The sequence below is a fragment of the Scyliorhinus torazame genome, chromosome 14 (genome assembly GCF_047496885.1).
Source record: "Scyliorhinus torazame isolate Kashiwa2021f chromosome 14, sScyTor2.1, whole genome shotgun sequence".
Classification (NCBI taxonomy): Eukaryota; Metazoa; Chordata; class Chondrichthyes; order Carcharhiniformes; family Scyliorhinidae; genus Scyliorhinus; species Scyliorhinus torazame.
The window spans coordinates 79,734,572-79,806,660 of NC_092720.1; the positions used below are offsets into that span (position 1 = coordinate 79,734,572).

The 72,089-nt window shown below is 47.6% G+C and overlaps 1 protein-coding gene across 1 annotated transcript; it reads left to right on the forward strand.

Annotated features, from left to right (window-relative positions):
- The first annotated feature begins 16,492 nt into the window (after window positions 1-16,492).
- On the forward strand, window positions 16,493-44,781 carry gmps (guanine monophosphate synthase). The gene is made up of 16 exons (XM_072474406.1): window positions 16,493-16,605; window positions 28,015-28,193; window positions 29,714-29,828; window positions 30,331-30,428; window positions 30,974-31,077; window positions 32,853-33,046; window positions 33,181-33,346; window positions 35,007-35,158; window positions 35,300-35,473; window positions 35,849-35,954; window positions 36,067-36,182; window positions 37,848-37,973; window positions 38,525-38,640; window positions 38,796-38,926; window positions 39,731-39,903; window positions 43,682-44,781. The coding sequence occupies exons 1-16, from the start codon at window positions 16,573-16,575 to the stop codon at window positions 43,781-43,783; spliced, it is 2,085 nt and encodes a 694-aa protein (XP_072330507.1). The 5' UTR covers window positions 16,493-16,572; the 3' UTR covers window positions 43,784-44,781.
- Window positions 44,782-72,089: the final 27,308 nt, after the last annotated feature.

Genomic DNA, 72,089 nt, shown 5'->3' on the forward strand with positions numbered 1-72,089 from the left:
TTACCTCTGTGCTGGTACCCTTCAGAGCTGTTACCTCTGTGCTGGTACCTTCAGTGCTGTTACCTCTGTGCTGGTACCCTTCAGTGCGGTTACCTCTGTGCTGGTACCCTTCAGAGCTGTTACCTCTGTGCTGGTACCTTCAGAGCTGTTACCTCTGTGCCGGTACCTTCAGTGCTGTTACCTCTGTGCTGGTACACTTCAGTGCGGTTACCTCTGTGCTGGTACCCTTCAGAGCTGTTACCTCTGTGCTGGTACCTTCAGTGCTGTTACCTCTGTGCTGGTACCCTTCAGTGCTGTTACCTCTGTGCTGGTACCTTAGAACATAGAACGATACAGCGCAGTACAGGCCCTTCGGCCCACGATGGTGCACTGAAACAAAAGCCATCTAACCTACACTATGCCATCATCATCCATATGTTTATCCGATAAACTTTTAAATGCCCTCAATGTTGGCGAGTTCACTACTGTAGCAGGTAGGGCATTCCACGGCCTCACTACTCTTTGCGTAAAGAAACTACCTCTGACCTCTGTCCTATTTCTATTATCCCTCAGTTTAAAGCTATGTCCCCTTGTGCCAGCCATTTCCATCCGCGGGAGAAGGCTCTCACTGTCCACCCTATCTAACCCCTTGATCATTTTGTATGCCTCTATTAAGTCTCCTCTTAACCTTCTTCTCTCCAACGAAAACAACCTCAAGTCCATCAGCCTTTCCTCATAAGATTTTCCCTCCATACCAGGCAACATCCTGGTAAATCTCCTCTGCACCGGCCCCAAAGCCTCCACGTCCTTCCTATAATGCGGTGACCAGAACTGTACGCAATACTCCAAATGCGGCTGTACCAGAGTTCTGTACAGCTGCAACATGACCTCCTGACTCTGGAACTCAATCCCTCTACCAATAAAGGCCAACACTCCATAGGCCTTCTTCACAACCCTATCAACCTGGGTGGCAACTTTCAGGGATCTATGTACATGGACACCTAGATCCCTCTGCTCATCCACACTTCCAAGAACTTTACCATTAGCCAAATATTCCGCATTCCTGTTCTTCCTTCCAAAGTGAATCACCACACACTTCTCTACATTAAACTCCATTTGCCACCTCTCAGCCCATCTCTGCAGCTTATCTATATCCCTCTGTAACCTGCTACATCCTTCCACACTATCGACAACAGCACCCACTTTAGTATCGTCTGCAAATTTACTCACCCACCCTTCTGCGCCTTCCTCTAGGTCATTGATAAAAATGACAAACAGCAACGGCCCCAGAACAGATCCTTGTGGTACTCCACTTGTAACTGAACTCCATTCTGAACATTTCCCATCAACCAACACCCTCTGTCTTCTTTCAGCTAGCCAATTTCTGATCCACATCTCTAAATCACCCTCAATCCCCAGCCTCCGTATTTTCTGCAATAGCCTACCGTGGGGAACGCTTTGCTGAAATCCATATACACCACATCAACTGCTCTACCCTCGTCTACCTGTTCAGTCACCTTCTCAAAGAACTCGATAAAGTTTGTGAGGCATGACCTACCCTTCACAAAGCCATGCTGACTATCCCTGATCATATTATTCCTATCGAGATGATTATAAATCTTGTCTCTTATAATCCCCTCCAAGACTTTACCCACTACAGACGTGAGGCTCACCGGTCTATAGTTGCCGGGTTTGTCTCTGCTCCCCTTTTTGAACAAAGGGACCACATTTGCTGTCCTCCAGTCCTCTGGCACTATTCCTGTAGCCAATGATGACAAAAAAGTCAAAGCCAAAGGTCCAGCAATCTCTTCCCTGGCCTCCCAGAGAATCCTAGGATAAATCCCATCAGGACCCGGGGACTTATCTATTTTCAGCCTGTCCAGAATTGCCAACACCTCTTCCCTACGTACCTCAGTGCTGTTACCTCTGTGCTGGTACACTTCAGTGATGTTACCTCTGTGCTGGTAGCCTTCAGTGCTGTTACCTCTGTGCTGGTACCCTTCAGTGCTGTTACCTCTGTGCTGGTACCCTTCAGTGCTGTTACCTCTGTGCTGGTACCCTTCAGTGCTGTTACCTCTGTGCTGGCACCCTTCAGTGCTGTTACCTCTGTGCTGGTACCCTTCAGTGCTGTTACCTCTGTGCTGGTACCCTTTAGTGCTGTTATCAGTGTTGGTACCCTTCAGTGCTGTTATCTGCGCTGGTACCCTTCAGTGCTGTTATCTCTATGCTGGTACCCTTCAGTGCTGTTATCTGCGCTGGTACCCTTCTGTGCTGTTACCTCTGTGCTGGTACCCTTCAGTGCGGTTACCTCTGTGCTAGTACCCTTTAGTGCTGTTATCAGTGTTGGTACCCTTCAGTGCTGTTATCTGCGCTGGTACCCTTCAGTGCGGTTACCTCTATGCTGGTACCCTTCAGTGCTGTTACCTCTGTGCTGGTACCCTTCAGTGCTGTTACCTCTGTGCTGGTATCCTTCAGTGCGGTTACCTCTGTGCTGGTACCCTTCAGAGCTGTTACCTCTGTGCTGGTACCCTTCAGTGCTGTTACCTCTGTGCTGGTGCACTTCATTGCGGTTACCTCTATCCTGGTACCCTTCAGAGCTGTTACCTCTGTGCTGGTACCCTTCAGAGCTGTTACCTCTGTGCTGGTACCCTTCAGTGCTGTTACCTCTGTGCTGGTACACTTCAGTGCTGTTACCTCTGTGCTGGTATCCTTCAGAGCTGTTACCTCTGTGCTGGTACCCTTCAGTGCTGTTACCTCTGTGCTGGTATCCTTCAGAGCTGTTACCTCTATGCTGGTACCTTCAGAGCTGTTACCTCTGTGCTGGTATCCTTCAGAGCTGTTACCTCTATGCTGGTACCTTCAGAGCTGTTACCTCTGTGCTGGTGCCCTTCAGTGCTGTTACCTCTGTGCTGGTACCCTTCAGTGCTGTTACCTCTGTGCTGGTACCCTTCAGTGCTGTTACCTCTATGCTGGTACCCTTCAGTGCTGTTACCTCTGTGCTGGTACCCTTCAGAGCTGTTACCTCTGTGTTGGTACCCTTCAGTGCTGTTACCTCTGTGCTGGTACCCTTCAGTGCTGTTACCTCTGTGCTGGTACCCTTCAGTGCTGTTACCTCTGTGCTGGTACCCATCAGTGCTGTTACCTCTGTGCTGGTACCCTTCAGTGCTGTTACCTCTATGCTGGTACTCTTCAGTGCTGTTACCTCTATGCTGGTACCCTTCAGTGCTGTTACCTCTGTGCTGGTACCCTTCAGTGCTGTTACCTCTGTACTGGTACCCTTCAGTGCTGTTACCTCTGTGCTGGTACCCTTCAGTGCTGTTACCTCTGTGCTGGTACCCTTCAGTGCTGTTACCTCTGTGCTGGTACCCTTCAGTGCTGTTACCTCTATCCTGGTACCCTTCAGTGCTGTTACCTCTGTGCGGGTACCCTTCAGTGTGGTTCCCTCTTTGCTGGTACCCTTCAGAGCTGTTACCTCTGTGCTGGTACCCTACAGTTGTTACCTCTGTGCTGGTACACTTCAGTGCTGTTACCTCTGTGCTGGTACCCTTCAGTGCTGTTACCTCCGTGCTGGTATCCTTCAGAGCTGTTACCTCTATGCTGGTACCTTCAGAGCTGTTACCTCTGTGCTGGTATCCTTCAGATCTGTTACCTCTATGCTGGTACGTTCAGAGCTGTTACCTCTGTGCTGGTGCCGTTCAGTGCTGTTACCTCTGTGCTGGTACCCTTCAGCGCTGTTACCTCTGTGCTGGTACCTCCAGTGCTGTTTCCTCTGTGCTGGTACCCTTCAGTGCTGTTACCTCTGTGCTGGTACCCTTCAGTGCTGTTACCTCTGTGCTGGTACCCTTCAGTGCTGTTACTTCTGTGCTGGTACTCTTCAGTGCTGTTACCTCTGTGCTGGTACCCTTCAGTGCTGTTACCTCTGTGCTGGTACCCTTCAGTGCTGTTACCTCTATGCTGGTACCCTTCAGTGCTGTTACCTCTGTGCTGGTACCCTTCAGAGCTGTTACCACTGTGTTGGTACCCTTCAGTGCTGTTACCTCTGTGCTGGTGCCTTCAGTGCTGTTACCTCTGTGCTGGTACCCTTCAGTGCTGTTACCTCTGTGCTGGTACCCTTCAGAGCTGTTACCTCTGTGCTGGTACCTTCAGTGGTGTTACCTCTGTGCTGGTACACTTCAGAGCTGTTACCTCTGTGCTGGTATCTTCAGTGCTGTTACCTCTATCCTGGTACACTTCAGAGCTGTTACCTCTGTGCTGGTACCTTCAGTGCTGTTATCTGCGCTGGTACCCTTCAGTGCTGTTACCTCTGTGCTGGTACCCTTCAGTGCTGTTACCTCTGTGCTGGTACCCTTCAGTGCTGTTACCTCTGTGCTGGTACCCTTTAGTGCTGTTATCAGTGTTGGTACCCTTCAGTGCTGTTATCTGCGCTGGTACCCTTCAGTGCGGTTACCTCTAAGCTGGTACCCTTCAGTGCGGTTACCTCTGTGCTGGTACGCTTCAGAGCTGTTACCTCTGTGCTGGTACCCTTCAGAGCTGTTACATCTGTGCTGGTACCCTTCAGAGCTGTTACCTCTGTGCTGTTACCCTTCAGAGCTGTTACCTCTGTGCTGGTACACTTCAGAGCTGTTACCTCTGCGCTGGTACCCTTCAGTGCCGGTACCCTTCAGTGCTGTTACCTCTGTGCTGGTACTCATCAGTGCTGTTATCTGCGCTGATACCCTTCTGTGCTGTTACCTCTGTGCTGGTACCCTTCAGTGCTGTTACTTCTGTGCTGGTACCCTTCAGTACTGTTACCTCTGCTCTTCGTATTGAGTTAATGGCTTGTTAAATTCTTTTTTTATTTAAACGTTTTTATTAAAGGTTTTCCAACCAATGTTGTTACATAACCAAAATAAACAAGAATTTTTAAACAAAACAAGATGGGTGTTGTCTTCATACACAACAAAAGTTACATTATATCAACAATTCCCCCCCCCCCCCCCCCCCTCCCCAGGATGCTGCTGCTGCTGACTCTTACTGCTCCCCTAGAAAGTCAAGGAAAGGTTGCTACCACCGGGAGAACCCCATCAAGGACCCTCTCAAGGCGAACTTTATTCACTCCAGGCTGAGGAACCCCGCCATATCGCTAACCCAGGTCTGCACACTCGTGGGTTTCGAGTTCCTCCACATTAACAAGATCCGTCTCCGGGCTACCAGGGAGGCAAAGGCCAACACCTCGGCCTCTTTCGCTTCCTGCACTCGCGGATCCTCCGACACCCCAAAGATTGCTACTGTTGGACTCGCCTTCGCCCGAGTGTCACCCTCACAAACCGCTGCCAGAATTCTTTAAGCGTTGGGCATGCCCAGAACATATGGACATGGTTCACCGGACTCCCTGTACATTTCGCGCACCTGTTCTCCACCCCAAAGAACTTGCTCATTCTCGCCGCCGTCATGTGCGCCCGATGCACCACCTTAAACTGAATTAAGCTGAGCCTGGCACATGATGACGAGGAGTTCGCCGTGCCCAGGGCATCAGCCCACAGGCCCTCATCCAGCTCCTCGCCCAGCTCCTCCTCCCACTTGCCCTTCAACTCCTCCACTGAGGCTTCCTCCGCCTCCTGCAGCTCCTGTTATATGTCCGACACCTTCCCCTCCCCTACCCAGATGCCAGACACAACCCTGTCCTGAATCCTACGCGGGGGCAGCAGAAGAAATGCCCCCACCTGTGTTTTAAGAAAGTCCCGAACATGGAGGTACCTGAACGCATTCCCCGGAGGCAGGCCGAACTTCTCCTCCAGACCTGCATGCTGGGGAAAGTCCCGTCTATAAACAGGTCCCCCATTCTCCTAATATCTGTCCTACACCAGCCTTGGAACCCCCCCTCTATCCTACCCGGAGCAAATCTGTGGTTATTCCGTATCGGGGTCCACACTGAGGCCCCCTCCTCCTGCCTATATCTCCTGTTTAGCACAGGGCTAAATCACTGGCTTTGACAGCAGACCAAGGCAGGCCAGCAGCACGGTTCAATTCCCGTAACAGCCTCCCCGAACAGGCGCCGGAATGTGGCGACTAGGGGCTTTTCACAGTAACTTCATTTGAAGCCTACTTGTGACAATAAGCGATTTTCATTTAATTTCATTTCAAAGCCTCAGTGCCACCATCACCACCGGACTTGTGGTGTATCGCGCCGACGAGAACGGCAGCGGCGCCGTGACTAGTGCCCCTAGGCTGGTGCCTTTGCATGACGCCGCCTCCAGCCGCCCCCATGCCACCCCCTCCTCCATCATCCACTTCCTAATCATGGCCACATAGGCTGCACAATAATAGCTGCACATGTTTGGCAGAGCCAGTCCTCCCCTTCCCCGGGGAAAATATGATATGCCTTTCTGCAGACAATGCAGTAGTGATGATGGAGTACACAATGGTGTTGCTTCCTTTGTGAAGAAAGAAAACCCAGATATTTTCATTCTTGGATGTCCACACCACCTTCTTCATCTGGCTGCAGAGAAAGGGGCAAGTCAGTTGCCATTCTCTCCAGTGGACTTGCTTGTACCAGTTTATTACTAATACCTTGAGGTCTAGCAACTGCCACAAAGAGTTCAAGGAAATACAAAACATTGTACAATCTCAAAAATCACAGAATATTCAAACATGGCTGTGTGGTATTATCAGGTATTGCAGTACCCGAGAGGCTGTAGACCATTGGGTAAACCTAGGAGTTTACCATTGGCTGTTCGGTATGTAGCTCCGCCCTGACAGGCGGGGTATAAGAACCGGTGCCGTCCCAGCAGCCCTCATTCTGTACCGAAGCTGCTGGGGAACAGATCTAGTCTATTAAAGCCTTCAGTTATGTTACAACCTCGTCTTTGAGTTTAATTGATCGTGCATCAGGCTGCATGAGATGGTTGTCCTTGGAAAGAGCCCCAAAAAGATTTCTGGAACAATGGTCTGCATTGCAAGGGTACTTCTCCCAAGAAGCAGAATCTGAGAAAGGAAAAAGAAAGAATGAACGGGGTTTGAGAGACGCTAAGCAACTGAAGGTTGACACATCTGGAAAGACTTCTACCAAGCCTCCAGCGGCCTCCAGTGGCAGAGACCATCACCAAGAAGATTGCTCAACTCCACACACACAAGGGAGTGTTACATGTAGCACATTATCTACAACAAGAAAATTGTTTGCAGGAACAAAAAGCAGCATTCATGTTGTGAAAGCAAAGAGCGGTTGCCAGTTTTCAACTGACAAGAATAGCTGGCTTTTAAAGCAGACCAAGGCAGGCCAGCAGCGCAGGTTCAATTCCCGTACCAGCCTCCTCGAACAGGCGCCGGAATGTGGCGACTCGAGGCTTTTCACAGTAACTTAATTTGAAGCCTACTCGTGACGATAAGCGATTTTCATTCATTTCAAGAAATAGGCCCCAGCAACAGTAAGATCCAAAAAGATCTGTTCAGAAAACTGCTGTTCTTGTGCATGGTACCAAGACTGACAACTGTAAGAGAGATGGAAAAAGAAGCAGTTCAAGTGCTGGAAGCAAGAAGAAGTCTTCCACAGCTCGCAACCCTGTTGCTAATACAACTGTACAGCCATCTCAAAGCAAAGCTCCTGGGATTTATGCAAAGCTTTGTGACAGCAACAAGCTTCAATATACACTTTCTGTGTTCAACAGGCTCAATTTAGATCTCCAAGAAGAAGCTCCCACTATACAGATTGTACATTAGATGTTGCTTGACTTTCTTCAGGACTTGTTTCTTTGCTTTGTGAAATCTAATGCCAGTATTGCATTGCCTGCTAACTGCATGTACTTTTATAAAATAAGTTTAGAGTACCCAATTCTTTTTTTCCCAATTAAGGATGAATTTAAGGCGACATGGTAGCATAGTGGTTAGCACTGCTGTTTCACAGCGCCAGGGTCCCAGGTTCGATTCCCGGCTTGGATCACTGTCTGTGCAGAGTCTGCATGTTCTCCCCATGTATGCGCGGGTTTCTTCCGGGTGCTCCGGTTTCCTCCCACAAGTCCCGAAAGACGTGCTTGTTAGGTGAATTGGACATTCTGAATGCTCCCTCAGTGTACCCAAACAGGCGCCGTAGTGTGACGACTCGGGGCATTTCACAGTCACTTCATTGCGGTTTTAATGTAAGCCTACTTGTGACACTAATAAAGATTATTATTATTATTAATATTAGCGTGGCCAATCCACCTACCCTGCACATCTTTTTGGGTTGTAGGGGTAATTCCCACGCAGACACGGGAAGAATGTGCAAACTCCACATGGACAGTGAGCCGGGGCCGGAATTGAACCCGGGTCTTCGGCGCCGTGAGGCAACAGTGCTAACCACTGCACCACTGTGCAGCCCACTAAAGTCCTCAACATTAATCTGTACTCTCACCTTCTCCTTTAACTTTGGGTTTCTAATTTTCCACACAACTGAACTCCCCCCCACCCCCCCCAACACACACACACACACTATTTAGTTTAAAGCCCTATCTACAGCCCTAATTATGTGATTTGCCAGGACTCTGATCCCAGCTTGACTCAGGTGAAGACATCCCATCAGAACAGTTTCCCTCCTTCCCCAGTACTGCTGTCAATGTCCCGTGAATTCAAACCCATTTCTCCCACACCAACGTTTGAGCCATGCATTTACCTCTTTAACCTGATTAACACTGTGTCAATTAGCTCAGACTCAACGGTAGTAATCCAGAGATGATTACCTTTTGGTTCTGCTTTTTAATTTAGCCCCAAGATGCTCAGGTTCCGTTAGCAGATCCTCTATTCTTGTTCTGCCTTTGTCATTGGTAACTCCATGGACCATGACAACTGGATCTTCACCTTCCCACTCCAAATTCCTCTTCAGCCCAGATGAGATAGCCAGACATAGGCAGGCAACATAACCTTCGGGACTCGTGATCCTGATCACAGAGAATAGTGCCTATGCTCCTAACTACACTATCCCCAATTCAGACTGTATTTCTTTTATCCCCTGCACTTTTTAAAAACTAAATTAAGAGTACCCGGTTATTTTTTTTCCAATTAAGGGGCAATTTAGAATGGCCAATCCACCTAACCTGCACATCTTTGGGTTCCACTTCTACCGCCACAGGGCATACATGACAAGGTAGTTTCTAGAATGGGGGTGAGGGAGGGGAAGGTATCAGAAATCTATAAATAGTCCTCAATACCGGGGCCCCACAAGGCTGCGTGCTTAGCCCCCTAATCTACTCCCTGTACACACACGACTGCGTGGCAAAACTTGGTTCCAACTCCATCTACAAGTTTGCTGACGATACGACCATAGTGGGCTGGATCTCGAATAACGACGAGTCAGAATACAGAAGGGAGATAGAGAACCTAGTGGAGTGGTGTAACGACAACAATCTCTCCCTCAATGCCAGCAAAACGAAAGAGCTGGTCATTGACTTCAGGAAGCAAAGTACTGTATACACCCGTCAGCATCAACGAGACCGAGGTGGAGATGGTTAGCAGCTTCAAATTCCTAGGGGTACACATCACCAAAAATCTGTCCTGGTCTACCCACGTCGACGCTACCACCAAGAAAGCTTAACAGTGCCGTTATTTCCTCAGAAAACTAAGGAAATTTGGCATATCCACATTAACTCTTACCAACCTTTACAGATGCATCATAGAAAGCAGCCTATCTGGCTGCATCGCAGCCTGGTATGACCATAAGACCATAAGACATAGGAGTAGAAGTAAGGCCATTCGGCCCATCGAGTCCACTCCACCATTCAATCATGGCTGATTTCAACTCCATTTACCCGCTCTCTCTCCATAGCCCTTAATTCCTCGAGAAATCAAGAATTTATCAACTTCTGTCTTAAAGACACTCAACGTCCCGGCCTCCACCGCCCTCTGTGGCAATGAATTCCACAGACCCACCACTCTCTGGCTGAAGAAATTTCTCCTCATCTCTGTTCTAAAGTGACTCCCTTTTATTCTAAGGCTGTGCCCCCGGGTCCTAGTCTCCCCTGTTAATGGAAACAACTTCCCTACATCCACCCTATCTAAGCCATTCATTATCTTGTAAGTTTCTATTAGATCTCACCTCAACCTCCTAAACTCCAATGAATATAATCCCAGGATCCTCAGACGTTCATCGTATGTTAGGCCTGCCATTCCTGGGATCATCCGTGTGAATCTCCGCTGGACCCGCTCCAGTGCCAGTATGTCCTTCCTGAGGTGTGGGGCACAAAATTGCTCACAGTATTCTAAATGGGGCCTAACTAATGCTTTATAAAGCTTCAGAAGTACATCCCTGCTTTTATATTCCAAGCCTCTTGAGATGAATGACAACATTGCATTTGCTTTCTTAATTACGGACTCAACCTGCAAGTTTACCTTTAGAGAATCCTGGACTAGGACTCCCAAGTCCCTTTGCACTTCAGCATTATGAATTTTGTCACCGTTTAGAAAATAGTCCACGCCTCTATTCTTTTTTCCAAAGTGCAAGACCTCGCACTTGCCCACGTTGAATTTCATCAGCCATTTCTTGGACCACTCTCCTAAACTGTCTAAACCTTTCTGCAGCCTCCCCACCGCCTCCATACTACCTGCCACTCCACCTATCTTTGTATCATCGGCAAACTTAGCCAGAATGCCCTCAGTCCCGTCATCTAGATCGTTAATATATAAAGAGAACAGCTGTGGCCCCAACACTGAACCCTGCGGGACACCACTCGTCACCGGTTGCCATTCCGAAAAAGAACCTTTTATCCCAACTCTCTGCCTTCTGCCTGACAGCCAGTCATCAATCCATGTTAGTACCTTGCCTCGAATACCATGGGCCCTTATTTTACTCAGCAGTCTCCCGTGAGTCACCTTATCAAAGTCCTTTTGGAAGTCAAGATAGATAACATCCATTGGCTCTCCTTGGTCTAACCTATTTGTTATCTCTTCAAAGACCTCTAACAGGTTTGTCAGGCAAGACCTCCCCTTACTAAATCCATGCTGACTTGTCCTAATCCGACGCTTCACTTCCAAGAATTTAGAAATCTCATCCTTAACAATGTATTCTAGAATCTTGCCAACAACCGAGGTTAAGCTAATTGGCCTATAATTTTCCATCTTTTTCCTTGTTCCCTTCTTGAACAGGGGGGTTACAACAGCGATTTTCCAATCCTCTGGTACTTTCCCTGACTCCAGTGACTTTTGAAACATCATCACCAACGCCTCCACTATTTCTTCAGCTATCTCCTTTAGAACTCTAGGATGTAGCCCATCTGGGCCCGGAGATTTATCAATTTTTAGACCTCTTAGTTTCTCTAGCACTTTCTCCTTTGTGATGGCTACCATATTCAACTCTGTCCCCTGACTCTCCGGAATTGTTGGGATATTACCCATGTCTTCTAATGTGAAGACTGAGGCAAAGTACTTATTCAGTTCCTCGGCTATTTCCTTGTCTCCCATCACAAAATTACCAGCATCATTTTGGAGCGGCCCAATGTCAACTTTTGCCTCCCGTTTGTTTTTAATGTATTTAAATAAACTTTTACTATCATTCCTAATGTTACTGGCTAGCCTACCTTCAAATTTGATCCTCTCTTTCCTTATCTCTCTCTTTGTTATCCTCTGTTTGTTTTTGTAGCCTTCCCAATCTTCTGACTTCCCACTACTCTTTGCCACATTATAGGCTTTCTCTTTTCCTTTGATGCATTCCCTAACTTCCTTTGTCAGCCATGGCTGCCTAATCCCCCCTCTGATAACCTTTCTTTTCTTTGGGATGAACCTCTGTACTTTGTCCTCAATTACTCCCAGAAACTCCTGCCATTGCTGTTCTACTGTCTTTCCCACTAGGCTCTGCTCCCAGTCAATTTTCGTCAGTTCCTCCCTCATGCCCCTGTAGTTACCTTTATTTAACTGTAACACCTTTACATCTGATTCTACCTTCTTTCTTTCAAATTGGAGATTGAATTCGACCATATTATGATCACTGCCTCCTAAGTGCTCCCTTACTTTAAGATCTTTAATCAAGTCTGGCTCATTACATAACACTAAGTCCAGAATGGCCTGTCCCCTCGTGGGCTCCATCACAAGCTGTTCCAAAAAGCCCTCCTGTAAACATTCAATGAATTCCCTTTCCTTGGGTCCACTGGCAGTATTATTTACCCAGTCCACCTGCATATTAAAGTCCCCCATGATCACTATGACCTTGCCTTTCTGGCATGCACTTTCTATTTTGTGGTGCATTTGGTGCCCCTGGTCCTGACCACTGTAATGAGGCCTGTACATAACTCCCATTATGTTTTTTTTGCCTTTGTGGTTCCTCAACTCTACCCACACAGACTCCACATCATCCGACCCCATGTCGTTAGTGCTAAGGATTTAATTTCATTTCTAATTAACAAGGCAACCCCGCCCCCTCTGCCCACCTCTCTGTCTTTTCGATAGGTTGAGAATCCCTGGATGTTTAAATGCCAGTCCTGAACCCCCTGCAACCATGTCTCTGTGATGCCTACCACATCATACCTGCCAGTCACAATCTGGACCACAAGCTCATCTACCTTGTTCCGTACACTGCGCGCATTTAAATATAGCACCTTTAATTCTCTATTGACCGTCCCTTTTTGTTTTCTTAGTGTGGTGGACCTTGGTTTACTGAGCCTTTCCATACACTGTGTCATATTTTGTGGGATGGGGACTATTGTAACCTCTCCTGAGTTCTGTCTTTTTGTGCTTTTTTGTATTCCTACGCAGCTACGCTTCCCACTGATTACTTTCACCTCTTGGTTCCCTGACTTTCCCTTCCCCCCAATCTTTAGTTTAAAGTCCTATTGACCACCCTATTTACTCTTTTCGCCAGAACACTGGTCCCAGCTCGGTTCAGGTGGAGACCATCCCAACGGTATAGGTCCCCCCTGTCCCAAAACTGATGCCAGTGTCCCATGAAAAGGAACCCCTCATTCCCACACCACTCTTTCAGCCACGTGTTAACTTCCCTTATTCTTGCCTCCCTATGCCAATTTGCACGTGGCTCGGGCAGTAATCCGGAGATTATGACCCTTGAGGACCTGTTTTTTAATTTGAATCCTAGCTCCTTATAATCTCTAAACAGGTCCTCTTTCCTAGACTTGCCTATGTTGTTGGTACCGACATGGACCACAACAACTGGATCCTCCCCCTCCCTCTCCAGTATCCTTTCAAGCCGGTCAGAGATGTCCCGCACCCTAGCACCAGGCAGGCAACATACCATGCGGGACTCTTTATCCTGCTCACAAAGGATACTATCTATCCCCCTGATAATAGAATCCCCTACAACTACAACTTGCCTATTTACTCCCTCCCCTTGAATGGCCTGCTGAACCATGGTGCCTTGGTCAGCTGACTCATCCTTCCTACAACCCTGTTTGCCATCCACACAGGGAGCAAGTGCCTCATACCTGTTGGACAGAGTCAAGGGCTGAGGCTCCTGAGTTCCTGACTGCTGGATCCCTTTACCTGCCTGACTTGCAGTCACACTCTGCTGTCCCTGGCCACTAGCAGGATTTAAACAACTTACTCTGACAGGTGTGACTGCCTCCTGAAACACAGTGTCCAGGTAAGTCTCCCCCTCCCGGATGTGCCTCAGTGTTTGAAGCTCAGACTCCAGCTCATCAACTCTGAGCCGGAGCTCTTCGAGCAGCCAACACTTACTGCAGATGTGGTCGCTGCAGCTCGCAATGGGATCTGCCAGCTCCCACATCAAGCAGCTCAAGCACATCACCTGACCAGCCATCACTAATTAATTAATTTAATTTAAGTTTATGGTGGGGGCAGCTTCAGCCAATCAGACACTACCCTGCACTTTTAACTGAAAAACAGCACAATTAGATTAACCACTTATCTTTCCTGGTTACCTCACTGCACCAAACTAGCAAATTCTCACTGTCTGTATCTTTCTCACTCCGGCTGTGTCTCCTTGACCTGCGCAATGCTAATAATATCATATAATAATGCTAATAATAATAATATAATATGGCACTTACCTCACACCAATGGGTCTTATTATTAGGTTAGAGGAGGAGGGTGGGTGGGAGACACTACACGTGTAGTGTCTCTGGTTTCCTCTCCACCAGATTTTATTGGTTGGGGCGGGGGGGGGGGGGGGGGGGGGGGGGGGCCTTCCCAGAAGTCCGCGGGTCGAAAAAAATAAAACAAAAGAAGTGTTTTTTTAAAAAGGAGAAACTTACCTCCCAGAAATCACTTGCGCACCTCTCCCGCTGAAATCGACTGGCCTGCTCCTGTGAAGGTAAGTGTTTTTAAAGGAGAAACTTACCCTCCCAGTAATCACTTGCGCACCTCTCCTGCTGAAACGACAGGCCTGCTCCTGTGAAGGTAAGTGTTTTTAAAGGAGAAACTTACCTCCCAGAAATCACTTGCGCACCGCTCCCGCTGAAATCGACTGGCCTGCTCCTGTGAAGGTAAGTGTTTTTAAAGGAGAAACTTACCTCCCAGAAATCACTTGCGCACCGCTCCCGCTGAAATCGACTGGCCTGCTCCTGTGAAGGTAAGTGTTTTTAAAGGAGAAACTTACCTCCCAGAAATCACTTGCGCACCTCTCCCGCTGAAATCGACTGGCCTGCTCCTGTGAAGGTAAGTGTTTTTAAAGGAGAAACTTACCCTCCCAGTAATCACTTGCGCACCTCTCCTGCTGAAACGACAGGCCTGCTCCTGTGAAGGTAAGTGTTTTTAAAGGAGAAACTTACCTCCCAGAAATCACTTGCGCACCGCTCCCGCTGAAATCGACTGGCCTGCTCCTGTGAAGGTAAGTGTTTTTAAAGGAGAGACTTTCCCTCCCAGAAATCACTTGAGCACCGCTCCCGCTGAAATCGACTGGCCTGCTCCTGTGAAGGTAAGTGTTTTTAAAGGAGAAACTTACCTCCCAGAAATCACTTGCGCACCGCTCCCGCTGGAGTATGGCAACTCCTCAGCCCAGGACCGCAAGAAACTTCAGAGAGTCATGAACACAGCCCAGTCCATCACATGAACCTGCCTCCCATCCATTGACTCCATCTACACCTCCCACTGCCTGGGGAAAGCAGGCAGCATAATCAAAGATCCCTCCCACCCGGCTTACTCACTCTTCCAACTTCTTGCATCGGGCAGGAGGTACAGAAGTCTGAGAATACGCACGAACAGACTCAAAAACAGCTTCTTCTCCGCTGTTACCAGACTCCTAAACGACCCTCTTACAGACTGACCTCATTAACACTACACCCCTGTATGCTTCATCCGATGCCGGTGCTTATGTAGTTACATTGTGTACCTTGTGTTGCCCATTATGTATTTTCTTTTATTTCCTTTTCTTTGCATGTACTTAATGATCTGTTGAGCTGCTCGCAGAAAAATACTTTTCACTGTACCTCGGTACACGTGATAATAAACAAATCCAATCCAATCCAATAAAGAACTTATGGAGTGGGATAAAACCCAGATAGGTGAGATGAAACGTAAATGGGAAGATGAGCTGGAAAGGAGTTAGAGGCAGGCCTGTGGGAGGATGCTCTGAGCAGAGTCAACACATCCTCATCATGTGCCAGGCTCAGCCTGATACAGTTCAAGATGGTCCACCGGGCACAGATGACAGTGGACTGGATGGGCAGGTTTTTTGAGGTGGAGGACAGGTGTGTGAGGTGTGCAGGAGGGCCTGCAAACCATATTCACATGTTTTGGGCATGCCCGAAGCTTAGGGCATCTGGCAAGGATTTACGTTTGTCATGTCCACAGTACTAAAACCGAGAGTGGCGCCGAGTCCAGAGCTGGCAATTTTTGGAGTGTCGGAAGACCCGGGAGTCCATGGGGCGAGAGAGGCTAATGTTTTGGCCTTTGCCTCCTTGGTAGGCCGGAGACGGATCTTACTAGCGTGGAGCGACTCGAAGCCCCCAAAATCAGGGGCGAGGGTTAGCGACATGGCTGGGTTTCTCAGGCTTGAGAAAATTAAGTTCGCCCTGAGAGGATCAATGTTAGGGCTCGGTTTGAGGTGGCAGCCATTTATCGACTTCTTTGAAATGAAATGAAAATCGCTTATTGTCACAAGTAGGCTTCAAATGAAGTTACTGTGAAAAGCCCCTAGTCACCACATTCCGGCGCCTGTTCGGGGAGGCTGGAACAGGAATTGAACCGTGCTGCTGGCCTGCTTTCAAAGCCAGCGATTTACGAGAAAACTACTGTCAGCAGATTCAATAAGGGGTAGGGGGAGTTAAGCTATTTTTTGTCTATATTAGTCGGGAACAGTGGGCGATGGGGGGTTGTGTTACGTACTGAACTATGTTTACATTTGTATCTTTTATTGTTATAAAACCATAAATGCCTTAATAAACTGTTTGTAAAAAAAAAACACTCAACTTCTTGAATTGTTGAAACAAAAACAAGGAAAATGCTGGAAAAGCTCAACAGGTCTGGGCCAAACCAGCCCACTTTCCCCGGCATTTTCTGCTCTATTGTTTCAGCAGGAATCGGTGTAGCTGGCTGACCGTGCCCAGTAGCCCCTCCTAGCGGCGGGGAGAGCTGCTGCGCGGAGTTGCCGGACCGGGGGGAGGGGCCAGGCTGGGCTGGGCTTGGCGCGGGGCAGTGTGGGCGCGCGAATAGCAGGGAGCTCGTGGCTGGAGCGGGGCAGCGGCGATGGCGATGGCCTTGTGTAACGGCGACTCCAAGGTTAGTTCCGCCGGGTGGCGAGCGGCTCGGAGATGCGCGTCGAACCCCCATCCTCCCCCGTAGTATCCAGTGCCGGGGGTGGGCTGGCGGAGATAACGCTGTTGCGAGAAGTCGAGGCTGCGGCCTGAGGATCCGGGTGCTCGGTTGAGCCCTTCTCCTGTCTTGGATGGTAACCCGAGGGTGGGCGCGGGAGAGGGGCAGGGGGGAATGGATGCTGTTTCCCCGCTTGCTATGTTTATTTTCGGCGTAGGCAGGTTGGAGAGGCAGGCTCCGCGGGCCCGCTGTCTGGAGGGAGGGAATGGGAAGACCGGCCGAGAAGTTCGCACTCCCTCCCTTTTGCGCCTGGTTGTTGAACTGTCGGAATGTCTCCTCGCCCAGGCTATCTCTCAAACTGTCCCTGGGATCGCGGCAATCGGTTCCTGCCTTATCTCTGGTCATTAATATCAAAGGTCGTAAAATTGCTATTATCCACAGGAGAGCGAGAGAAAAACTATTCATTATTAAAATAGGTAAACACTAGACTCTGGAGTAACAAGAAACCATTGTGCAACAAACAGGACACGCTGAAAGGGACAAGGTAGCACATATTTTGTACACACACGTGCAAGTTATTTTTTTAAAGTTATCTATTAAATATGTCATATAGATATAAAATAATTTGAAGATTTTGTCATTGCTGTTCAGAATCGGTGGATATTTTTTGTTAGGGTGATGCCTTGCCAGTACTTACTCTGCACTTGGTCAAAGCATCCTGAAGGTAAAATCTTAACCGCGCCATAAGATAGAGCTGTGAGGAAATCGGGTAACTATTCAATCTATGATGGAGAAAACTGGTTCAGGTACATGATCAGAAAAGATGCAAAACAGAGAGAAGTTCAAATTAACAGGCAAATATTGAACTTTGCGCTGGTAAGTTCTTCACATGGTGACATAGCTTCCATAGTGCACATATGCAGTTAAATGTGGAAACCTGGAAGTTACAATCTTGTTACCGTATTGCTTCACAGGCTGTGTTCAAGAAATTATTGAAATTTATGTAAAGGCCTGAACTTTAGTCACACTAAATACGTCCCAAAAAAGGACTTATTAATTCACGTGTAAGTAAGTTTTTAATGGTGTGGTAAGTCATACTTCTTGCCAAACAGCCTCTGGCATTGAACTTAATTTTACAAGTGTAGAATCATATACATTGCAGAATTTAATGATTGCCACTTAATTTTATTTTTCTGTCCATGATTTGAATCTAATTTATGCTTGCTGATGTGGCCTTTGTGTCCATGAGGATTCTACAATCTGGTTGATTCTGTGACAGAAAGGGTGGCACAGTGGTTATCATTGCTCCCTCACGCGCTGCCCAGGTTCAATCACGGCCCCGGGTCACTGTTCGTGTGGAGTTTGTACATTCTCTTTTTTTTTAATAAATTTTTTTTATTCTCCTTTTTCACATTTTCTCCCACATTTACATCCATCAACAATAAACAATAATCAGCAAGATATGTCAGTCCCCATAATAACAACAATGCCATCTACCCACCAACCCCCAAACCTCAACCCGCATGTTTACATAAACAAATGACAAAAAGGAATCGGGGATTACCCGTAGTCACCCTTAATCTTACACAGCTCCTCCCGTCCACTGCCTCTTGTAAAACTCCTCCTCCCAACCTCTGTTCCTTCCCCCCAACTTTCCACCCCGGCTAGACCACTTGGATCCTGTTCTGCCAGGCTCCGATGGCCGCAGCCCCCCCCCCCCAACCTCACTCCCGTTCACTGGCTGGCTTAAACCGGCCAGCGTGGAGGCCCCCGCCCGGGTCCCTTTCCCACTTGCCCAGCCCTAGGAAAGCCCAAAGATCCCCTTTTAGCACGCAAACCCCGCATATCCACCTACACCCCAAAGAACCCTCATTTCGAGTGAAAGTCCCGTCCCTTCCCTTGTCCAAATATATATCACATTGGCTCCTTTAGTCTCTACACCCGCGCGCAGTGATACAAAAAAGAAGAAAATACAGTCATGAGGTTACATCGGCACATGGCCATTCCTCAATTTGTCAGTTCTGCCACAGTCCTTCTGCTTTCGCAAACTCCTCCGCTGCTTCCGCCGTTCCAAGATAAAAGTCCCTGAGCTTGTAAGTCACCCCCAGCTTCGCTGGATATACAATGCCGCACCTTGCTAATGTACAGTGCCCTCTTCACCCGGTTGAAGGCAGCCCGCTTCCTTGCCAGCTCCACTGTAAAGTCCTGGTATACACTTATACCAGCTCCAGCCCACTGCACCACCCGCTTCTGCTTGGCCCAGCTCGGGACCTTCCCCTTCACACTGTACCTACGGAAGTACAGAGTCACTGCCCTTGGCGGCTCACTCGCCTTTGGTACAGGCCTCCACGACCGATGAGCCCGATCCAGTTCATATCGGGAGGGATCCTCCTCCTCCCCCAATAGTTTTGCCAACATCGCGGCAAAATACTCAGTCGGCTTCGGTCCTTCAACTCCTTCGGGCAGCCCCACAATCCTCAAATTCTGTCGCCTGGATCTGTTTTCCAGGTCTTCCATTTTTCCTCGCAGATCCTTGTTAGTATCCATCACCTTCCGCATCTCTTTCCCCATCGAGGCAAGTTGATCACTGTGCTGCAATAACGTCTCCTCCACTTCCTTCAGCGCCTCCCCTTGCTCTCGCAGCTCCGCCACTGTGCTCGCCACCTCCGTCCTCACCGGGGAAACCACCTCCTCCACCAGCACACTCAACCTCCCTCATCTCCTTCCTCACCGTCTCCATGCATTCCGCAATCTGCGCCAACTGCTTTTCAAATTCCGCAGCCATCACCTTAGTTATTTCTTCAGCCATAAGCAGTGCGGCCTTCCCTGGTGCTCCAGCCTCCATTTTCCTTGGTGACCCCGCGGTGACCTTTCCACTCCCCGACGGACCTTCAGCTGTTTTTTCCCCGGCCGTTTTCTTGCTCACCCTCGGCATTTTTCTTTGTTCTTTTTTTCCTCCTGTGTCTTCACTGTGCCTCCTCCGTGCCTTCTCCCTGCTTCTGCCGCCTCCGTGGACCCTGGGACCGGGCTTAAAGCCCCGAAAATGCCGTTGCCGAACGGGAGCTCTCCATTGTGCGCCCGCCTGCCGTCACCGGAAGTCCGAGTTTATACATTCTCACCGCCACAACCCAAAAAGATGTACAGACTAGGTGGATTGGCTATGCTAAGTTGCCCCTTAATTGGAAAAAAAGAATTGGGTACTCTAAATTTATTTAAAAAACAGATTCTGTGACATGAATCCTCTTCTCACAGGACTGTGAAAACTCTGCAAGCAGTTGTCAGCGCACTGAGAACTTAAGGACTGACAGCTTGTGGGGGGTGGAGAGCGTAGAGTGTCTTTGTAAGCCAAGGATTATTATTATTTATTGTGTGTGGCGAATCCACTGGAGAGTATGGGGAGAATTGTGAACTTACTGGGAAAGATTGGGGTATTTTCCAGGTATAAATTGAATGTCTGGAAAAGTGAGATATTCCCAGTGAATGTTTTGGGACAGAATGTGACTTTGGGAGTTCTGCTGTTTAAGGAGGCTGGGGTTAAATTCTGGTATCTAGGGATTCAGACTGCACTCGACTAGGCCATCACGCATAAGTGGAACTTGACAGGTCTGATAGGGGGGATTTCAAAAGGTGGCTCACCCTGCTTTTGACAATGGCGGGGATGGTACATGTGGTAAAGATGAATGTGTTGCCACGGTTCCTGTTTATTTTTCAAGCCCTCCAATTTTCCTTCCCAAGGCCTTTTTTTGAAAGGTGGACAAACTGATTTTGGAGTTTGTTTGGATAGGCAAGACGTCAAGTGTTAGTAGGGCCCTATTGTAAAGGAGGAGGACGGTTTGCACTCACTGACCTGCTGCACTGTTGTTGGGGGGCGAATGCCGAGAAGATGGGGAGGGGTGGTTTGCGCTGGGTCCAGCTGTAGGAGGATGAGTTTGAGGGCTCTGGTGATCGCTCTGTTGCTGTTTTCCCCAGAGAAGTATACAAGCAGCCTAGTGGTGGAATCTTCAGTTAGGACCTGGAGACACTTTAAATTAGAGTATATGTTGGTATTAACCCCATTATGTGGAAACCATAAGTTCGCACGGGGGTGGGGGGGCATGTATGGAAGATGATTCAGATCCGGATGAGTGGGTTTTTCCCAGGGGTAGATGATGTGTGGGAGGGGACCGGTGAACTGTGTTCACATGTTTGGCGGTTTGCAAAGTTGGGTCGTTTTTGAGAGGGGGTATTTGAGAGTTTGTTGGGAGTTGTGGGGGTCAGGATGATGCCGGACCTTATGATGGCGATCTTTGGAGGTGTTTGAGGCGCCGGGGCTGCAGGAGGGGAAGGAGATGATGTGGCCGTTGCTTCTCGGATTGTCCAGTGGCGGATACTACTGTACTGGAGTTCACCAGCGCTGCTGGAGGTCATGGCTTGGTATGGGAATTTGTATGAATTGCCTAGGCTGGAGAAGATAAAGTTTGCTCTGAGGGGGTCAGAGGAGGGGTGTTGTGGTTTGGAGGCTGTTTCTGTCCGAGTTTGATGTATTGTTTGTCGGGGGGGATTAAAAGGGGGAAAAATTTAACAAACTATGTACTTTGTTTATTTTGCACTATATCGACGTGTTTGTGTGTGGTTGTGTTGCTAACTTTGAATGGCTCTTAATTTGTTGCCCGTTGTGTCTTTACTTAATTTGCTCTGTTTCTATAACCTTTGCTCTAGAGTCGCCAGGTATATTTATGATACCGCCACGAGGTTCAAGTTCAAGTACTGATCAATAACTCGACACACCAATTAGTAAGATTCAAATCAAAACACATTTATTATACACAGTCAATCACTACTCATGCATAAATCTTTACTTACTAGACTATCTCTAGCACTAAAAGGCCTATACTTAGCTTTGGGACTGGCCCACCAGGTCAGGGGAACAAATGGCCGTTCGTTCGATTCTGAGTCTGCAGGATTCAAAAGCTGGTATGGACTGGTAGCTAGGAGCGCCTATCTCGTAGCGTGCGTTAACTGGAGACTTCCTTGGTTGGTGCGGCAGCTAGGCAGGTCACTGTCAAGGTTTCGAGCTGCTGAGTGACCCTGCCAAGAAGGACGAATTGAACCTGGGGACTCTATTTTACAGTTCCATGGGGCTTCACGCCCTTTTGGGCGGACCCCGTACCTGGTTCCAAGTGATTGGACTGCGTTCTGATCATTTGGATCGATTTCTCCAATACTGGAGAAATAATCTCCCTGATCGCTGGGCGGTCCCTAGGTGTCCGTTGGCCTTCCTTTGTCTTTTGCCCCTGCTAGCTCCAGCTTGACCTTGTTTTACTAAATGTTTCCAATTGTTCCCAGGGATCGCTCATTAGTATGCAGATGGTAGGTAGTTTCAGTGCTGTCTGGGTTTCTGAAAAGTCTAATACACAGGAAACTTTGCACCTGCTAGTTTTTCCTGGCTTGACTGAATTTCCCTGCAGTCTTTGCGGATCCCCATTTTAAAGTCGGGAAGTGGCCAACCCAGGTGGCTACACTTGGATTCACATATTTTTAAAAAATGCACTGACAGCTGAATCTAGACCATTGAGTCTACAGTACTAATGCATCCATGCCAACATTTCTGCTCAACATAAGCCGCCAACCAAAACAGAAAATGCAGGTCTGGCAGATCTGTGGAGAGCAGCAGAGCTAAAGTTAGGAGTCTGTTCCACATTTATCCCAGAAGGTTTTCCTGAATTCCCTGTTGAATTTATTTATGACCTCTAGTCACTACCACATAGAGCTCCATAATCTTAAGGCCCCTATCTGGTCACTCCTCAGCCATTTCTTTTCTAGAAAAAAGCCCCCATTTTGCTTCAATCTTCCTGATGGTACAATATCTCAGTTCTGATTGTCATTCTTAGAAATCTTTTTTGCACATTTTCTAATGCCTCTATATCTGTTTTATTATACGGAGACCAGAATTGTGCGCTACTTACACGCCCGGTCCCATTGGAGTTCCTGATATTAACATGACCTCTTTGCTTTTGAATTCTATTTGTCTAGGAGTGAATCTCAGTACTTGCTACTGATTGTGATTTGTATCTCTAGATCCTTTGTCCCCCTACTTCATACAGATTTTTATGATCCAAGTATCATAATCCATGATATCATGATATCACGATCCATGATAATCTTCCTTATTCTTATCAAAAGAATTATACTTATCTATATTGTAATTATTTGCCATTACAGGACCACATTGCAAGTTTATTAATGTCATCCTGTATTTTGTCACATTATTCCTTGTAATTACCCATCAGTTTCATATCATCTGCACATTTTGAAATAGCTTCCCATTCCTTAGTGCAAATTCTTAATATAAGTTGTGAGCTACAGTGGTTGTAGCACAGCTACACATTTTATCCATCTGAGAAGCTCCCCATAACTCCTCACTTTCATAACCAACCTGCACTCTATTCTACTACCATCTAGAACTGGCTGCCTGCTAGGGTGTTGGAGGTGGAGATGATCAATGATTTTGAACGGAACTTCGATTGGCACTTCTTGGAAATAAATTTGCTGGGCTAAACGGATAGAGCGAGGGACTGTGACTGACTAGATTGCTCCTTAGAGAGCCGTCATGGATGGCCAAATGACCAACTCCTATGCCCTAATTGTTCTATGCTCTGAATCATGAGGCTATCTTATTGAGATACTTCTTGAAAATGCTTATGTATTAATTTGCTAAATTACCGTTGCTATTTAAGGCGGGTGGAGGTAATATTTTTGCCCGCTTGGTGGCCGGTTTGTCTAGACAATATGTTCCAAACACGAATGGATGCATTTGTATGGCCCAGTGAAGAACTGATTAGTTTTTGGTGAAGTTAGGGATCAGGATCCTGGAATTTTTTCAAAGGGATACATTAACATTGGGAGATCGGGCAAATCGACTTTTTTTTAACCTCTGCTACTGAAGGTAGGCAGAAGTAATGTTACGATCAACGTGGAAAATGAGAACTTTTAAAGACAAATTAAATTTCCAATTAATAGCTGAGCAGTTTTAAGATGTTTGTTGTAACAAACAGACTCAAAGCACTATTGACTAAACACTAAATTACAACTTGTATTTTAAACTGCAGAACAGAACTTTTAACACAACTGAAAAAAACACTTTCATACACATTAGACTGTCCTTTACGTAGACATTCAGTTCTCCCAGAATCCGTCCACAATGATTCTTAACTGCCGAGGGTTTATTTTCGGTCTTTTCCTTTTCCGGACTTTTAACTCCAGAACTGCCTTTCATGGTGCAGGTTTACTGGAGACTTCTTCCTCTAGCTAAAGCCAGACAAATCTTTCAGCCTCAGTTTTATAAAAAGAAAAGAATATTTTATTGAAGGCTTCATATTTAACAAACAGGAACTGCATGACAACACAGCAACTGTGAAAATTGTTCAAACATGGTTCAATTGTTGTGTTAAGAGCACAAGAAATCAGCGATAAAAGTTACACCCAAATCCCCCTAACCCTGCACATAAACCCTGATTTGAACTCTGCCCACCAGGGAAAACGGAAACCTACTCCAACTCACAAATTGAGTCTCACCATATATAATAAACTTATAAAGTTTAATTTATGAAGCCTATGCCAATCGTTTGTCACTTGGATGCTCAGATACCGGAAGCTACCTCTGGTCCAACGGAAGGGTAATACCCCAGATTGGCTCCTCTCCCCGGGGGATAAACCGGAAAGTACTCACTTTTCATCAGATTTAATTTGTAGCCCGAAATAGAGTCAAAGCCGCTCAGCAGTCTCATAATCTCGTCTATAGAGGAGACCGGATCTGTGACATATAGGAGCAGGTCATCAACATAAAGTGGCACCCTATGTTCTCTTTCCCTCCAATCAATCACCCTCCATCCCCATGAAGTCCTCAGTGTCATTGCCCGAGGTTCTATTGGCAGAGTGAAAAAGAGTGGCAACAATGGGCACCACCCATTGCACCCATACTCAGACCCAGATCTTGTTGCCTTGGTGCGAATGCTGTCCATTGAGTCCATGTACAGCAGCTGCACCCATTAAATACATTTCTGCCCAAACCCACACACCCCACCCCAAGTACCTCAATGAGGTACTTTCACTCGAATCTGTCGTATATTAGAGGGGGTGGCACGGTGGCATACTGGTTAGCACTGCTGCCTCACAGTTCCAGGGGTCAATTCTGCGTGGTTTCCTTCAGTTGCTCTGGTTTCCTCCCATTATCCAAATCCCGTCTGGCTTTATACCACTATATCTGGGACATATGGCTCTAACTGCAAAGCCAGCACCGTAGCCAGTACCTTGACATCCACATTTAGCAGCGAAATGGGCCTGGAAAAACCACATTGCATGGGGTCCTTATCTTTGTTTGAAATAAGTGAGATGGGGGCCTGAGTAAGTGCATCAGGCAGGTAATCTCGAGCTAAAGTGTCTACATATCTACCATTATTGGTACTAGCTGGTCAGAGAATTTGTAAATTCAACAGAATCAGTGCCTGGGGTTTATTATTATTATTTTGTCGGCATCAACCCAATCGCTATTAGCCCCTCATCCGAGCCTAAGCCCAAATTCCAAAAGGTTGTTCACTACAACTTTATGTTAATTGTTAGATTTGGCTTGTGTTAATTTGTAAGTGATAGGTTTTGGCTCTAGGTGGCTGTAATCTAACCTTAGACCCAAGGTGTTTTTTGAGGACTGTTCGGGGGGTGGGGGGGTACAAGTTCAGAACGTCTGTCTCACAGCTAAAATCAGAAAATGAATTTTGCATTAATAATGTGCTGTCAGTGGCTGGCTGGAAGCAACTGTTACTGGCCCCAGGCAAAATTAAGGAAAAGAGAAATTGTGATCTGGTACGAAATGGCTGTTGAAAATATGACGGAGTAAGCATATACCGCCAGCGTTCTTTTTTGAGATGTGTTTGGAGCTGGCACTAATAGTTGCATCAAAAATTACTTCTGAATCGCAAGTGTTTACTGCAGACATTTTGAATTACATTTCTTCACAAGCCTAAATGCATTTCTTATCCTGACTGTACTAAGTCGGCGTCATTAGTCAGCAGCTAATATTGGCTTTGAAGTGTTATCTTCAGTGTTATAACATAGAAGGAGAACTGATTTGGGGTTTCTTTTTCAATACTGTCGATAGGTGCGTTGAAGCGGCCTAGCCTCATTTCCTTATAGTTCAGGAAAATAATTTTGATGCTGTGGCCACTTTGGGCATCTAATGTTGTATTTTATTTTTACCAAATATTTTTCTGGAAACTTTGTTTCAGTTAATCAAAACTGTTAAGATTTTAGCATGTTTAATTTTTTTTTTTAAATTTAAAAATAAATTTAGAGTACCCAATTTTTTTTCCCAATTAGGGGGCAATTTAGCATGGCCAATCCACCTAACCTGCACATCTTTGGGTTGTGGGGGTGAAACCCACAAAGACGTGGGGAGAATGTGCAAAATCCAGACAGACAGTGACCCAGGGCCGGGATTCGAACCCGGGTCCTCAGCACCGCAGTCCCAGTGCTAACCACTGTGCCACATGCTGCCCCTTAAGTTTAATTTTTAATGTTCATTCTTGGAAAGGTCAGCATTTATTATCCATTAGCACAGTGGGCTAAGATAGCTGGCTTGTAATACGCTGGCTTGATAGCCAGCAGCACCGGTTCAATTCCCGTACCGGCCTCCCCGAACAGGCGCGGAATGTGGCGACTAGGGACTTTTCACAGTAACTTCATTGAAGCCTACTTTTTAAAAAAAAGTATTTCTTTATTCTCCTCCATTTCCACATTTTCTCCCAAATTTACACCCACCAACAATAAACAATAATCGGTAACAAATATGTCAATCCCCATATCAATAACAACGATCCCATCCTCCCACCAAACCCCAAACAGTAGCTGCATGTTCACATAAGCAAATAACAAAAAGGAATCAGGAATCACCCATAGTCACCATCAACACACACCGACCCCCCTCCCCCAAACCCTCCCATCCACCCGCCCCCAACTAATGTTCGATGTTATCCAGTTCTTCGGCTCATCCTCGCCCTCGTGAGGTGTGCTCTGTATACCACCTTCAGCTGTATCAGCCCCAACCTCTCGCACGAGGTGGAGGCATTCACTCTCCAGAGCACCTCACACCGGAACCCCCCCTCCATATCCTCTCTCAACTCTTCCTCCCACTTTGCTTTGATCTCTTCCAGTGGTGCCTCCTTCTCTTCCAAAATAGCTCCATTAACCACTGACACTACCCCCTTCTCCAGTCCCCCTGTTGTCAGCACCTCCTCCAGCAATGTGGAGACCAGCTCCTCGGGGAAGTTCTGTATCTCCTTTCTGGCAAAATCTCGAACCTGCATGTATCTAAACATTTCCCCCTGCTCCAGCCCATACTTCACTTCCAGCTCCTTCAATCCTGCAAACCGACCCCTAAGAAACAAATCTTTCAGTATCTTAATCCCCTTCTCTCATTTCCAAAAATTTCCATCCCACCTTCCTGGCTCAAATCTGTGGTTCCCCCGAATCGGCATTTCCCTTGACCCTGCCTCCAAATTCTCAATGAAGCTATTATTACCGGACTCCCCGAGTACTTCCCCGGGGCTATCTGGAGCGGTGGTGTTGCTAGTGCTTTTGATCCCGACCCCCTGCACAAACTCTCCTCCATTCTGACCCACTGGGACTCAACCCCTCTGACCCAGCTCCGCACCTTCTCCACATTTGCCGCCCAGTAGTAATGCATCAGGTTCGGAAGACCCAAACCCCCCGCCTGCCTTCCCCTCTGTAGTAGCATTGAAGCCTACTTGTGACAAGCGATTATTATTATCCCTAATTGCTCTTGAACAGGCTGTGGTAAGCCACCTTGAACTGCTACAGCCCCACAGTGCTGTTAAAGGAGGGAGTTTCATATAGCAATTTGACCAGTCCGTATTTAAAGTTGCAAAGCATTGAGCTGATGTGTCTTGTGCAATTGTGGTCCACCAGTTCCTAAAAGCCTTGTTATGGAACCGAGGTTTTGATGCAGCATGTATCTCAACCTGTATACTGGTTTAGCTTATTCTGTGAATGAAATATAACATTCGTACCAACTTCTCAGAATTTGTTTTCTTTTGTATAAATTTAGACTACCCAATTCTTTTTTTCCAAATTTAGACTACCCAATTCTTTTTTTCCAAATCAAGGACAACTACCCACCTTGCATTTCTTTGGGTTTGTGGGGTGAGACCCACGGAGAGAATGTGCAACCTCCACATGGACAGTGAGGGCCATGATCGAACCCAGGTCCTCGGTGCCGTGAGGCAGCAGTGCTAACCACTGTGCCGCTCCTTCAGAATTTGTTTTAAACCAGTTGTGAAAGTATTTTGTCATCAGTTTTATTCCACTTCCTCCATTCCTGATTAGGAGACTGCTGGAGGAGATATCAAGGATGCCAGATATCAGTATGAAGGGGCCCTGGTGATTCTTGATGCAGGAGCACAGTATGGAAAAGTGATTGACCGGCGTGTTAGAGAACTTTTTGTGCAGTCAGAAATCCTGCCGCTGGAGACACCTGCTTTTGCAATCAAAGAGAATGGTTTTCGGTAGGAATCAATCTTTGGTGCTGTTTAAGTGGACGAGTTTGTGTATGAATGCTTGTCATTATATGTAAAATATATGATGAATTCTCCTGTCACCTTTGAGATAATATATTTAAAAATTTGAATATGATTAATATAAAATATTTTTTCTGAGGATAAAATTTCAGTCCTGCCCACGAGTGTCAAGAGGGAGCCATTATAATGGTATTCATCCATCGTGAGATCTCATGGAATAATATAAATCCTACTGAAATGAACTGGGCCCCATATATAATGAAGGATGTGGTGGCCTTGAAGAGGGTCCAGAGTAGGTTCACAAGAATGATCCCAGGAATGAAGGACTTGTCGTATGAGGAGGGTTTGAGGACTCTGGATCTGTACTCTGGAGTTTAGAAGGATTGGGTTGGGGGGGGGGGGGGAGACAAAATCTCATTGAAACTTACAGAATATTGACAGGCCTGGATAGAGTGAACGTGGAGAGGATGTTTCCACTAGTAGGAGAAGCTAGAACCCAAGGGCACAGCTTGACACTGAAGGGATGATCATTTAAAACCGAGATGAGGAGGAATTTCTTCAGCCAGAGGGTGGTGAATCTGTGGAACTCATTGCCGCAGAAGGCTGTGGAGTCCAAGTCAATGAGTGTCTTTAAGACAGATGGATAGGTTCTTAATTAATAAGGGGATCAAGGGTTTATGGGGAGAAGACAGGAGAATGGGGATGAGAAACATATCAGCCATGATTGAATGGCGGAGCAAACTCGATGGGCAGAATGACCTAATTTTGTTCCTATGTCTTGAGGTCTTTTGGGTTGAAACTTATGTCTCCATGTTGGGATATGTTTGTGGGTCCTGATCCAAATAACTTAGAATATCATGCATGTGTTCTTAATGAGATGGAAAATACAAACCAGGTTAGAAAAGGTGAATAGAACATAAGAAATACGATTAGGTTTAAATCTGGTATGTGATTACTGAAATTACTTTTCATAAGCATTCAACACCACATGGAAGAGGTAGTTGTCAAAACTTTCCAAGCGGTACGTTAGTTTTAATATTCGGGTTGTGGCATATTCATTATTACTAATTGTGTATATTGTTTTACAGTTTAATATTTAAAATTCAAGTTCTGATCTTCTGATTGGGATACTTGGGAAATAGTGAGTTGAGTGACATTTTCATTGAATTGAAATGTAGTGCTCACTGGCCAGTTTCTTCAATCATTTTAAATGTAATTACTTTTAGATTCTTGGGTCTGAAAATTCTCCCAATTATGTTATTGATACAGCTTTTATAAAAACCAAAGATAGATTAACTTTGTAACTATCTGCACTTATATTTTCGCTAATCTTCTTACAGTATTTTGCATACTCACTATTCAAATTATTTTCATGTTTATAATAAAGCACTTAATATTGCATTGTAAGTTTTTCCCTCTTTAACTATCAAGTTTGATTACCATAATGCAATTATTGCACTCCTACAAATATGCAAGTGGCTTGTTCTTAAATACTGTTTCTGTCTTAGAGCTATCATCATATCAGGGGGGCCAAGCTCTGTCTATGCAGAAGATGCTCCATGGTTTGATCCAGCAATATTTACAATTGGCAAACCCGTTCTTGGAATCTGCTATGGAATGCAGGTACTGTGCACAAATTCAGATCATTAATGTAAGTGTTGGTAAAGGCTAAGGTTAATTATATTCAGAGGTTGGTGAATCTTCAGAATTCAGTATTCCAAGGGGCCATGGGGGCACTGTAATTCTCTATCTTGAAGACCAAGATCAATAAGTTTCTAGATACTAAAGATACCAAGAGATATGGGGATAGTGTGGCAAAGTTGCGCGAGGTAGAAGATCAGCAACGATCTTCTAGAATGGTGGCAAGCTGGAAAGGCCGAATAACCTCTTTTCTTCTGTTTCTAAAGCTATCTGTGTCTTATTTATCAATGATATGAAATGGCATAACTTTACTTCAAGATGTTTAGGCTGAGTTATGCACTAGTGCCTTTTTGCTGATGTGAAATGTGTTTTTTGCCAGTTGTCTTGATTAAATTGCCTGTTCAACAGTTAATTCGAATTTCAAGTTGTATGTAGAAGAAAATTGAAGTGTTACACACAAACCAATTTTTATTTAAATTTATAGATGATGAATAAAGTTTTTGGCGGAACAGTGCACAGAAAGAATGTGAGAGAAGACGGTCTATTTACAGTAAATGTGGATAATAGCTGTTCACTGTTCAGGTACTGATGACTTATTAAATCAGATGTATTTGCATTTTTTTGTCCTGAAGAGGAGCAGATGAATCTTCCTGACCAAGCCAAAATTCATGCATGTTGCACTATTTAGTTTCCTCAGTCTCTACGTTTTGTGCTATGCAAATTAAATGTGTGTGTTTGGAAAGCAAGGCTACAAATGTACAATTTGAACCGCTTCACACAATATTTTTTGTATTAAAGCCTAAAATCTCACCCTCAAACCCCCATGAACTTTTAAAAACTCTTTGTTGGAGCAGTTTTGTACTAGTAGACAGTAGGCACTTCTAGATCTGACTGTCCTAGTACCCAGAAAAACTGCTAAGTTATCCTGTGCCAACTATTATTTAACTGCTACTTTTTATTAATGTCCTCTCTTCCCAATCCTAAAGAGAAAATGAACAGTATTTTCAAACCAAAAATTTCATGTTGGCTTTTGTCAAGTGTCATTCCAAGCTATCCTCCTCTTGTGCAATTCCCATGTTTTCTTATTATTCATTCTATATTTTTTTCTTAAATTTCCTCTCCATTAGAGGTCTTCAGAAAGATGAGGTTGTTCTACTCACTCATGGGGACAGTGTGGACAAGGTGGCAGAGGGTTTCAAAGTCGTTGCACAGTCCGGAAACATTGCAGCAGGTATATTTAGCAATGAATAGTTTGTGAATCCAGGTTTGACCATGTTTGCATGTATTTTGAGTATGGCATGATAGATGCATTGTTTTCGAATGGGAAACAACTATTTATCAATGCTGTGATTGTGACCAGTACTACTATCACAATGATTTTTCTTGTGTGTATAGTGATTTTTATATAGCAGTATCCAATTGTTAATGAATTTTCTCAGCTGAGACACTGCATCAGCGTCAAGAGCCACAAAGGAATCCCGATGCGTACAATGCATTGTGGTGTTCTTGTAGTTGCCTTGGTGGACCAGCACCTTGCTGACAGGGGATACCTTAAATGATGGTAGAAAATATATGGTAAAACTGGGAATATCTCCTGTGAGGTAGACCTTTAAACTATTTTTTTTCAGAATATCATAGACCGGAAGGCACTATTTCATGCTTCCTCCTCCCTTGGTCATACCCCACCTGAGAGGTTATTTCCTGGTATATTGATCTTCTAAAATATGATGGAGGGAGAAATGCGAAAACAATTTGTTTTGTTAAAATTTGCTTCCTGAGCAAGCTCTGTAGCCCACAGTGTGTTTGCTAGACTACTGGTTTAGTAAGCATGCGGTACAATTAAATTAAGACTATAAGAAGTAGGAGCGGAAGTAGGCTATTCGGCCCATTGAGTCTGCGGTGCCATTCGATGAGATCATGACTGATCTGACGTGCTAATCCCAACTCCACATTCCCACTGTATCCCCATAACCTTGATTCCTTTGTTGATTAAAAGTCTGTCGGGCAGCAGTGGTTAGCACTGCTGTCTCATAGCGCCCAGGTTCGATCCCGGCTCTGGGTCACTGTCTGTGTGGAATGTTGCGCATTCTCCCCATGTTTGCATGGGTTTCGCCCTCACAACCCAAAAGATGTGCAGACTAGGTGGATTGGCCATGCTGAGTTGCCCCTCAATTAGAAAAAATGAATTGGATACTCAAATTTTTTTTTAAAAGCCTGTCTGTCTCAGCCTTGAACATACATAACGATCGCCTCCACAGCCCCTCTGCGGTAAAGAATTTCACAGATTCGGTACTCTTGAGAAAATACATTCCTCATTATCTCTGTCTTAAATGGGCAAACCTATCGTTTCCAGATATTGTTTGTCCTGAAATTTAAAAGGATTTTGTATTGCAGATTAAGGCAATATCTAAATTTGCAGTGCAATCTATCTGCCCCTTCCAAAGTTGAATGTATATTGTGTTCGTGGGCAGTGAACTGTAACTGCCTATAATAAAGCAGTAGAATTCATAGTAGTATCTGCTTTCTCAGGTGCTGTACAACAATGTTCTGCACAAGAAGGGAAAGTGAGAGGGAATTTGGTGGTATACCATACCTAATGGTTGGAAGACCAGGGTTCACAAAGCCCATTGTATGAACTACAGAGAAATTCCACATTGTCCCAGGGTTGGCCTTCAGGTATTCCACTCTGGAATTGGCAATAAGGAATTTTGTGTGAATGACTCGTCAAGTGATTCCCCACAATGGCACTGCTGAGATAGCTTATAAGTGTGGAAGCTGGCTGGTGTAAACGTGTTTCTATCACTGAATAACACAACTATTTCTGTGGTTGATATTTATTGTAAAGCTTCTCCTTTTACAGACCATATTTTGAAAGACTTAGCTTATGGAAATTAAAACCAGTGAGAATGTGGATTACTGCCTATTTTAGAAATGTTTCATGCTTGATCTTGTGCAAAAGAGTATTTTAAAATGTGCATGTTAATCTTATGTTTGAACTGTATACAGCAATAGCAAATGAATCCAAGAAGCTCTATGGTGTTCAGTTCCACCCAGAAGTAGATTTGACAGAGCATGGCAAAGACATTTTGAAGAATTTCTTGTTTGATATAGCTGGTTGCAGTGGAACATTCACAGTCCAGAGCAGAGAAGTAGAATGTATCCGAGAGATACAAAAGAAAGTAGGACATTCCAAAGTTTTGGTAAGCTTTACTATTTTAAAACTTGTACAATAATGAAAAAAATGTTTATTTCATTTCATTGCACACATTTTCTTTAATAAACAGAATTGGATTTCACTTTATGGAAACGCTGTCTGTTGTCACTTGATCTATAGGTATTACTAAGTGGTGGAGTAGATTCTACAGTATGCACAGCTTTGTTGAATAAAGCTTTGAATCAAGATCAAGTAATTGCTGTTCACATTGACAATGGTTTCATGCGGAAAAAGGAGAGTCAGACTGTCGAGGAAGCCTTGAAAAAACTTGGTATTAAAGTTAAAGGTAAAAATGCAAAAAAAAATCTAGCTGGTTTTAGTCAATAATTCTATAAAACCGATTGGAAATATTCCTATTGGGATTGTTTACAGACCTATATACAACATAGATGGTGAAGCATATGTCACAAATTTAGAATGGACATTAAAGTTAGATTGTACAGTATGGATTCACCAGGGTGATAACAGGAAAGGAAATTGTCATTGAGGTAAGACTTGAGATGCTGGAGCTGTTTCTGTTGGAAGAGTGAAGGCTAAGAGGGGATATAATTTAAAAAATTTGAAAGGCTTTGTCAAAGTGAATAGGAAAAGACTGGTCAGAGAGGTAAAAGTCCAGGGGATTCAAGGGAAAGTGACAAGTTGCATACAAAATTGGTTCAGTGGCTGGAAGCAAAGGTATTGATTAAACAATATTTATCTGGCCATTTCCAGTGGTGATATGCAATATTTGGCACCTTCCAGTCTATGATATATATCAGTGCTTGAGACTTAAATGTATCAGGGGTGATTGATGGTGGAAAAATTGACTGTCGACTGGCCAGGGAGTCAGGAATGTAGCATAGAATTGAGAAGTAATGCATTGTGAAAATATATGCAAAGCTTGGAAGGCAAGGGAAGACAATAAATGGTTATTCTGGGAAGTGTAGAGAAACGGAGGGCCCTTGGAGTTCATTTCCATATGTCCTTTGAGGTAGCAGGACAGATAAACTGGGTGGTTAGGGAGGCATATAGAATAGCCCTTTTTTGGCTGGCACAGAATGGCCTTTTTTGTGCTGAAGTTTCTATGATACTGTGACCAACATCCAAGTTCAAAGTTGAGATTCCAACTGCATTAGCATGGTGGAAAGGAGAGGAAATAAAATTGGTAGCTCTGTGCTGCAAAAATGTTTCTTCCTTGGTTGTTTATGTGCGGTCAATTGACGTGTGTAGGAAGCTTATCTAGCACATGTAGAATTCTCCAGTATTGCCATTCATTGTGTTCTGGGGCAGCACAGCAGAACAGCGGTGAGCACTGCTGCCTCACAGCTCAATGGACCTGGGTTCAATTCCGGCCTTGGGTGACTGTGTGGAGTTTGCACTTTCTTCCTGTGTCTGTGTGAGTTTCCTCCGGGTGCTCTGGTCTCTTCCCACAGTCCAAAGATGTGCAGGTTAGGTGGATTGTCCATAATCAATTTGCCCCCTTAGTGTCCAAAAAAAAGGTTAGATGGGGTCACTGGGTTAAGGGATAGGGTGGGGCCCTGACCCTAGGTAGGGTACACTTTCAGAGGGTCGGAGCAGACCCGATGGGCTGAATGGCCTCCTTCTGCACTAGTGATTCTAGGATTTGGATTGTGGTTTGTTTTTTTGCCAAATTCCAAATGAAAATGATTCCAGTGCCTTTTCTGTAAATATCAGTAGCTGTAATGTGCCACCTTTGTATGCCACTCACCCTGGTGTCCTGAGTATCTATTTGGTTGACTTGCTGTTAACAAAGTTCTTTCCAGATGTCATTAGTAGAAGAAACGCAAGACTGGTGACCTATTTGGGACAAATTGTTTTGTCTGTAAACATAACTATATACCCTACAGCTGTAACCTTTGTGATATTCAGCTTTAAGTTCATTTGAAGACGAGAACTCAATTGTTTGCTTTGTCAAATTATGACTAATTTTCTTTTAACATTTTCAGTGGTTAATGCCGCACATGCGTTTTACAATGGTACAACAACTTTACCAATTTCAGAAGAAGACAGAACTCCGAGAAAGAGAATAAGTAAGACCCTAAATATGACGACAAATCCAGAAGAGAAAAGAAAAATAATAGGGGATACGTTTGTGAAGGTATTTTTTAAATTAACTTGGTCACATTCACCAAAATAATTGATGTTGTGGGCAATACTCAATATAATTTACTTGAGAATATTGCAAAGTGCTGTGAAAGCTGAAAAGCCGAAATGTTTCTTTTTATTCTCTTTATTCTAGGTTGCAAATGAGGTAATCGGGGAAATGAATTTAAAACCTGAAGAAGTGTATCTTGCTCAAGGTACTTTGAGGCCAGATTTAATTGAAAGTGCTTCAAGTGAGGCAAGTGGGAAAGCCGATGTCATCAAAACTCATCATAATGATACTGAACTGATAAGAAAATTGAGGGAAGAGGTCAGTGATGGATTTCATCAACTTTGTTTAGCAAACTAACCACTGCAAGTTTATTTAGTGTGATTCATGTAAAAGTTGGAGAAGTTTGACCAAAGTTTAAATTAATTGATCTGCTAATATCTTTTCAAAGTTTCTTTAACAATTTGCTTCACAAGAATAAGCTTATTCTGCAGCTTCAGTTGGTCCATTAATCTGTAGCAATAATCAGTATTCTGTCTATTAGTAGGACAGAAATAATAGCAACGATGTATATGCAATTGCTTGCAGTTTTTTCATGAAGTTAAAATATCTGTTTAATTTCATAATTCTTTAGGTAGAATATATATTTTATAGTTAAATTTGAATACATCTAGAACTGTGTTTTTGGCTCTGCAGGGTAAAGTGATTGAGCCACTGAAAGACTTTCACAAGGATGAAGTGAGGGCATTAGGCAGAGAGCTAGGTCTGCCTGAAGATATTGTTTTGAGGCACCCATTCCCAGGTAAACTAAATACACAATCCTGCCTTCATTAAATTGGAAGTAATTCCTTTTTGTAGTTTCCCTTGTATGTATCATAAGTAATTTCTGGTTTATGTTGAATTTTCTTTTAAAGGCCCTGGCCTTGCAATTAGAATAATCTGTGCTGATGAGCCTTACATTTGCAAAGACTTTGCAGAAACCAACAACATTCTGAAAATAGTTGCTGATTTCTCTGCAAGTGTAAAAAAGGTAAGTTTAAGGTGGATATTTCCTGCTACATTTTTTTTTGCTCATGAATTATTAGTGGAAGTTTCATTCATGAATTCAGAGAGCATTTGCTTTTTTTTTTACAGGAACAACATAAGCAGTGTTCAATATGATATTGCTCAATAAATGAGTCACATCCATATGAACCGTAAACTTTTCTGTGATAACCCCATGCAAATGACTGGTCCTAACTTGTAGAAGCACCTCTGCATAGGCTCCAGCTGGGAGCAAGGGGTTGACCTCTGGACTCTTCCCCAGGATCCTTGGAGAACCCTCCCTCTACAACCTGGTGGTGGCAGATGGATACTGGACCTACCTCCTTGACCCCACTAAGGTCCAATTCACAGGCCAGGGGGCAGTGCATCTTTGGCACTGTTTGGGGGGGAGATTGTTGGGTCATCCTCACACTTGCTTGTGTGTGTAGGGAGGAGAATGCCTCACTTTGCTGAGAGGGGGGTGAGTCCTGCCTGCGAAGGTGGGCTGGCTGGTGTGCTTCCCCAAGTGCATATTTTTTTAAATACCAAAAGTAGGTGCAGCCCACCTGTGAGGCGCTCCCAGTGGGAAACACTCCCACACAGGCAGTTTTCCCGCTGTCATAGAATCACTGCAGTGCAGAAGGAGGCCATTTGGCCCACTGAGTCTGCACACCAGCCCTCGGAAAGAGCACTCTAAGCCCACGCCTCCTCCCTATCCCAGTAACCCTACCTAACCTTTTCAGAGACTATGGGGCAATTTAGCATGGCTAATCCACCTATTCTGCACATCTTTGGACTGTGGGAGAACACCCAGAGAAAACCCACCAAATTAGGGTTAGCGACACGGAGAAAGTGCAAACAAGTCACCCAAGGCCGGAATTGAACTTGAAGCTGTGAGGCAGCAGTGTTAACCAGTGTGCCACTGTCCCATGACAGCAGCACTTGGGCTGCAAACAGGAGAATCATGCCCATAAGTTGAAATGGTTAGGTCTCAGTTGGAGTATTGTAGGCAATTCTGGGCAGCACACTTCAGGAAAGATGTAAAGGTCTTAGAAAGGATACAGATTAGTTTACAAGGATGTTGCCAGGAACGAGGGACTTCTGTTCTGAGGATTGGAGAAAGTTAGGAATGTTAATCTGGTCTGTTCCAAGGAGAATTAAGTGATCAATTAGAGGTTTTCAAGAAAATTTTGGTAGATTAGATAGAGGAAACATTGTCCCCTCTGGTGAGTGCCATAGATTAAAAATCATTGATGAAAAATCTAAAAGGGAGATGAGAAGGCATATTTTCACTGTGCTGTCAGGCTCTGGAATGCTCTACCTGAAAAGATGGAACTGATTGCACAAAAATAATTTCAGTAGGAAATTGTTCAGGTTCTTGAGGTTGATGATGTTTTGAAATTGTGGACAAAAAAAACCTGGTGTGGGACCAAGTCTGGCTGTTGCTTCACAGATCTGACACAGGCTGGATGACCACCTCCTGTTCTGTAGAACCCTATAATTACAAGCTGCATGTTTTCTTTTTTCACATTATCGCTGATGTAGGATTATTTAAATGCCCTAATGATGTTTTGATGGTAAAACAAAACATTCATGCTTATTTTCAACAAAAAATGTGCTGAGAAAAATATAATTCGAAATGTCTTGGCACTCATGGTATTTTTTTGTTCAGCCACACACTTTACTGCAGCGGGTCAGGTCCTGTACAAGTGATGAAGAACAAGAAAAATTGATGCAAATTACAAGCCTGCATTCACTCACTGCTTTTCTGATGCCAATTAAAACTGTTGGAGTACAGGTCAGTAATGCATCGTAACAATGGGGAAATCATTGCAGGAACTCCTAAACTTGATATAGTTTTCAATATATTTTTAATTGATGTTTGGATAAAATTTAATTCTGGAATTGGAACGGCAACAATGTAAATTATTCAATCTAATACACTTTCCATGTTTCATTTATTCAGAGTTTACTGTACATTATATGTTAAATATGTCATTGCATTGGAAAACCATAACAGTGGGTTAGGTAATATACCCCCACTCTATGAAAAGTAAGATATGTTTGCACATTGGTTGACATTTGTTCAGTTAGTCTGCCTGTAACTGTATTTATGCGTGTGAGTATATATTCTATTGAATTGGGATTTGACCCATATAAATTTTATTGCCATGATCCATTAGAGATCAACTTCCACTTGTCTAGATTTTGATCATAATTTCTATTTTTTTAGGACATATGAACTGTTGTGCTTTTTATGCATTATGTATTTTCCCCAGTGGACCTTGGGTGTATTTTAGGGGTACGATTTGCTTTACTTTTCTGAACATTTTATCTTTTGTCTTGAAGGGTGACTGTAGGTCGTATAGTTATGTTTGTGGCTTAACTAGTAAGGATCCACCACACTGGGATTCCCTCATATTCCTAGCCAGACTTATTCCACGAATGTGTCATAATATTAACAGGTTTGTTTGTTCTAAATTGTGTTTTCAAGCCATTTAAGAGTAAATATGAAGAGGAAATTACATACTATTTTTGTGATATATGATACGAACAGGTTTTTACTGTTTCAAACTATTTCAAATTTGTTCCACATTTAATAGTAATGTTTGTGTTTCAGAATTGTGTATATTTTTGGGCCACAGATCCGAGAACCCATAACAGATGTAACACCGACTTTTCTAACGACAGGAGTGCTTAGCACACTCCGGCAGGCTGACTTTGAGGCACACAACATTCTTAGAGAGTCTGGTAGGAATACAGTTTAAGCATTCTTGTGCAATTCATAAGGGGGTTAAAATTGTCCTGTCCTTTCTACTCAATTCATCTGATAAATCATAGTTTTGATTTTCTAAACTCTAGTGTTGCAAAAAGAGTTTTCCCCCTTCCCTTTCATTCATGTATTGGTGAGGTGATCAGAAAACAGCTCCTTCCAAAGACCTGTGCCACTACCTGTGTTTGGTTTGTGACAAACGGATGAGATTGGCATGGGATTGTTCTGTTGGAAACTTTTTTCATTAATAACCAGCAGTGAAGAAAATATCTTTTGCTTTCTTAGTAGAAGCACAGTTCCGTCCACCTCTGCGACGCATTGATTTATCAAACTGCTGCGCCACAGGTTTACTTTTTTTCTTTATTCAGATATTTTTAGGTTTTCCAGAAAAATATATTTTCATAGTCATTTGGGTTTCAGTTTCCCAGTAGAAGATCGAAATTAACACAATCTGTGATTACGTAAACATATCTACAGTTCCATCTCTGCATTAACATTCTTCAGTAAATGGGCGGCACGGTGGCGCAGTGGTTAGCACTGCTGCCTCACAGCGCTGAGGACTCTGGTTCAATCCTGGCCCCGGATCACTGTCCGTGTGGCGTTTGCACAATCTCCCCGGGTTTGCGTGGGTCTGACCCCCACAACCCAAAGATGTGCAGGGTAGGTGGATTTGCCATGCTAAATTGACCCTTAATTGGGAAGTAAAGAATTGGATACTCTAAATTTTTTATTTTTTAAATCTTGTCAGTAAATGGTGGTGATTGTGGTGTTCCCTTTTATAGATTGTTCCGGGAAAATTAGTCAGATGCCAATTATTTTAACACCATTGCATTTTGACCGTGACCCACTCCAGAAGCAGCCATCTTGTCAGAGATCTGTGGTCATTCGAACTTTCATTACAAATGATTTCATGACTGGCATCCCAGCAACTCCTGGCAAACACATTCCTGAAGAGGTGAGATTTGAAATTTTTACTTGGAAAATGTGGCAGTTTTCCCTCTAACAATCTTGGGCATATTTTCTTTTTTTTTTTTCAAGAAAATATTTTATTGAGGCATTTATAATTTTCACTTTTCAACGACATCCAACACAGACAGAACCCACAACAAAATAACTATTCCCAACCCCAACCAACATTGCCTGTAAAAACAAACACCGCCTGGCCCTCCTGCCATTGGTTTTCTTACCCTGATTCGTCACTTCTATGCCCGCCTTCCCGCTCTTATAGTCTAATTTTTCTTGAAGAAGTCTCCCCCCCATGTGTTCCATGAACCCCCAGAGCTCCTTAGCCATAGCTGGTACCTTTAGCTGATACCTTCCCCGACCTAGGGCTCGACTGGTCCAGTCTTGAATCCAGGACTAGGTTGAAATCTCCCCCCATAATCAGCCGGTGAAAATCTAGGTCTGGAATCCTCTCCAGCACACGCCTCATGAATGCCATATTATCCCAGTTCGGGGCATAAATATTTGCCAGCACTACCGACATTCCCTCCAGTTTTCCACTAACCATGACATATCTCACACCACACCGGGTCCGCTTCTAAATTCCCCACCTTTAACGCCACCTGCTTATTGACCAAGGCACTCAACCCCTTTTTAAAGTCCAACCCTGAATGAAATACCTTCCTCACCTTGATCTGGTCCTCCACCTTCAGGTGTGTCACTTGCAGCATGGCCACATCTGCCTTCAGTCACCAAGTGTGCAAACTTGACTGGCCCATTCAAACCTTGAACGTTCCACGTGACCAGCCTGGTCCGGTGGTGGGGGGTGGCACACTGCCCCACCCCACCCACCCCCTGACCAATCAGCCATAGTCTCTCTTGGCCCAGCCTCCGAACCGTGACCCCCACCTTGCTTGGCTCACCCTCGGGCTCCCACAGTCATCAACTCCTCTTCCTTCATTTTAAAGGCCCCAGCCCTGTCAGCAGTACTACTCGCCCAGATACCCCAATCCCCTCACCGCCGCCCCATGCTTCTGTGAAATAGCCCGCCCAGCTAGCCTGGCAGCTTCTCCTCCTCCTCCTTCCCCCCCCCCCCCCGCCGTCTAGCATCCTATCCCCCATTGATTTCTCTCTCTTCCACCCCCCCCCCCCCCCCCCCCCAGCTCAAACATAGTGGAAACAATCAATCGAAACAGAAAGAAGAAACCAACCCCCCCCCCCCCCCCCCCCCCCCCGCCCATCCCTTGACAGGCAACAAAAAAACAAAGCTGAAGCCAAAACAAGAATTGACCCGAACAAAAGTTTTACAGCAGCACCACAACTCCTCCACCAAAGCTCAAGGTACACCTTCTCCTGCCAGTCCATTTTCTCTCATAAACTCCGCTGCCTCCTCCGAAGATCCAAAGTACAGCTCCCGGCCCCCATAGGTCACCCATAGGCGTGCCGGGTACAATAGTATGAACTTCACCCCCTTGTAGAGGGCTGCCTTGACCTTATTGAAACTTGCCCTCTTCTTGGCCAGCTCTGCACCCAGGTCCTGGTACACACGAACCTCACTGCCCCCCCCCCCCCCCCCCCCCGGCGCAGCGCCTCGTCTGCCTGGCCCATCTCATGATTCGCTCCTTATCAAGGAAGCGGTGCAGTCGCACTACCATCGCCCTCGGTGGCTCGTTGACCTGGAGCTTCCTCATCAACGCCCTGTGTGCTCGATCCATCTCCAACGGCCGGTCAAACGCACCTTCACGAAACAGCTTCTCGAGCATCTTGCCCACCCACGCGCCAGCATCGGCACCTTCACACCCCTCCGGCAGACCCACGATCCGAATATTCTGCCTGCGTGACCAGTTCTCCAAGTCCTCCGCTTTCTCCTGCAGCCGCTTCTGCTGGTCCCGCATCAGCCCCACCTCCGCTGCCATCCAGGCGAACTGCTCGTTGTGCTCCCCCGTCGACTTCTCCAACTTTTGATTGTCTGAGCTACCAACCTCGTCTCCCGCGGTCAACCACTGCCTTGATCGAGTCCACCGCCTGGACCAGGTCCTCCAGACTCTCCTTTCGTTGCAGGGTGAACTTCTCATTCAAGAAGCTCACCAGCTGCTCGGGCAACAATTGAGTCGGCAGGGCTGCCCACTGCCTCTCCGCCATCTCCACGGGCATTTCCAGCTCCACATCCCCTTCGACTGACTTATTCCTTTTTCAGGCACTTCTGATCCTCAGCTCCATAAACTAGAGGATCAATCTCCTCCACTCACACTCCTACACCTTTTTCCATCTCACTTCCATCTGCACACCGGGGAAAAGGCCCAGAAAGTACTGCCACGAGTGGGAACTATCAAATGTGCGACCACTCACTCCATGGCCGCCACCGGAAGTCCCTTCGGGATGTTTTCTAACATTGATGCAGAAACGTATTATTGAATGTAAATAATTTCTGTGATTGGCTTGTTATTGAAACTAATGTGGGTTCAACTACACTTGGTCAGTATATTTTTAATTTTCTAGTTTTATCTCACCGTAAGTTTCAGACTCCTGGGGTAAAACTGAATTTGGCCTTTGCTGAAATGACCATTCTTAGCAAGTGTAAGGGCCCTTCCTGTTTATTCCTTTGTTTCTCCTTTTATTTTGCCATTATTTTTGATCCATGGATAATTAATGGGCATGTATTGTAAGTCTAGCAGGATTAATGAACATGTATCTTTCAAACAAGCAGGAGAATTACTGGAGAGAATACTAGTTGCTACTGGTTTGAACAGAGGGCTTCAGGCTTGTTAACACCAAAGAGAGAGATGGGGTGGGACTCAGTTTGATTGATTTGTTGGTGGCCAATGAATGGACCCAAAAGACAGCACTCTGCCCGGTAACAGGTACTGAATGCATCCTATCCCCGTGGAATGCTTTTAAGAGTCCCAGGAGTTTCAGTTTGACTCCTGGCAGCTGAGAGAAGATCCTACTCTCTTTCCTCCATGTTTCCAGAAAACCTGTGGGTTCTGTATTTATGAACCTGCAGAGTACCTGAATGAATCTATCTACAGGGAAACCAGTATATGCAGCAAAAAAAATACCAGGACTTGCAACTCTCCAGAAAGGCCGTGACTGCTGTACTTATGAAGTTGTAGAGAACGTGGATGACCATTACAGGCTGCGGACAGAGAATTTAACCTGCACGCTTGCTATGAAGGAAGGTGTGCTAAAGACTGTCTCCTGAAACAAAGATATTTTTACTTTGGCTTCTTATTTTTGCCCCTTTCCACCCCTCTGTGTTTGTCTGTCTTGTGTGTGTAGAGGGTGGGGGCAACCTAAAATGGGGAGTTAGGAATTAGATAATAGTTCACCAGTTCATTATAGTTCTTGTTCTAAATAAACATTAATTACATTTAAACTTGCAAACATGGTGACTAGTTATTGGGCAGCCAAGGGCCAAAGATTTTGGGTATCTTAGAAGAATTATTGGTTAATTCACTTGTGTTGTGACTCTGGATCACGTGGTGCTGGAATCGACCGCACTCTTGCCCAGGATGTTGTGACAAGTGAGAGTCTAGACAGTGTGTGTCAGAAGACTATTCAATCTTGCAGGGTATCACAATTCAGCATGATTATATTTATTCCCTAACCCCACAGCCATGCAGTTTCCAGTGGCTAAATAAACAGTACCAGGAATACTGATTCGCTAGTTCTTTTTCCCTCCCCCATCCTACTGTAGTTGAGCACTACAGTGATGTCCCGACAGATCATTTTAAATGTACATTAAAAGTAGTTAGTATTAACTTGGAGCTGTTTTTTCTTGTAACGTCCAGGTTATTTTAAAAATGGTGAGAGAAATCAAGAAGATACCTGGAATTTCCCGTGTCATGTATGACTTGACTTCAAAGCCACCTGGAACCACGGAATGGGAGTGAATGCAACGATTATTTTGCGAAAACATTCCCAATATTAACAGTACAGTGGAAGTGTGACTGGAGCTGCTACTTTGCACCTTTTTTTGTCATTCTCCTCTCTTTCCCCCAGCCCCCGTCCCCAGCTCTGGAAGCCTAGCGTGTAATTCAGTATTTGGTAAGGACACATTTAATGGGGTAAGGATATGTACGGGTTAATGGATTCAGCTTCAGATTGTTCTGGTAAAATTGTAAAGCTTTTGCCAATGTATTTTGATGTCCTTTAGAGTTCAGTTTGTCTGGTGTATTGTACATCCTAAGACACAGTTCATTTACAGTACATTTAAGCCCATGCCAGTATGCCATTGTAAAGCTCAATTATTGATGTGACCAATTTTTTTTTTAAACGGATCTGTTACAAACATTTTGCCAAATGGATAGGTTGTATTGAACTGTATTGACAAGTTTAGATGTATTCAAGTTTCTTGACAGTTTGTAATTGCATTGTTCGAAATGAACAATTACCAGCAGTTTGGCTCTGTTTATCACAATAATCCTGGAAACTGTATGGAATGGTTAGCAGGAACGCAGCTGTGGTTTCATGGCCTATAAAGACCTTTCATCAAAGGATTTTATTTTTGCCAAAAATCCTGATCATATACATGTTTTTGGGTAGATATTAACAGGCAACTGTATACTGTACATATTTCCTAATTTGTGTGAACCAAAATTTTATTTCAAGGGTAAGAGGACTAGGGGTTTCCAAAGGCAGCATTTTTAATGTATCATTTGATAATTTTGTATATCTATTTTATTAACTGACTACCATAATTTCATTCTGTGAAATATTTTCACTTTGGTACTTACCGAGATATCAGTTTATCAACACTGTATGGTTATTGTTATTTGTTGCCTTAATTTGATAACCTCTATTTCCCACATGTTCAGAAAATGTAAATTATAATTGTAAACTTTTGACAAATTAATAAATTGATAAGACAGACCACAAGTTCTGAAATTTCCATGCAGGAGTAACGTTTGTCAATGGTACAACATTAAGGCTTTTACTTTTGAGCTCACTGCAGAAGCATTCATGCTAGTCTGGCCGAGTTTCATTTTTAATCTTTTTCAAAAATCGCACTCAGTCATAAGCAGATTTTGCAGGATAAAGAACTCAGTCCAGATACTTTAATGTTCGTATGTCTAATTTAAACAAATTGTATTTACACATCCAGAAATTAACACTTTTAATATGCATCTAAAATTGAAATACAGTCAAATTTGTGAATGATAGAAACAAAGATTCCAGTGAAGGTGCAGACGCTAGGTAGGTTGGATGACCAGGTCGCTTCAAACACTTGAGTAAGTTGATGCAACTAGCACCGAACACTTTCTATTTTATTACTTTCTTCAGTTTATGCTACGTGAAGGAGCTCTATCCCAATTTGCTACATTTTCAGGACTTTTTTTGACATTGGGGTTCCAAACAGCTAGGTGCATTAAATGTCTGATGCAGCAGTTAATACATTTTTATTTGAAAGATCAGGATTGCCGAAAAAGAAGTTCAGCCAAAAAGGCTTTGGATGAAATTTTTGGTGCATATAAAAACAAATAAGTGTCTAAATCACATATGTTATTACTGCATACATTTGTTTTCTGGTTTAAAAAAAAATAAAGCCTAAATTTTATACAAAATTAGAGAATTTTCTTTACAAGCTACATGTTGTAAAAGTTGAGGTATGACCTGAAATACATGAACCGTGCCATTTTAAAAACTACTGACCAGTGACTTCATTCTGCTAACTCTATCCTAAATTATCAAATGGAACAAACTGCCTCCTTTTCAAGAACTATGGTAGGCATAAAACAAGAAAATTAGTATTTTTGAAATACCAGTGAAAGACGTATCTGCTTAATTTTCTTTTCAAACCATTGCTTGATAAACATGCAAATCCCTTAAGTGACTTCAGTTAGTATATAAATATATATATATACATAGGTACTGCTGTAAATTATTTTTTTTAGCAATTCAATTTATTGCATGCATATTTCCTATCTACAGATTCTGTTTATTGTTGAGCCTGAATAAAGCATAGTATTAAATCACTTATGACTTTTCATTTAAAAACTGCAGGTATGTAAGATATATTGGAATGTTTGAGGTGTGATTTCAGCTCTTAACTGCTAGCATCTTCAGACAATTACTGCTTCCCAATGTCAATCTTAACTTTTCTGTTGATACAGAAACAAATCTGAATATAGAAATTAAATTACAAATGTAGGGAAATCTGCTATTTTCATTTGTATTCTCATCTGTATCAAATATAATTTTTGTTTTGTACCCTTTTTCCATCTCTGTATTTAATTAAGTGTCATATCAATTCCTTCCAGTTCCTTACACGTGCAAATAATATCACCACTGCACCTATTTGGTTGCAATTCTTCAAATTAATTTTGAGTGAACAGTCAAATACACCAAGGTATGAAACCTGCCAGGTGAAAATTGGCAAAACTGTCGATGAAATAATTATAAGAAGTAGGAACCAGTTCAGTCAATCAAAGAGCCGAAACCAGAGGTAATCATTGCATTGGATGCCGAGAAGACATTCGACAGGGTAGAATGGGGATACATGCTTGAGGTGTTGGAGAAGTTTGGGTTGGGGCCCAAGTTTGTGTCTTGGATACATGTATTGTACTAACTCCTGAAAGCCAGTGCCTGCACAAATAACGAGCTCGGAGTATTTCCAATTAAATAGAGGAAAGAGATAGGGGTGCCCATGATCCCTTCTTGTTTGCATTGGTGATAGAGCCTTGAGGGCTTCAGGTAGGCGGAGGGGTGGAGCATAAGGTGTCCCTGTATGCTAACTATATCTTAATATGTAACTGACCCAATCCCCACCATGGGCAATATAATCAAGCTGCTGAAGCACTTTGGCTTTTTTCAGGGTACAAGTTAAACTCGGAAAATAGTCAGTGCTTACCGGTTAATGCCCCGGGGAGCGGAGTCAATCAGGGTGCTGCCATTCCGGTTGGCTGGTTCCAACTTTAGTTATCTGGGGGTCAGATGGCCTGGGATTGGGCCTGGCTCCGTAAACTGAACTATATGCAGATCAGCCATCTTCTGTTCTTGGAAGCAGGATTCAGTCAGGCAAGATGAACATTTCACCAAGATTACTGTTCTTGTTCCAGTGTTTGCCAGTCTTTCGCACTAAATTCTTTAATGGGGCGTCTCAAAATTGATCATGTCCTTTATAAGGTAGGGCAATGCCGCGAGGATTTGAAGGACAGTCCTCAAGAGGGTAGACTGTCACGGGTCGTTGCCGAACCTGATATTTTATTACTGGGCAGCTATTGTGAATAAGGTGTTAGGTTAATGTAGTGATCCGGGAGCCACGTGGTTGCAGTAGGAATTGAAGTGTAGAGGATCTGGGTTGAGGGCATTAACGGTGGAGTTGCTCCTGTTCTCATTGGTAAAATATTTGGCAAAGCTTGTGGTTTCTATCTTGAAGATATGGAGACAATTTTGATAGCATTTTAAATTGGGTGATATCGAAGTTCACTCTTCTGTGGAGGCGTGGTATGCCAGTTTAGGGAAACTCGGAGATGTTTGGGCTCTCGTGATCTGACTCATTCAAATACTTCCAAGTTAACAATTTTGCGAAACAGATCTTCCAGACATTCCCTGTGGCACTGCCAACCTCGCTAATGGAGAGGGTTCTTTTGAACGCAAGTTGGGAGGAAGGGAGCATTTCTATTATCTATGGACGGATTATGTCGGAGGAAGCAGTATCGGTAAAGGGTTAAGGCCAATTGGGAGAAGTTGGGGCCTGCTTTGGATGATGTGATATGGAGTGAGGCCCTGCTGAGAATGAACACGTCCTCGTGCACAAGGCTTGGCTTAATCCAACTCTGTTTATAGGGCACACCTGACTGTTCAGGATGAGTTGGTTCTTTGTAGGGGTTGAGGACAAGTGAAATGAAATGAAAATCGCTTATTGTCACAAGTAGGCTTCAATGAAGTTACTGTGAAAAGCCACTAGTCGCCACATTCCGGCGCCTGTTCGGGGAGGCTGGTACGGGAATTGAACCGTGCTGTTGGGTCTACTTTAAAAGCCAGCGATTTAGCCTAGTGTGCTAAACCAGCCCCAGGTGCGAGCTCTGTGGAGTGGGTCCGGCCAACCATGTGTGTATGCTCTGCCCGTGTCCCAAGATTTGTGGGTTTCTGGGTCTCAAGCACCATGTCAGCCATTCTGAAAATTGAGCTGGAGCTCTGGCCCTTGGTGGCCACATTTGTGGTGTGAGACTTGCTGGAGCTGCAGACTGGCGTGGGGGCTGATGTCCTGACCTTCGCCTTGTTGATTGCCTGGTGGCGAGTGTTGATGGGGTGGAGGTCAGCTTCTCCACCCAGTGTCTCAGTGTGGCTGGAGATCTGATGGAGTTCCTAAACCTCGAAAGTCAAGTGCACTGAGGGGAATCGCTGGAGGGGTTTTACCAAAGATGGTAATCATTTATTGTGTATAAGAGCTCATCACTTGCTGTGGGAAGGGTTAGGTTTTTGGGAGGGGTGGGGTTAGGTTCTAGGGGCCTGTATGTGGGAATGGGGTGGGTTGTTCATTTTGGATGTGTTTTGTATTATGTATAAAATGGAAAAAGTTGAATAAAAATATAATTTTAAAAGTCAAAATATTTTCGATCAATTTCCTGAGAACATAGTAAGGCTGATAGTTTGAGAAACATGTTAAAATACTTTACATCATAAATCTGTTTTGTAATTTCACCATTTCATTCAAGTGCTTGGGCCTCCAAAGTAAAGGGTTCCTCCTGCTATCACTGTTATCAGCTACCTTGAATCAATGAAGAGGTTTAATCAGCTAACTGAATTCGCCTCCTATAGGCAGTAGTGTCATTGCACTATAACTTCCAGAATAATCTTTTTACTGTCACAAGTCGGCTTACATTAACACTGCAATGAAGTTACTGTGAAAAGCACCTAGTCGCCACATTCCAGCTCCTGTTCGGGTACACGGAGGGAGAATTCAGAATTCTTACCTGGTACAGCAATTGAACCTGCGCTGCTGGCCTTGTTCTGCATCACAAACCAGCTGTCTAGCCAGGAATTAAAATATATTTTGAAATGAGGGTCTGTATGTAACTCAAGACTTTTAATGATTAATAGCAAGTTTGGCTGTTCATGGACTTGAATTTCTACAGGGATTCTGGTTGCCAGAAAGCTGCAGAAACCACAGAAAACAGTGTAAATCAAACTCACCCACATTGTAGTGCAGGACTGATCTACTACCATGAGCTTCAACCCCAAGTTTTCCTTGTCTCCAGCTTCAGGAATGTCTGCTTCATTCTTCACTTTGAAGCCACCATTTGACATTTAACACGTAACCAATCCAAGCAACTCTGATTAAATTCTGCTTCTACAGTTGTTGCTAGCTCTCCAGGATTTAAAGATTAATCTTGTAGACATCATTGCAAGCATCCCAGGAAAACAATGTCTTGCCTTCACAGACAAATGTTTTCAAATTGAGTGATACAATTTCTGCGTAATTCAGCTGTGAGATCTTGCCATTTTACTACTGCTGATAATTGAATTTGCTTGCTGTTGGTGACTTGGTTACAGAGAGTAGCTCTTCAAGATGCCAAGACTGCTGCTGGTGTTTTTAGAGGCAAGTATTCCATGGGCCAGACTGCAGATGGTGAATGTGGTGGTGAATATTTGGGATGGGCTTGATGTCCCAGTTTTCTGCAGATTGAGCTTGCTAGTGCTTGCATTCTCTTGTGGCTCGAGTACTGTGGAAGGTCCAGGGACCTGGCTTAAACTCTTGGCTTGATTCTCAAATTTCTGCAATACTTTCCATATTTTAAAACAAAATAGAAAAAAAGTAGAAAACTTATAGCAGAAGGAGACCTATTATTTGCTAACTGAAAGCAAACTTCAGTGGTCTTTATTCTCTTGGTCAGTGGATTATTACACTTAGAATGTATAACCAAGTTTTTTAAAAATGTATATTGTTGTGGGCCAGGGTTTAGAGAACCCCAAAGTCTATCATGGAGTTCACCTGACCCACAACTTTTTAAAAGATTGTGGTATGGGGAGCACACGGTCCACTCTACAGGTGTGGCATAGCAGAAATGGAAAAGTATTTTTGAAAGCAAAACAATGTTTATTCTATGAACTCAAGTTAACCTTTTTAAAACATACAGTGAACATCTTAGCAACCATTCAAATATGACCCCCAAAGAATACAGCACTAAGTAACCTTAAGCTGTCCTTTTAACATCCATAAGACTTAAGAAGCACATCAGGTTAACGTCACTACTGAGAGCAGTTATTAGTTTTAAATCACCAAACGATCGATTTACAGTCTTTAGATTACAGAGAGAGAGACTCATACACCTTCTGGCTGTGACTGCAGCTATCCAGCTCTGAAAATGAAACTAAAACACACCTTGCAGCAAACAGCCTAAAACTAAAGTAAAAAGCTGCCAGACAGCCCAGCTCCACCCACACTCTGACATCACTGCAGTAGTAAACACCCATTTCTTAAAGGTACTCTCGCTACAGATATTTATATACATACCTATTTATAAACACCCATTTCTTAAAGGTACTCTCACATGACACCTCCCCCCAAGAAAAAAAAATCAACCATCAACTTCAAGATGGTTTCATTTTTCACCTTTTCACTATCCTTTAAGAAATGCACACAGTAAATATACTTTTTGTTTAAAAAAAAAACACATGCAAAAAAAGCCACAGGTATTAAGTGCAGGTGCAGCACATAACAGAAGTAATTGCAAACATAAGAACAAATAGATTTGGATGAGTCCAATATCCCCAATAATATTCCCAACGTGTTTCCTCCACGGATACAAAACCCGTTTACATTAAAGCAGGATACAGTCAACAGCACAAGAGTAACATCATACCAATTCTTCAAAGAAATAGAACAGAGGAGTAAAAAAACTCAAGAATCCAGAGCTAAGGGGGAATTACATTGATATCCACAACGCAGAAGACCAAGGTTAAGAAGGATATCAGATCTCAGCCAAAAGGCCTGTGGGGGGGGGGGGGGGGGGCAGTGGGTAGATCCCTGTATCAGAGAAGAGGGGGTCATCAGGGCAACTCCAGAAGTGATCCAAATTGAAAGAAAAAAAAGCCTGAAACTGACCATATCTGAGTGGGGGAACCTTCCTCAATCGCAGTGAGGACTCACGAACCTTACCAACCCCAATCCTTCACTGCTCTTCGTCCTTCTAACCGAGACTGGGAGAGACAACAAAAAGCACCACCCTTCCTCCACCACAGGGATTGTCAGACAATATAAGGCACAGATATATTTAGGATAAGGACTGCACGAATCCCACATTCATAGAATCCCTGCATTGCAGAAATGAAAATCAAATGAAGTTACTGTGAAAATCCCCTAGTCACCACATTCCGGTGCCTGTTCGGGAGGCTGGTACGGGAATTGAATCGTGCTGCTGGCCTGCCTTGGACTGCTTTAAAAGCCAGCGATTTAGCTCTGTGCTAAACCACCCATTTGGCCCATCGAGTCTGCACAACCGCACCATCCGGGAGGGAACCTGCTCAAAAGCAACAGAACCATCCCAACTCCTTCCAACCACTGTGAACAAGCGAGGTTTTTAACATTCTAACTCAGCTACATAATGCAGAAACACCAGCTAACAATACTGCTCCTTGTCTTGCAACCCCAAGGGCAGCAACCCGGGAAAGGATGGCACCTCTCTCTTCACAAAATCCTGAACCTGCAAGTACCTGAAACCTGAACCTGCAAGTACCTGAAACCATTCCCCCTGAGCAACTCATACTCTTCCTCCACGTCCTCCAATTTCACAAAACTGCCCCCTACAAACAGGTTATTAAATCGCTCAATCCCTGCCTGCCGCCACCCGCAAAATCTTGCATCCAGCACCCCTCCGGTACAGATCTATGATTATCAGAGATCGATGCACACACCCAGGCGCCTCTATTGCCCCAACACCCTCAAGGCCAAAACTACCTCTGGACTCACGGAGTAGCTGGCTGGCGAGAACGGCAGAGGCGCTGCTAACAATGCCCTTAATCTCGTTCCCCTACAAGAAGCCGTCTCCATCCACTCCCATGCCGACCCCTCCCTCACTACCCATTTCCTAATCATGGCGATGTTCGCCCCCCCCAGTACTCATTCATTATATTTGGCAACGCCAACCCCCATACCCTCCCCCCCACCTCACCCCGCTCCAAAAAAGCCCTTTTGACCCACAGGGCCTTCCCCGTCCAGGCATACCCAGAGATCAGCGCGTTAATCTTTTTAAAGAACGACTTCGAGACAAAGATCGGGAGCTCCTGAAATACGAACAGGAACCTTGGCAGCACTGTCATCTTAACGCCTGGACCCGTTCGGGAACGGCATCCCACCTCTTGAAGCCCCCTTTTATCTGCTCCACCAACAGAGTCAAATTAAACTTGTGTAACTGCGCCCAACCCCGCGTCATCTGAATGCCCAGGTATCTAAAACCTGCCTCCTTAAATGACAACTCCCCTACCCTCCTCTCCTGCCCTCTGGTCTCAATCAGGAACACCGCGCTCTTTCTCATGTTCAACTTGTACCCGGAGAACCGGCTAAAGTCCTCCGAAATCCCCATAATGCCACCTAGTGGGTCCGAAATATATAACAACCGGTCGTCCGCATATAGTGAAATCCTGTGCTTGACGCCAACCCCGCAAAATCCCTTTCCAATCCCTTGATGCTCTAAGCGCCATTGCCAATGGCTCTATAGCCAAGGCAAAAAGCAACGGGGAGAGCGGAGACCCCTGCCTCGTCCCACGATGAAGCCCAAAATTTCCCAAGCTCACCCGGTTCATCCGCACGCTTGCAACCGGTGCCTTGTGCACCAGCCAAACCCAGTCCACAAATCCCTGCCCAAACCCAAACCGCCCAGCACCTCCCACAGATATTCCACTCCACCCAGACAAAAGCCTTCTCCACGTCCATCAGCACTACCACCTCCACCTCCTGCCCCTCCAGAGGCATCATAATCACATTAAGTACCCTCCTCACATTTGCTGGCAACTGTCTCCCTTTCACAAACCCCGTTTGGTCCTTGCCTATCACCCACGGGATGCAGTCCTCAATTCGCGAAGCCAACACCTTCGCCAGCAACTTGGCGTTCACATTCAACAGCGATATCAGACAGTACAGTCAACATTGCTCCGGATCCTTGAACGTTTTCAATATCAGAGAGATGGATGTCTGCGATGGTGTATGGGGGAGTTCCCCCCTCTCCCTAGCCTCATTGTATGCCCTCAGCAGCAGTAGCCCCAGGTCCCCCGCAAACCTTTTATAAAATTCCTCCAGGAACCCAACCGGATCCGGGGCCTTCCCTGCCTGCATCCCCCCATGCTCTCCATCACCTCCCTCAACCCGATCAGGATCCCCAAACCCTGCAGCAATACCTCGCCACCCAGGGAAACTCCAACAAATCCAGGAACCACCCGTCGCATTCCCTCCCCCCTGGCCCGGGAGCTCTGACTCATACAATCTCCTGTAAAAGCCTCAAACACCCCATTCACCCCCACCGGGTCCAACACCACCCTTCCCACCTCGTCCTTTACTCAACCAATCTTCCTTGTTGCCTTTTGCTTCCTCAGCTGGTGGCCCAGCATCCTGCTCTCCTTCTCCTCATACTCATTGATGCGACCATCAATTCACTCGAGACGGGAGTAGAAGTAAACTGCAGCTTTAATCAACTTAGAACAGTGCCTGCCCGCGACTGATCCAATACTGAGAACCACCTACAGGTTGACTGCTCTTTATACCTCCCTTCAAGGGGAGGAGCCATGGGCGGAGCCCATACAGGCCCCAACATGTTCCCCTATGGATAATGCCATACAATGGCCCATAGGAGGAGCCCACAAGGGCAACAGCATAGCACAAATACAAGGGCAACAGGACAAATCCAAATACAATGGTGGGTTATTGGCATAATACATTCACCACATTCACCCCCTGTTAAAAAAATGAAGTCCGGCGGGGGTGACGGGTTCATAAGTTCAGCCGGTCCAGCGCACGGACTGTGCGCTGTGATCGGCGAAGCTCTGGCGTTGTTGCTGGCCCGGGTGTCGAGCTCGTCCATGCTGGCATCGGTAATGAGTGTGCCGGTGCGGGTACAGACGTGGACTCTGGGAGCGTCTCTTCTGGAGCTTAATTCCTGTGGATCGGTGAAGGGGGGGTGGCGGGCGGGAGCGAGCCCGGGAGCCATATAGGGGCGCATGGATTGCATCCCCCCATACTCTCTGGTCATGGTAGATTGGGCGGGATATGGTGGGGTGGTGGTGGTGGTGGAACCGGCGGGCGCCAGGTCCCGGAGGGAGACTGTATCCTGTTGGCCATTGGGGTGTTCGATATAAGCGTACTGGGGATTGGAGTGTAGGAGCTGGACCCTCTCTACCAGAGCATCGGACTTATGGCTCCTGACGTGTTTTCTGAGTAGGACTGGCCCCGGTGTCTTCAGCCAGGACGGAAGCGAGGCCCCTGAGGTGGATCTCCTAGGGAAAACAAATATGCGGTCATGAGGGGTCTCATTTGTGGCTGTGCAAAGTAGGGACCTAATAGAGTGGAGCGCATCGGGGAGGACCTCCTGGACCACAGGGTCAGTAGGATGGTCTTCCAGACCGTCATGTTCTCCCTCTCCACCTGCCCATTTCCCCTGGGATTATAACTGGTAGTCCTGCTCGAGGCGATGCCCTTACTGAGCAGGTACTGATGCAGTTCGTCGCTCATGAACGACGAACTGCGATCACCGTGGACATAATTGGGGAAACCAAACAGGGTTGGACATAATTGGGGAAACCAAACAGGGTGAAGACACTATGTAGGGCTTTAATGACGGTGGACGTGGTCATGTCGGGACAAGGGATTCCAAAGGGGAAGTGGGAGAACTCATCAATAATGTTGAGGAAATATGTATTGCGGTTATTGGAGGGGAGGGGCCCTTTGAAATCGATACTGAGGCGCTCAAAGGGCCGGGACGCCTTCACCAGGTGGGCCTTATCTGTTCGATAGAAGTGCGGTTTACACTCCGCACAGATCTGGCAGTCCCTGGTCATAGCTCTGACCTCCTCGGTGGAGTAGGGCAGGTTGCGGGCCTTGATATAGTGGATAAGCCGGGTGACCCCCGGGTGGTAGAGGTCATCGTGGATAGCCCGTAGTCGGTCACCTTGCGCGCTGCGCATGTGCGGGACAGGGCATCTGGGGGCTCGTTGAGCTTCCCAGGATGATATACTATATCGTAATTATAGGTGGAGAGTTCGATCCTCCACCTCAAGATCGTATCGTTCTTGATTTTGCCCCGCTGCGTATTATCGAACATGAAGGCTACCGATTGTTGGTCAGTGATGAAGGTAAACCTCCTACCAGCGAGGTAGTGCCTCCAATGCCGTACGGCTTCCACGATGGCTTGAGCCTCTTTTTCGACTGAGGAGTGCTGAATTTTGGAGGTGGTGAGGGTGCACGAAAAAAACGCTACCGGTCTGCCTGCTTGATTGAGGATAGCGACGAGAGCAACCTCTGATGCATCGCTTTCCACCTGGAAGGGGACGGACTCGTCCACCGCGCGCATCGCGGCTTTGGCGATGTCCGCCTTGATGCAGCTGAAGGCCTGGCCGGCCTTAGTTGCCAGTCGAAAGAAAGTGGCCTTGATTAGTGGGCGGGCTTTGTCCGCATAGTTGGGGGACCCACTGGGCGTAATATGAAAAGAACCTGAGGCACCTCTTCAGGGCCCTGGGGCAGTGGGGGAGGGGGAATTGCAGGAGGGGGCGCATACGGTCAGGGTTGGGTCCTAGACTCCCATTTCCACGAAGTAGCTGAGGATGGCTAGTCTGGTTGTGCGGAAAATGCATTTCTCCTTGTTGTATGTGAGGTTTAGGGTTTCGACGGTTTGGAGAAATCTGTGGAGGTTGGCGTCGTGGTCCTGCTGATCATGGCCGCAGATGGTGACATTGTCCAAGTACGGAAATGTGGCCCGCAGCCCGTACCGGTCCACCATTCGGTCCATTGTTCTTTGGAACACCGAAACCCCGTTCGTGATGCAAAGGGGATTCGGAGGAAGTGGAAGAGGCGGCCGTCTGCCTCAAAAGCCGTGTAGTGGCGGTCCTCCCGGCGGATTGGCAGTTGGTGGTTTGCAGACTTCAGATCCACCATGGAGAACACCCAGTAGTGTGCGATCTGATTTACCATGTCTGCAATCCGGGGAAGGGGGTACACATCGAGGTGCGTGTACCGGTTTATGGTTTGGCTGTAATCTACAACCATCCGGTTCTTTTCCCCGGTCTTGACGACTACCACCTGGGCTCTCCAGGAGCTATTGCTGGCCTCGATGACTCCCTCCTGCAAGAGTCGCTGGACCTCGGACCTGATAAAAGTCCTGTATGCTATACCGCCAGCTGGTGGTGGTAACTGGTTTGCAGTCAGCGCTGAGGTTTGCGAAGAGTGGGGGAGGGTCAACTTTCATTGTCGCAAGGCTGCATATGGTGAGTGGGCGTAGGGCCCCCCCGAACTTCAGGGTTAGGCTCCTGAGGTTGCATTGGAAATCTAGTCCCAATAGGAGAGGAGCGCAGATGTTTGGGAGCACATATAATTTAAAATTGGCGTACTCGGCGCCCTGTATTGCTAGGGTTGCGGTAGTGCACCCTCGGATTTGCAACCCAGAGGTGAGGGAGATGGTTTGGTGCGCCGGGAAAATTGGGAGCGAGCAGCGTCTTACCATGCCTGGGTGAATGAAGCTCTCTGTGCTCCCGGAGTCAAAAAGGCAGGGCGTCTTGTGCCCATTTACCCGGACGGCCATCATGGAGCTCCGGAGTTGCTTGGGTCACGACTGGTCCAGGGTGACCGCGCTGAGTTGCGGGTAGCTGGCGTGGTCGGAGGTGCTGGGGCAGATCCGCGATGGCTGCCCTTGTTGATCGTACGAGTTGAGCGGCATAGCAGATGGCGGCCCCCGTTGGTCGAGCATGACGGGCGGTGAGGAAGATGGCGTCCAAGATGGCGGCCCCATGGATCGCACGTGTCTAGGGCCCCCTTTCGAGTTGGCGCTGACTCACGTAGTTGGACCGGACTCTCGCCACGTAGACGTCTCGGACAGCGAGTTCCATATGTTGAGTGGCCGTAACGGCCTGGTAGTTGGAGCTGCGTGCGGGGGCTTTGAGGTCGTGTAGGTAGTCTTGTAGCGATTCTCCGGGGCACTGGCGGCGAGTGGTGAGGCTGTGTTGTGCGTAGACCTCGTTCACGGGCCGTACATAGAGGCGTTCGAGCATTGCGAGGGTGTCTGCGTAGGAGGAGGCCTCGTCGAGTTGAACAGAGATTCGATAGCTCACCCGTGCGTGCAGGAGGCTCAGCTTCTGTTCGTCAGTGATGGAAGGCGAGGAGGAGGCTGCGAGATAGGCCTTGAAGCAGCGGAGCCAGTGCGAAAAAATTTCTTTCGCCTCCGCAGCCTGCGGATCGAGTTCCAGTCGGTCAGGTTTGAGGGCCGATTCCAAAGTTGCGTTTACGTTGATTAAATTGATGCGACCATCAGTTCATTTGAGACGGGAATAGAAGTAAACTGCGGCTTTAATCAACTTAGAACAGTGCCTGCCCGCGACTGATCCAATACTGAGAACCACCTACAGGTCGACTGCTCTTTATACCTCCCTTCAAGGGGAGGAGCCATGGGCGGAGCCCATACAGGCCCCAACATGTTCCCCTATGGATAATGCCATACAATGGCCCATAGGAGGAGCCTACAAGGGCAACAGCATAGCACAGATACAAATACAAGGGCAACAGGTCAGATACAAATACAATGGTGGATTATTGGCATAATACATTCACCACACTCATATACTGCCCCTTTGGCCCTCCTCAACTGCCCCACCGCCGTCCCTGTGGACACTAAAACAAACTCCCTATGTGCCCACCTCCACTGCCCCCAGATTTTGAGAGTCGTCGCCACCACCGGGCTCGTGGTATACCTCATTGGAGGGAACGGCATCGGCGCCGTTGCCAGCGCCCCCAGACTCGTACCCTCACAAGACGTCGTCTCCAGCCTCTTCCATGCAGCCCCTCCCCCTCCATCACCCACTTACGCACCATTGCCACATTGGCGGCCCAGTAGTACCCACAGAGGTTGGGCAGCGCCAGCCCCCCCATCCCTACTCTGCTCCAGGAACACCCTTCTCATCCTCGGAGTCCCTCGCGCCCACACAAACCCCGTTATGCTCTTGTTGACCCGCCCAAAGAAGGCCCTCGGGATAAAAATGGGGAGGCACTGGAACAGGATAAAAAACCTTGGGAGCACCGTCATCTTAACTGACTGCACCCTACCCGCCAGGGACAGCGGCAGTGCGTCCTACCTCTTGAACACCTCCTCCATGCTCCACTAGCCTCGTGAAATTGAGTCTATGCAGGGCCCCCCAGCTCCTGGCCACCTGAATCCCTTGTTGTGTTGGGTGCTCTGCTACACAGACGAACCAACACGGTTGCGGAAGGTACAACTGAGTTTTATTACTAACAATATTAACATTTGTAAACTGGTTACTGTGGTTCGTTCATTACCCTCTAACCTGTGGACCCAGCCCTAACACTATCTTGGAGAGGCACTCAGCACATGATGAATGTCTGAGTGGCTTTCTGTGAGCTCTGTGCCCTTGTAGCGCACAAAGACTCCGTGAGAAGAATAGAGTGAAGTCGATGAGGCTTTATTAAGCGTGTCTGTTCCCCCGCAGCTCGATAGTAGAATGGCCTGCGGGGGAGGACTCCGGCTTCTTATACTCCGCCTTCAGGGCGGAACTAGAGGTCAACGGCCAACCAGGACCCGGGATCTGTCAGCCAATGACATTAGGGCTTCCAGTCCCACATGACCCCTAATACATACTACCACATTCACCCCTTGTCAAAAATGAACCCGGCGGGGTGATGCTTCGCATGGTGGTAAGGGTTTACAGGGCTGGCCCTGGAAGGAAAACATTCATATGGCAATACAGTATGTACAATTTTGTCCTGTTTCAACTATTTACAGAAGGTATCGGGAGAAAAGCAAAATGTTCTTGTGAAAAGTCCATATATTGATTTAGATCGACGCCACGAGTCGGTCGGGCGGTCTGGTCGTCCGTGTCGATCGCCTCGGCCCCGGTGGTGGTGGTGGTGCTTGTACCGGTGTTGTCGTCTCTGGGAGCCTTACGGTTTCAGCTTGGGCTTTATTCTTGGTCGGGCCTGAGGGGAGGGGAACCGATCCTCCTGGGAAGGGGGCGGTCGCGGGGTGCGGCGGTGGCAGGAAGGGGGGGGGGTTGGGTGAATGGTGTCGGGGGGGTGTGTGTGTTGCCGGCGGGCGCCAGATCCCGCAGGGAGACCGTGTCCTGTCGGCTGTCGGGGTACTCCACATAAGCGTACTGCGGGTTCGCGTGGAGAAGGTGAACCCTTTCGACCAACGGGTCCGCCTTGTGTGCCCGCACATGCTTTCGGAGCAAGATGGGTCCTGGGGCCGCCAGCCAGGTCGGCAGCGACGTTCCAGAGGAGGACCTCCTAGGGAAGACAAGGAGACGCTCATGAGGCGTTTGATTCGTGCTCGTACATAATAGCGACCGGATGGAGTGGAGAGCGTCCGGGAGGACCTCCTGCCACCGTGAAACTGGGAGGTCCCTGGACCGTAGGGCCAGTAGGACGGTCTTCCAGACCGTGCCGTTCTCCCTCTCTACTTGCCCGTTCCCCCGGGGATTGTAGCTGGTCGTCCTGCTTGAGGCTATGCCCTTGCTGAGCAGGAACTGGCGCAGCTCGTCACTCATGAAAGAGGACCCCCTGTCGCTGTGGACGTATGCGGGGCAACCGAACAGTGTTAAGATGGTGTTCAGGGCTTTAATGACTGTGGCCGCGGTCATGTCAGAGCAGGGAATGGCGAATGGGAAGCGGGAGTATTCGTCCACCACATTAAGGAAGTATGTGTTGCGGTCGGTGGAGGGGAGGGGCCCTTTGAAATCCAGACTAAGGCGTTCAAAGGGGCGGGAAGCCTTAATCAGGTGCGCACCATCCGGCCTGAAAAAATGCGGTTTGCATTCCGCGCAGATGTGGCAGTCCCTTGTGACTGTACGGACCTCCTCTAAAGAGTATGGGAGGTTGCGGGACTTGATAAAGTGGAAAAACCGTGTGACCCCCGGGTGGCAGAGGTCCTCGTGGAGGGTTTGGAGGCGGTTAATTTGTGGGTTGGCACATGTGCCGCGGGATAGGGCATCGGACGGCTCGTTCAGCTTTCCGGGACGATACAAGATCTCGTAGTTGAAGGTGGAGAGCTCGATCCTCCACCTTCAGATCTTGTCGTTTTTGATTTTGCCCCGCAGTGCATTATCGAACATGAAGGCTACCGACCGTTGGTCCGTGAGGAGAGTGAATCTCCTGCCGGCCAGGTAATGCCTCCAATGTCGCACAGCTTCCACTATGGCTTGGGCTTCCTTTTCCACTGAGGAGTGGCGGATTTCTGAAGCGTGGAGGGTTCGGGAGAAAAAGGCCACGGGTCTGCCCGCTTGGTTAAGGGTGGCCGCTAGAGCTACGTCGGAGGCGTCACTCTCGACCTGGAAGGGGAGGGACTCGTCGATGGCGCGCATCGTGGCCTTTGCGATATCCGCTTTGATGCGGCTGAAGGCCTGGCAAGCCTCTGTCGACAGAGGGAAGGTCGTGGTCTGTATTAGGGGGCGGGCCTTGTCTGCGTACTGGGGGACCCACTGGGCGTAGTATGAAAAAAACCCCAGGCAGCGTTTCAGGGCTTTTGAGCAGTGCGGGAGGGGAAATTCCATGAGGGCGCGCATACGTTCGGGGTCGGGGCCTATTATCCCATTGCGCTCTACGTAGCCCAGAATGGCTAGCCGGTTGGTGCTAAAAACGCACTTGTCCTCGTTGTACGTGAGGTTCAAGGCTTTGGCGGTCTGGAGGAAGTTTTGGAGGTTGGCGTCGTGGTCCTGCTGGTCGTGGCCGCAGATGGTTACATTGTCGAGATACGGGACCGTGGCCCGCAACCCATGTTGATCAACCATTCGGTCCATCTCCCGTTGGAAGACCGAGACCCCGTTTGTGACGCCAAATGGGACCCTTAGGAAATGGTATAATCGCCCGTCTGCCTCGAAGGCTGTGTACTTGCGGTCACTTGGGCGGATGGGGAGCTGATGGTAGGCGGACTTGAGGTCCACGGTGGAGAAGACTTTATATTGGGCAATCCGATTGACCATGTCGGATATGCGGGGGAGAGGGTACGCGTCTAGTTGATGGTCTGGCTATAGTCTATGACCATCCTTTGTTTCTCCCCTGTCTTCACTACTACCACCTGTGCTCTCCAGGGACTATTGCTGGCCTGGATTATGCCTTCCTTTAGTAGCCGCTGGACTTCGGACCGAATGAAGGTCCGGTCCTGGGCGCTGTACCGTCTGCTCCTAGTGGCGACGGGTTTGCAATCCGGGGTGAGGTTCGCAAACAAGGACGGGGGTTGCACCTTGAGGGTTGCGAGGCCGCAGATAGTGAGTGGGGGTATTGGGCTGCCGAATGTGAACGTAAGGCTCTGTAGATTGCACTGGAAATCTAATCCCAGTAATGTGGGGGCGCAGAGTTGGGGAAGGACGTGTAGTTTGTAGTTTTTGAACTCCCTCCCCTGCACCGTTAGGGTAACTATGCAGAAACCTTGGATCTGTATGGAGTGGGATCCTGCAGCTAGGGAAATCTTTTGTGCGCTGGGATAGGTGGTCAAGGAACAGCGTCTTACCGTGTCGGGGTGGATAAAGCTCTCCGTGCTCCCGGAGTCGACTAGGCATGGTGTCTCGTGCCCGTTTATTAGCACCGTTGTCATCGTCGTCTGGAGTGTCCGGGGCCGAGCTTGATCGAGCGTAATTGAAGCGAGACGTGGTTGTAGTAGTGGAGCGTCTTCCTTGAACCCCGTGGAGCTGTCGACACTGGGGTCCGTTGTTGCCGTCCAAGATGGCGTCGGGGGTGAACAAAATGGCTGCCCCCATACATCGCACATGGCTGGGGAGTCACAAGATGGCGGCGGGGGTGGACAAAATGGCCACCCCCCACGCGTCATACAGGTCTGGGGTGGTCCAAGATGGCGGCGCCATTCCTACCCTCGTGGTGGTCGGGACCCAAAATGGCGGCGTCTGCGGGTCGCACATGGGGCGCTGGGGGTGTTGGGGAGCGTTAGGACCGCACGGGGCTCCCTCATCTCTGGGGACAGCGGTGGTCGGGACCCAAATTGGTAGCGCCGGAGGGTCATACGTGGGGACGGGGGGGGGGGGTTGGGGAGCGTAAGCGGCGTGCAGGGCTCCCTGTTCTCCCGGGACCGCGGTGGTCGGGACCCAGAGCGGCTGCGCCTGCGGGTCGTACATGGGGCGCTGGGGTGGTTGGGGAGCGTAAGCGACTTGCAGGGCTCCCTGGTCTCCCGGGACAGCGGCGACCTCGCGGGACCGGCACACAACCGCGAAATGGCCCTTTTTCCCACAGCTCTTGCAGATTGCTGCGCGGGCCGGGCAGCGCTGCCGGGGGTGTTTCGCCTGGCCGCAGAAATTGCAGCGGGCGCCCCCGGTGCGACTTGGCGTTTGGACCGCGCAAGCCTGTGGGGTGTCCGGGGGGGGGGGGGGGGTGGGTTTGTCGCGACGGGTACGTACAGAGCCCAATGGGCTGCCGCGCGGTCGGGGCCGTAGGTGCGGGTATTACGCGCGGCCACGTCTAGGGAGGCTGCTAGGGCCTGTGCCTCTGAGAGTCCTAGCGACTCTTTTTCTAGAAGTCTTTGGCGGATTTGGGAGGAATTTATACCTGCCACAAAAGCATCGCGCATTAACATGTCCGTGTGTTCATTTGCGTTCACCGAAGGGCAGCTGCAGGCTCGTCCCAAAATCAGCAGCGCGGCGTAGAATTCGTCCATCGTTTCTCCGGGACTTTGCCGTCTCGTCGCGAGCTGGTAGCGAGCGTAGATTTGGTTAACTGGGCGGACATAGAGACTTTTCAGTGCTGCGAACGCCGTCTGGAAGTCCTCCGCGTCTTCGATGAGGGAGAAGATCTCCGTGCTTAACCTCGAGTGCAGGACCTGTAGTTTTTGGTCTTCTGTGACCCGGCCGGTGGCCGTTCTGAGGTCGGCCTCGAAACAAGTCTGCCAGTGCTTGAAGGCTGCTGCCGCGTTCACTGTGTGGGGGCTGATCCTCAGGCATTCCGTGATGATCCTGAGCTCCATAGTCCTTTTTAGGCACGCTTAATAAATTGTAGCGCACAAAGACTCCGTGAGACGAATAGAGTGAAGTCGATGAGGCTTTATTAAGCGTGTCTGTTCCCCCGCAGCTCGATAGTAGAATGGCCTGCGGGGGAGGACTCCGCTTCTTATACTCCGCCTTCAGGGCGGAGCTAGAGGTCAACGGCCAACCAGGACCCGGGATCTGTCAGCCAATGACATTAGGGCTTCCAGTCCCACATGACCCCTAATACATACTACCACAGCCCTGAGCTGTCTCCTGCTGGAAAATGAATCGGAAGTGTGGTGTTCCCCGTTTTATAGTGTGTCTGCTCTTGCTTGTGATTGGCTGTGATGTTGCGTGTGTACTTATTGGTCCGTTGATCTGTCCATCAGTGTGTATGTGTGTTTGCACCATGATATTTATCTGAAAATCATGACAACCCCAAGTACCTGAAGTTCCTCTCCGCCCTTTTTGGCGGGAGCTCGCCAATCCCCCTCTCCTGGTCCCCTGGGTGAACCACGAACAACACGCTCTTCCCCATGTTGAGCTTGTACCCTGAGAAATCCCCGAACTCCCTGAGGATCCTCATTACCTCCGGCATTCCCCGACCGGGTCCGCCACAGCAGCAAGTCGTCTGCATAGAGCGACACCCTATGTTCCTCCCCACCCCGCACCAGCCCCCTCCAGTTCCTCAACTCCCTCAGTGCCATAGCCAGGGGTTCAATCGCCAGTGCGAAGAGCAGGGGGGACAGGGGACACCCCTGCCTCGTCCCTCGATGCAACCAAAAGTACTCAGACCTCTTGTTCGTGGCCACACTCGCCATCGGTACCTCGTACAACAACCGAACCCACCTAACAAACCCTTCCCCAAACCCGAACCTCTTCAGCACCTCCCACAGGTACCCCCACTCTACCCTATTGAAGGCTTTCTCAGCGTCCATTGCCACCACTATCTCCGCCTCCCCCTCCCTCGCCGGCATCATAATCACGTTCAGGAGCCTCCGCACATTCGCGTTCTACTGCCTCCCCTTCACGAACCCCGTCTGGTCATCGTGGATCACCTGCGGCACACAGTCCTCAATTCTCGTGGCTAAGAACTTCGCCAGCACCTTGGCATCTACCTTTGACAGCGAAATCGGCCTATAAGACCCACATTGCAGGGGATCCTTGTCCCGCTTCAGGATCAAGGAGATCAGTGCCCAGGACATCGTCGGGGGCAAAGTCCCCCCCTCCCTGGCCTCATTGAAGGTCCTAACTAGCAACGGGCCCAACAGGTCCACATATTTCTTGTAGAATTCGACTGGGAAACCGTCCGGCCCCGGTGCCTTCCCCGCCTGCATGCTCCCTATCCCTTTGGCCAGCTCCTCCAGCCCAATCGGGGCCCCCAATCCCATTACCAGTCCCTCCTCCACCTTCGGAAGCCTCACTTGGTCCAGAAAGCGGCCCATCCCTCCCTCCTCCCATGGGGGCTCGGACCGATACAATTCCTCATAAAAGTCCCTGAAGACCCCATTGATATCAACCCCACTCCGTACCACACGCTCTCCCCTGTCCTTAACTCCCCCGATCTCCCTAACTGCGTCCCGCTTCTGAAGCTGATGCACCAGCATCCGGCTTGCCTTTTCCCCATACTCATAAATTGCCCCCTGGGCCTTCCTCTACTGCACCTTCACCTTCCTGGTGGTCACCAGGTCGAATTCGGCCTGGAGGCTACGCCTCACCCTCAGCAGTCCCTCCTCCGGCACCTCCACATACCTCCTGTCTACCCTCACCATCTCCCCCACCAGCCTCTCCCTCGACCTCTGCTCTCTCCTCTCCTTGTGGGCCCTAATGGAAATCAGCTCTCCCCTAACCACCACCTTCAGCGCCTCCCACACCATCCCCACTCGGACCTCCCCGTTATCATTGGCCTCCAGGTATCTCTCTGTGCTTTCTCGGACCCGCTCACTCACCTCCTCGTCCGCCAACAACCCCACCTCCAAGCGCCACAACAGGCGCTGGTCCCTCTCCTCCCCCAGCTCTAGGTCTACCCAATGTGGGTCATAATCCGAAATGGCTATCGCCGAGTACTCGGTATCCTCTACTCTCGCTATCAGCGCCCTACTCATAATAAAGAAGTCGATCCGAGAGTACGCCTTATGGACATGCGAGAAGAATGAAAATTCCCTAGCCCCCGGCCTTGCAAATCTCCAAGGGTCCACCCCTCCCATCTGGTCCATAAACCCCCTCAGCACCTTAGCCGCCGCCGGCTTCCTACCCGTCCTAGACCTTTCATAGATTATCATAGAATTTACAGTGCAGAAGGAGGCCATTCGGCCCATCGAGTCTTCACCGGCTCTTGGAAAGAGCACCCCACCCAAGGTCAACACCTCCACCCCATCCCCATAACCCAGCAACCCCACCCAACACTATGGGCAATTTTGGACATTAAGGGCAATTTATCATGGCCAATCCACCTAGCCTGCACATCTTTGGACTGTGGGAGGAAACCGGAGCACCCGGAGGAAACCCACGCAGACACGGGGAGGATGTGCAGACTCCGCACAGACAGTGACCCAAGCCGGAATCGAACCTGGGACCCTGGAGCTGTGAAGCAATTGTGCTATCCTCAATGCTACCGTGCTGTCCCAAGCGATCCAGTGCCGGATCCAACACCGTGTTTAAGTCCCCCCCCCCCATTATCAGGCCCCCCACTTCCAAGTCCGGGATCCGACCCAACATGCGCCGCATAAAACCCGCATTGTCCCAGTTTGGGGCGGACACATTGACCAGCACCACGCTCTCCCCTTGCAGCTTACCACTTACCATTACGTACCTGCCGCCATTGTCTGTCACAATGCTCGACGCCTCGAACGACACCCTCTTTCCCACCAAGATTGCCAACCACCTGATTTTTGGCATCCAACCCTGAGTGAAACACCTGACCTACCCACCCCTTCCTCAATCTTACCTGGTCTGCCACCTTCAGGTGTGTCTCCTGGAGCATGACCACATCCGCCTTCAGCCCCTTCAGGTGCGCGAACACCCGGGCCCGCTTGATCGGCCCATTCAGTCCCCTTACATTCCAGGTTATCAGCCGGATCAGGGGGCTGGCTACCCGCCCCCCTCCCCGCCGACTAGCCATAACCCCTCCTTGGACAGCCACGCGCCCGCACCCCACACCTGGCCAGTACCCCACGGCGGCAGACCCCCGTCCCAACCCCGTCTACTCGCTCCAGCTCCCCCTTGACCATAGCAGCAGCAAACCGGTTTCCCCCCCGTCCCCCCTCCACCCCCAGCTCGAATCCCTCCTCGCTGCTTTACTCCCCCCATTGCACTCCCGCAAGTCAGCTGACTCCTGCTGACCCCGGCTAATCCCGCCTCTCCTTCGACTCCTCCCATTGAGGATTCTTATGTTCAGCAACCCTCCGCCTGTCTCGCCCTCTCCTGGAGATTGTGGGAGAGCTTCTCTTGTGGAGACACACAAAGGGCACGCATGGGTCACATTGTTGGGGTGTGGGGGGTGGGGGGGGTGGTGATAGAAGGCTGGGAGTGTTGAAGGGAGGCGGCATGAAAAGAGGTTTGGGACAGTTGAAGGTAGGGGGATTGAATGGTCTGGGGCTTGAAGGGAGGGAGGGTTGGGGGGTGGATGCTTGTGTGAGGGTGAAAAGGTCTCAGGGAGGGGGATGGTGTCAACTCACACCTGCGGCCCGGTGTAGGTCATTGACCATCTCGCTACAGTGGAGGCCAGTCCCCCTGGTCACGCTTCCTGAGCTGACAGCCGCTGCCACTTCATCCCAGGTGGCACAGGCTGCCCTGTGGTTCATCCTCTGGGACCCTCGGGAGAACCGGACATGCCCCTGTCCTTGACCGCATCTCGGAGCCTCCCCAGGTCCGCTTCTCCAAACCTTGGAACAGGGGACATTAGTGAACAGCCTGGACATTCAGAGGGAGATGTCAGTGACACATCAGCAGGTCCATGTCATAATATACACCAGTATATCATGGTGCAGACACACACACTGATGGACACACAGTGGGACCAATCAACACACACAACACCGCAGCCAATCACCAGTTAGAGCACACGCACTATAAAGACAGGGGGCATCAGAGTTCCTGCTCATTCGTGCTGCAGCTTCCTAGTAGGACAGAGCTCACAGCCTGCAGCACAGACATTCACCATGTGCTGAGTGCATCGACTGGTTAGGACAAGGCAGGTCTTTAGCTAAAGCTAGTATCGTGTTAACCCACAGTGAGAGTATGTTAAACTGTTAATGACTCAATAAAATAGTGTTGCACTATTTCAAGTGTTGGGTGACCTGTATGTGTTACACGGATCCAGAGCGCCCAACACAACATGATACCAGGAGTTGAGGGATATTAGCACTTCTTAGATCTACCTGCAAGTGATCTGCCTTCCGCCAGCATTCCGTCATCCTGCAACATGAACAACATCTGCCCGCCGCCGCCGCTCCGCATCGCCGGCAACCTAGGGGCCAACTGGAAGATATTCAAACAGCGCTTCCAGCTCTTCCTTGAGGCCTCAGACAGGGAGGACGCCTCGGATACCAGGAAGATTGCACTCCTATCCACGGCCGGGGACCATGCCATCCACATTTTCAATTCTCTCACCTTTGCGGATGATGAAGATAAAACAAAGTTCAAGACGGTCCTCCTCAAGTTTGACACTCACTGCAGCGTAGAGGTGAATGAAAATTTCAAGCGCTACATGTTCCAACAGCGTTTGCAGGAAAAGGATGAACTTTTCCAATCCTTTCTCACTCACCTCCGCATCCTTGCGCAGTCTTGCAGCTACGGGCCCACCTCCGACTCCATGATACGCGACCAGATCATTTTCGGTGTTCAGTTGGACCCCCTACGACAGCAGCTCCTCAAAATAAAGCAGCTCACCCTAGCGACCGCCATTGAGACCTGTGTCCTACATGAAAACGCCAGGAGTAGGTATTCCCACATCCAAGCGGCTGAAACGGCGCGGCAAGGTTCCCACGAGGTGGAATGGGTCCAAGCAATTGAGCAACTCCAGGGCCTCAGCCTGGATGAGGGCGGCCATTTTGCGCGCTTTTCGCGGACTCCCGCGCTTATGCGCACCAAACGAGGGGACAGCGACGTCGAAGAACGTAATATGCAGGCGCGCACCATGCATGACCGCACCGCGCATGCGCGGTGGAGCAGCGAACGTGCTGACGCTACGACGTGCGGCAACTGTGGCTCCACCCATTTAAAACGGCAATGCCCTGCCAAATCTCGACAATGCCTAAGATGTGGCAGACTTGGCCACTATGCTGCCTGCTGTCGAGCAGTTCAGCCTGCCAATTCATATCGCTTCAGCCAGCCTCGCAGGAATGTCCGGGCAATTCAACCCACGGTCAGAGGCCGTGCATGCGCATGGCGGCGGCCTCCAGCGGTCGCGCCGTGCTCCTTGGTGGACTCAGACCGCGGAACGGGACTATGGAAAGCATGCCTCCGATTGGCCGCATGCCCGATCCAGACCACATGCCCAATAAAGGCACAGTCCCATATGAGGCTCCCCCTGCCCTCCGATCGGCCCGCCCCCGACCATGGCGAGTTTCCTTAACGGCTGGGACCATATTGGAAATGCGCCGTCGGGACTTTGTCCGGTCGGGGGCCGAGAATAGCGGCCTCAAGCAATGGCCGCAGGTGGGGGATACTCCGAGTACGCCGCTTTTCGGAGGGCGGAGAATTGCCGAACGGGCGCCAGTCCCGATTCCATGCGTGAAACTGGATTCTCCGCCCCGGCAGCAAATGCGATTTTTGCGTCGGTAGGCAGAGAATCCAGCCCCTTGTCTGTGAGATGGGTGGGGTTGGCAGTGCAAGTGCTGTTAAGTGCTGCTCGATATTGTTAGCGAGGGGTTGGTGAGCGTTGCCCTGGCAAATCGGCTGGCGAGTCTTCATTTGCAGTGTGAAGCCCGTGGGGCTTTGTTAAGTGGACCAATTAATGTTGTATTGCCGGAATCGCGCCCGCTGTCTTTGTTATTCATCATGCAGAAGGCTCAGAGTGAAAAGATCTAAGTTTGTGACAGTTTAAACAAGGTGAGAAGATTCACCTAGCTTTGGCTAGAGAGATGATTTTCCAGGATAACCATCACCATGAAAGTCAATTTATGGATTAGAAGTTATTTGTTTGTTTATTTGTTATTTACAGCACAGAAGGAGGCAATTCGGACCATTTTGTCTGCACCGACTCTCAAAAGAGCAACCTAGCTAGGCCCATTTCCCAGTACTATCTCCGTGGCCCTCTAAATTCATCACTTCCAAATATATATTCAACTCTCTTTTTGAAACCTCCTATGGAATCCACCTCCAACACTCTCCAAGGCAGGGCATTCCAAACTCCAACAACTCTCTGAGTAAAGAAGTTTCTCACTCCTAGCTCTCTTGCTGACCGTCTTGAAAATCTGACCACTAGTCACTGACATACCAACTAGTGGATACAGAAAATCCTTCTTTACCCTGTCAAAATTGTTCAGAATTTTGAGCACCTCAATAAGGTTGCCTCTTAATCTTCTCGGCTCCAAGGAGAACAAGCCCAATTTCTCCAATCTTTTTTTGTATCTAAAAACCCTCATTCCTGGTATCATTCTATTAAATCTCCTCTGCACTCTCGTCAGGGCTTTAATATCCTTCCTTAAATCAAATGCCCAGAACTGAACACAATACTCCAAATGTGGTCTGACCAATGATTTATAGAGGTGTAGCATCACTTCCTTGCTTTTATACTCTATGCCTCATGCACGACACGGTGGTGCAGTGGTTAGCACTGCTGCCTCAAGTTATCAAGGGTCTGAGTTTGAACCTGGCCCCGGTCACTGCCCATGTGGAGTTTGCAAATTCTCCCCGTGCCTGCGTGGGTCTCATCCCCACAACCCAAAGATGTGTATGGTAGGTGGATTGGCCATGCTAAATTTCCCCATAATTGGAAAAAAATGAATTGGGTACTTTAAATTGTTAAAAAATATATATACTGTCTGCCTCTATTTATTATTTTTAAAAACGTATTTTATTACATACACGTATCAAAGCAGGTCACAGCAAATAAATACCCCGGGAAACATACTTCCCAACAACCAACTATACAGTCTTTTCAGATTTTTCCTCCCAATTTTTCGCAACCTCAAAACATGTGCATATGATTCGCTGTCCCCCGCCCACACCTCTCACACTCATTGCTATCCCGTGAAAGAACCCACTCATTCTCGCCCAAGTCATATGCACCCTGTGCACCACCTTAAACTGTATCAGGCTCATCCTTGCACAAGAGGACGCCCCACTTACCCTTCGCAGTGCCTCACTCCATACTCCCCAATTGATCTCTCCTCCCAACTCGGCTTCCCATTTCTAATTGATGTTCACCACCCGCTCACCTCCCTGCTCCCCCAGTCACTTGTATATATCCCCAATTCTTCCCTCCCCTTCCACATCCGGAAGCAGCAGTCGCTCCAGCAGGGTGTATTCCGGCAACCTAGGGCAAGCATTGTCAAACTCGGGGGCGCGACCAACGGGTGGGTCGCGGGCGGGTGTCGGGAGGGTCGCGGAGCCGTTTGTCACGGTGCTCCCGATCGCGCAAATCTGCGCGCAACAGCCTCAGCAGCCGGCTGTTAATAACGCCGGCTGCAAGCGGCCTTCAAAATGGCAGCGAACATGTAAACAAAATGCAGCCGCACTGTGCAAAACTATGCGCGCCGATGATCGGTCACGCATGCGCAGTGCGTCCGCTTTTTAAAAAACGGTCACAGCTTTTTGTTTTACAAGTTCGGGAGGGGTTTATTCATTTTATTCCTTTTTTTTATTCATTTAATTTTTTTTTTCATTTATGTTATTCATTTTATTTATTTATTTATTACAATTTCGGGGTGTTTTATTTGATGAACGTTTACAGGAAAAAAATGCAGAACTTTGGACAGATGGAGACTCCATACTTTCTGACACCGGAAGGCTTCACCTTCATCCAACAGGTTCCATTGGAGGAACGTGTACGAGGGCCAAAGGGACCCAAAACCATTGATGCACAATCAATTGCACAAAGGCGCAGATTGGGTACACATGTGGCTTTATTGCAGTCAGATGCGTGGCCTCCTGCTGCAGCTGGCGAAATGGCAGGGCAATGGAGGTCATGCATATTTATACAGATCTTAGTGGGCGGAGCTACCGGCTACTGGCAAACCTGTAGTGCAGGTCCTACCTTACTTCCCCTAATACAGTGGTTCACCACATTCATCCCCTGTTAAAAATGAGTCCGGCGGGGGTGATGTGAAACTATATTCAAATAGTGCAATTATGTACAGTGTTAAGAAGAAAAAAAAGAAAAGAAAAGTCCATGTTGACGGTCCGGAGTTTGTCAAAGGTTCAGCCGATCCGGTGCTTTGTTGCTTCGTTGGGAGCGGCGTAACGGTGGCGGCGAAGTCGGTGCTGGCGGTGGTGGAGGTGGCACCGATGGCAGTGGTGGCGGTGCTGATGCTGGCCAGTCATCAGGGAACTCCGGGAGCGTGCCAAAATCCTCTTCGTCCTCTTGTGCGGAAAGGGGGGGGGTGGTCTGGTGGGGTCAGTGTTGGCGGCGCGGTGGGAGGGGGGGGTGGCGCGTGGGTGGGGGAGTGTATTGGGGTGGAACCTGACGGTGCCAGGTCCCTGAGTGAGACGGTATCTTGGTGGCCGTCGGGGAACTCCACGTAGGCATATTGAGGGTTGGCGTGGAGCAGGTGAACCCTGTCCACCAAGGGGTCCGCCTTGTGGAGTCGGACGTGCCTACGGAGAAGGGCCGGTCCTGGAGCAGCGAGCCAAGTCGGGTGCGACACCCCGGATGTGGACTTCCTGGGGAAGGTAAAAACATGTTCATGGGGTGTGTTATTAGTGGCGGTGCACAATAGTGACCGGATGGAGTGTAGAGCGTCAGGGAGGACCTCCTGCCAGCGAGAGGCTGGGAGGTTCCTGGACCATAGGGCCAGCTGGACGGCCCTCCAAATCGTCCCATTCTCCCGTTCTACTTGCCCGTTTCCCCGGGGGTTGTAGCTGCTCTTCCTGCTGGAGGCTATACCCCCGCTGAGCAGGAACTGACGCAGCTCATCG

Bases quoted from the DNA above. Each gene is read 5' to 3' on its own strand.
- gmps (XM_072474406.1), top strand. From the start codon at position 16,573: ATGGCGATGGCCTTGTGTAACGGCGACTCCAAG. The intron at 30,429-30,973 runs GTACTGATGACT...CCTCTCCATTAG, and splicing joins AATAGCTGTTCACTGTTCAG to AGGTCTTCAGAAAGATGAGG. The intron at 36,183-37,847 runs GTAAGTTTAAGG...TTTTTTGTTCAG, and splicing joins TCTCTGCAAGTGTAAAAAAG to CCACACACTTTACTGCAGCG.